General features: G+C 43.2%; 1 protein-coding gene and 1 pseudogene across 10 annotated transcripts; both read right to left on the reverse strand.

Moving 5' to 3' along the window:
* Window positions 1–2,970: 2,970 nt before the first annotated feature.
* LOC133777369 (zinc finger protein ZFP2-like) lies at window positions 2,971–49,607 on the reverse strand. Of its 10 annotated transcripts, XM_062216918.1 has the most exons (9): window positions 49,509–49,607; window positions 48,889–49,034; window positions 48,436–48,515; window positions 42,396–42,525; window positions 33,792–33,924; window positions 33,292–33,388; window positions 7,641–7,767; window positions 7,303–7,395; window positions 2,971–5,233 (listed from the first exon to the last, which is right to left on the reverse strand). In XM_062216918.1, the coding sequence occupies exons 7-9, from the start codon at window positions 7,762–7,764 to the stop codon at window positions 3,345–3,347; spliced, it is 2,106 nt and encodes a 701-aa protein (XP_062072902.1). In that variant the 5' UTR covers window positions 7,765–7,767; window positions 33,292–33,388; window positions 33,792–33,924; window positions 42,396–42,525; window positions 48,436–48,515; window positions 48,889–49,034; window positions 49,509–49,607; the 3' UTR covers window positions 2,971–3,344. The 10 variants fall into 10 exon arrangements, 6 of the variants coding, with proteins under 6 accessions (XP_062072902.1, XP_062072899.1, XP_062072900.1 ...); XM_062216915.1 differs by lacking the exon at window positions 48,889–49,034; XM_062216916.1 differs by lacking the exons at window positions 33,292–33,388; window positions 48,889–49,034.
* Window positions 49,608–72,003: 22,396 nt separating this feature from the next.
* Window positions 72,004–72,089, reverse strand: part of LOC133747030 (adenomatous polyposis coli protein 2-like) — a 3,838-nt pseudogene continuing 3,752 nt past the window's right edge.

A 72,089-nucleotide genomic window follows, 5' to 3' on the forward strand; every position in this document is an offset into this window, starting at 1 on the left:
TTAAAGTAATCTATTATGTTCTCTTGATGTCTGTTAAATTCTAATTGTTCAAAAACAGCTGAATTTTTATTAAGAGCTATGGGTTATTTAAATATGTGCTTATTTTCAAAAATTTGAATAATCACCTTGTAACAATGATCAAATTTGGTCTATGTTATGTCATGATTTTAAGAAATCTTATTTCAACCAGATATTTTGGATTTTGAGCCTTCTAGGCATTCTTGACAGGCATTCAAAAAATCAAAGTTTCAAACAATCTGGTCTCTAAAATTTCCAGTAAATCCTGGACTTTGGTTTTTCCAGTTTGGGCCCAACTGAAAAAATCGAAGGACCTATGTCTCTCATCTTATAGAGACATCAACTAATCAGTCTATTTGGAGTATATTAGAAGGACTGTCAAGATGTGATGTGGTACCAGACTTTAAGTTTCTATAATGGAAAATGCTATTAATACAAATGTTTGAGAATTAAAAAGTCTAATGATCTTGTGTTACTAGACATGATAGTTATCTTAATGAGAAAGCCCCAGAGGCTTAAAGGGTTAAATACTTGTAAAATCCTACAGGTGCTTTCAAAAATACTGTGAAGTAAGCAAGTGCCTCTTGTTGGTTGATGAGTTTATAATTTTAAACATGGCGACTTAAAGTCTTTTGTCATCCACAGTTATATATGATCTGCTGCTCATAAAACTAAAGTGTTGTTGGTTCTGAGTTTAGCTGTCCTCCTATAGGTTCCTATGGACTTTTTCCAGCCACCTTTATTGTATTCAGTACTTTGGGATGGCTCTCTAAACAGATGAAGCCAATAATGTGTTAACAGTACCAACTGAGAGAAAGTATGGTTAACTGAGGTTACTAAAAAGAAAAAGCAATTCAAATCAATTGGCAATCTACAAAAAGAATTAAAGATTTTAAAAGCTATTATTAAAATTGCTATATTGGTCTATTATGCTATATTATATGTGTGTACATATTGTATGTCCACATGGGGAAATTTTATTAAGAGTTTTATTTTAAATGGCTTATAGATAAGATTGTCCATAATTTAAGCTGCTAAAATCAAAGATACATTTTAATTTGTGGGACCTGAATCTGTGTATCATATGTTTTAGACTTATTGGTAGAAAGAAACTAAAAACATTTTAGATGGTTGTGCTTAAGTTTACTGGCTAAACAAACTACACCATGTTAGATATTTAAGAGGTGTTTTCAAATACATGATTCTTAAAATTTATAGAAGGCATTGGACCTTCTGGTAAATGTTTTCTTAAGTTGTTATCTAATGGTTGAAACGGTTTGCTAAGTATTCATGTGATATTGCTATTGTCAGCAAGCGATCTAGGACTTGCTCCCTCATTTCTCTATTCTAAGCCCAACTTGTTCTTTCATTTCTCTATTCTCTTCAAGGTAGGAAACTAATTCTATTATGAAGGAATCTGCAGGATGCACAATTTAATCTTTAGACCTTATAAAAGAGATGGCTAACATTTTTCTGCAATAGCATAGCCAAAATAAGCACTCAAATAATAATCTCATAGCTAGATTCACTTCGCCATCAGCGAAGTAAGCAGTAAGTAGAAAAAACCTCCCTTTCAGACCAAAGGGAAAGAAAGTTTTAAAGTGAGAATATAATTTTCCTCATGGGCATTGTCTACCTTAGAAAAACTACTACAGAACATGCCTGTGACTATAGACTTGTAGTTCAGGCCACCGAGGATTAGAGATGGGAAACGGGCACTCCCTTGACTTGCATCCTCTGGTCTGCTTTAACACAAACCAGGAGGAAAAGAAAGCTAGGCATCAGAAGCAATGGGTGGCAGGCCTATTAATGGCTGATCTGTACAGTGATCTGCCCTCAAGGAGACCCAACAGGCCAGTCCACTGCAGTGGCTTTCAATGTGGTAAGCCTGGGCTTCAGCAGAAGTCAGCTTGTGAAGAGCCCTGGCAGCTCTGCCAAGAGTTGGATCACTGGAAATGGACCTGCCCTGGAGTCGAAGGATGCCCAGGTCAGAGCCACAGATCTTATTGGCTCTAAGCTGAAAAGCCCTTCACTCAGCCCAACTTCCAAAGTGACCACTGCAGCTGAGGGGATGGTCAAGTAGGGTCAGCAACATTGCAGGCAGAACTGTAAATTTCTTGTTAGAGATGCCACCTGCCTTTACCTGGCCAGCTCTCCTCCCAGGCCAGCCAAGTAATGAGAGTCAACAGAGTGCCTTCCCCTAGGAGGTTCACACCTCCCTTAGGATATACCCCATGTGAAGAGATAGATAGGTCTGGGCCTCTGAATTTACAAGGCCTAAAGCCCACCAGATTATTATCAAGCCCCTTCTATCAGGTTCTATTTGCCTCTCAATCAGAAAACGTAATTGCAACTTAGACAGCACCTTTCTTAGCTCCTCTAATAATGACTCTGTCCTTTGTTCTAGGCCCTGTCTAGTGCACTTGGGCCTCATTCCTTTGTAATCATAACCTCTACTCTACCACCAATGGCTCTACTCCCAACCTGTGTGTACTGATGGTCCTCTTCCCCACTTAATGCTGTATAATTGTTCAAACCTGGTAAATGCCACTCTTAGGATCATTGGTTACTATCCTCACTCTGTCTTTTATGACCTTGTCTAAATATGGAAGCCTTGGAAGGCTTCCATAGCCTTGGCAACTCATGACGACAGCCTAGGATGGTTACTGGCGCCATAAACTAGAGTGTCAATTTGTTGGGTCAACAACAGGAGCCACTGTGCACTTGCTCCTCATGTGGGATCTCTGTCCTTAATGTGCTGTACATTGTGATTTAATGCTATAACTAGTACTCAAACAGTATGTTTCACTTTGTGTTTCTATGTGGGTGCAAACTGTTGAAATCTTTATACTGAATTGATCTTCTGTATATAAAGAGAATTGAAAATGAATCTTGATGCAAATGGAGGGGGAGAGGGAGCGGGAGAGGGGAGGGTTGCGGGTGGGAGGGAAGTTATGGGGGGGGGGGGAAGCCATTGTAATCCATAAGCTGTACACTGGAAATTTATATTCATTAAATAAGTTAAAAAAAAAAAAAAAGAAGAACTAACTGGAATTCTTCTCAAGTTATTCAAAACAATTGAGAGAGAGGTGATTCACCCAAATTCTTTCTATGAAGCCAGCATCACCTTCATTCCTAAACCTGAAAAAAATACAACAGAGAAAGTCATTATAGACCAATTTCCCTGGTGAACATACATGTAAAGATCCGCAACAAAATTCTGGCCAACTGAATCTAACAATGCATCAGAAAGATCATCCACCCAGACCAAGTGGGATTTATCCTTGGTATGCAAGGATGGGACCAAAGGCTTTTCCACAGTCATTTCATTTATAAGCTTTCTCCATGGTGTGACTTCTCTGATGCATTTTGAGTTGTGACTTCTGGCCAAAGGTTTTTCCACAGTCATTGCATTCATAAGGCTTATCCCGTGTGTGAATTCTCTGATGCATTTTGAGGTGTGGCTTATGGCCAAAGGTTTTTCCACAGTCATTGCATTCATAAGGCTTATCCCCTGTGTGAATTCTCTGATGATTTATGAGGTTTGTCTTCTGGCCAAAGGTTTTCCCACAGTCACTGCATTCATAAGGTTTCTCCCCTGTGTGAATTCTCTGATGCGTTTTGAGGTTTGACTTCTGGCCAAAGATTTTCCCACAGTCACTGCATTCATAAGGTTTCTCCCCTGTGTGAATTCTCTGATGATTTGTGAGTGCTGATTTCTGGCTAAAGGCATTTCCACAGTCATTGCATTCATAAGGTTTCTCCCCTGTGTGAATTCTCTGATGATTTACGAGGTTTGTCTTCTGGCCAAAGGTTTTCCCACAGTCACTGCATTCATAAGGTTTCTCCCCTGTGTGACTTCTCTGATGCTTTCTGAGGTGTGACTTCCGGCCAAAGGCTTTTCCACAGTCATTGCACTCATAAGGCTTATCCCCTGTGTGACTTCTCTGATGCTTTCTGAGGTGTGACTTCTGGCCAAAGGCTTTTCCACAGTCATTGCACTCATAAGGCCTCTCCCCTGTGTGACTTCTCTGATGATTTATGAGGATTGACTTCCGGCCAAAGGCTTTTCCACAGTCATTGCATTCATAAGGCTTCTCCCCTGTGTGACTTCTCTGATGAGTTTTGAGTTGTGACTTCTGGCCAAAGGCTTTTCCACAGTCATTGCACTCATAAGGCGTATCCCCTGTGTGACTTCTCTGATGCTTTCTGAGGTTTGACTTCTGGCCAAAGGCTTTTCCACAGTCATTGCATTCATAAGGCTTCTCCCCTGTGTGACTTCTCTGATGAATTTTGAGTTGTGACTTCTGGCCAAAGGCTTTTCCACAGTCATTGCATTCATAAGGTTTCTCCCCTGTGTGAATTCTCTGATGATTTATGAGGTGTTTCTTCTGGCCAAAGAACTTCCCACAGTCATTACATTTATAAGATTTCAACCCTGTGTGAATTCTCTGATGTCTAATGAGAGCTGACTTCTGGTGAGTGGTTTCTCTACAATCATTACACACATGAGGGTTTTCCACTATATGAGTGCTGTGATGGAGGGGATGGCAGAATTTATTACTGAATGACTTCCCACAAGTTTTACATGCATACGATTTCTTCTCTATATTTGGTCTATGATTCATTCTAACATATGATTGGTAAATGACAGGTTCCACAGGCCCAATATACTTATAAACGTTCTCTCTTTTGGGACTTTGTTGATGTATACTGAGGTTAGACTTTTTATGGAAATCTTGTAGTATTTGAGTTGTCTTGCCAATAATGGCAGTTGGCTTATTACAGGTTTCTACCATAAAAAGCTTCTCAGATTCATAGAATATATTCTTCCTTTTGAAGACTTTCCCTTGTCTAATTTGTTCAAGTGCCTGCTCCATGGTCTGAATTTTGTGCTGTTCATTAAGAGGCTCACAGAACTGGAGAGTGTTCCCAGGTACCGTAGTAGCATCAAATTTCTCTCCAGCTTGTAGCTGATCAGGCCCACAATGGGGATACACATTCTGACATATACTACATTCTTCAGGTTTTATTCCTGAATAGTTTCTCTTTTTGATACTCAGTTTTGGAATATGGCTTATACTTAAATTAAGTGTTTTTCTGAATTCAACTCTCTTGGGAGTTAATGTGTTATTATTTTTCATAACATTCTGATTCAGATTTTTCTCCAGACTTTTCTGGTTGGTCTTAATCAGTTCATCCAGTTTCATGGCAACTGAAGTGAGAAAAAAAAAAGTCACTAAATCAAATATAATTGCTTCTCCTAGCATACTCATGTAAAAGGAATGAAGTTACTTGTATTTAAGAGGGATAAGATGTTAGGAAAAGTTCTGCATTGGTGCCTCCTCACATAGGGCACCAAAAAGTTAGGAAAAGAGTTGTAGAATAGAGGAGACAGTGTATCAATTTACAGCCAGACAGAATTTATTCAGAGAAAATTAATCCACAGAGGTGGGTGACTAACTGGCTGTGTGTACAAGATGGAGCAGGTGGCAGAAGGCCCCAACTCCCAGGGGCTAGACCTTTATAAGGAGGGCTAAGGCTGGGCATGGGGGTAGGGGCCAGCAGTGGAGGGGAATTCCAGGAACTGGGTGGAGGGTCTTGGGAACCTGGAAAATAATGCAGGGTGGGGTATGAAGGCAATAGGCTGTGAGACCCAACTGAGTTTCAAGGGCAAGGAATACATTCCAAAGTTTATATCCTTTGAGCAATGAGGGAGAATGGCTCAGGCTCATATGCTCATTCCATCATAAAATTTTAACAAAATGATTAGAAGATACATATTTATGAATATACAGGTTTTCTCCATAATACATTAATATATTAAATTGTATCCATAGATTTTCCAATGTTCATCCATGATCCTGTTTACTAACAGAATTTTTTTCAAGTATGATTGAGTGGTTTTTGTGGTAAGATCTCTTAAGTCACTGCTTGAGATGCCTGTATCTCAAAACAGTGCCAGTTTAAGCCGAGGCTACTCTGCTTCCAATACAGCTCTGGGATAATATATACTGGGAAGCAGCAGATAATGGTTCATGTGCTTGAGACCTTGTGATAGAGATGAGTAGGTGAAATTCCAGGCTTCTGGCTTCAGATTAGTCATAACTGTTGCTAGTATTTGGGGAGTTAAATAGAAAATATATTTCTCACTGTTTCTCCCTCTTTCTACTTTCACAAAAATGAATAAGACTTCACAGAATGGACTAATATTTAATAAATTTATTCATCTGTAATCTAGAAACCAATTTTTCCCTGTCCATTTTTAAATGTATTTTTATTTATTTATTTATTTGTCAGAGTTAGACAGAGACAGAGACAAAGATCTTCCTTCCATTGGCTCACCCCTCAAATGGCAAATACGGTTGGAACTATGCCAATCCAAAGCCAGGAGCCAGTTGCTTCCTCCTTATCTCCTTTGTAGGTGCAAGGGCCCAAGCATTTGGGCCATCCTCCACTGCCCTCCTGGGCCACAGCAGAAAGCTGGACTGGAAGAGGAGCAACTGGGACTAGAACCCAGGGCCCATATGGGATGCCGGCACTGCAGGGGGAGGATTAACCAAGTGAGCCACAGTGCAAGCCCCTTTTTCAATTTTAGAAAAATTGTGGGTTTTATACTTCTGTGATATTTCAACCATAAATATGGGAGTTTTACTAGATCATTTCCTTGAAGGTAAAGAGTAAAATGTGTCTATACTCTAAGAAGGATCACATTCATGGGACAAGATTTGAATATGTGGTTGTCTCATGTTCTGTCTTCCCAGGGAAACAGCATTTGTGAAATTTTTCTAATGAAATTCTCTGTTTTATCTGCACTCTTACAGTTTCCCCATATTTCTAAGGAAACCTGACATCCTCAGCTTCTTTGAACTGCAACAGTTACAGAAAGTCCCAATATACCACCTTGGCTATACATTCCCACCAGTTTAAATAATTTGTTTCTGCAATCCAGAGTCTGCTCAATTATTGAAAATTGATTTCTAACTCATTGTGCAGACGTCAGCCCTGGTTACCTCCTCTTGTTTCTTTCTGTAAACACTCCTCTGTGATAATTTGAGTTTCTGGAGGTTTTTCATCAGTCGTTGATTTTCACATAAAACTTCATTTCCTTTGCCTTTACCAGAGATACTGATCTCCATAGATACTGTAGAATGTCTGTGTCTGAATCACAAGACCAGCTGTCTTCAGGAGTAAGAGTTGGGAAAAAATCATGGAAAGAACACCAGTCAATATCTGCTGCACTGCTTCTACTTTGGCCTCCCTGCCCGTTATGTGCAGACTGACCTGGAAGGCTCTGATGTAGGCATTCTTCCCCCATCCAGGGCTCTGCTCCTTGCTCCAACTTGAAGATCAAGTCAGGTTTGGTCATGCAGTACCCTATTAATGGAAACAATGTAGACTTTGTGAAATCACTATCTTGGGTTAATTAAAGAAGTACAGCTTGGTCCAGAAGCTATGCAACAAATGTTCCAATTTGAAATCCTTCCCAGGTGGTAGATATTCAGATTCTTCATGGACTCAAATTCTATACCTGTCCCTCATTAAACTTTATGAATAGTGCTCACTTATTTGTCAAATAGCGAGAAAATGTTACCATTGGGCATGTGAAGTGTGACACTTACCCAGGGAGAACAGGCTGCTGTAGGTCTCCAGCATCACATCCCTGTACAGGATTTTCTGAGCTTGGTTCATGTTCTGCCATTCCTCCCAAGTAAAGAACACAGCCAGGTCTTCAAATGCTATCATCACCTGGGATAGAACACTCCTGGTTAACATGTCTACTCTGTCATATAACAATCAATGGCAGTTGTATATCTTCTACATGGGTATGGAGGAAGAAGAAGCAAGAATGCCATTTCATTTTAGATTGGTTGAGCATTTGGACAGCCTCACAGAAGCATTCAGCAGGGGATCAAACCTATGGTATAAAGGCTGTGAAAAATGCCCAAGCTGGAGGGAAACAGGAATTTCTGTTCACAAAGGCCAGACTATGTCAAGGGTATTTGCACAGTAGGCTGAAAGGGGGACAAAAGTCACTCTGGAATGAGCAATGTTCAGAAGAATGTAGAAGTATTCAGGGAAAAAGACAAGAAACCATCAGGGAAGTTATGAAGGGATTGAACAGTGAAGAATTTCCAGGAAAATACTATACACAGTCAATGCAATTATGGCAGAGAAAAAAATATTTTAAAAGAGACAGTAGGACTTTAACTTAGTGTTTATGATGCCAGCTCAGATATTCTCTCTACATCAAATTTCCAAAGTTGGATTTCAGTGCCAGCTCTGGTTTCCAGCTCCCGGCTAATGCAGAACAGGGGAAGCAATGGTGATGCCAACCAAGAAGGAGGCCTAGATTCCATTCCTGACTCTTGGCTTCAGTTGTGCCCCATCCCTGCTTGATATGATTATTTAGGCAGTGAAGAAGTACATGGGAGCTCTCTAGCTTTCTCTCACACCATCAACTTCTTTCTCTACCAAGCTCATAAATATTTGAAAATAAGGGAGGAGATTCAAGAAAGAATAGAAAGCAGCTTTGGCTTTTTCTATAATTATTCTACTCATAAACATTTAAAGAACTGAAATAACATTATAACAAATTAAAGTAAAAGCAGTGGAGTTATTTACCCAAGAACAGAACCTGAGAAATTCTGCAGTATAATCTGCATTTGTGACTGAGGGGAATACAGAGAGATTTGTTTGAGAACCTGCAGTAGGCACCAGCATTGTGGTGCAGCAGGTAAGTCTCCACCTGCAATTCAGGCATCCCATGTGAACAAACAATTTGAGTCCTTGGTGCTCCACTTCCAATTGAGTTCCCTGCTAAAGTGCCTGAAAGAGCAGTGAAAGATGGCCTGAGTATTTGGGCCACTTCCATGGTTATGGGAGACCCAGATAGAGTTCCAGACTCCTGGCTTTGGCCTGGCCAACCATTGTGTCCATTTGTTGAATGAACCAGTAGATGGAAGATATCTCTTTCTCACTACCCATATCTCCCTATCTCTATTACTCTGCCTTTCAAATAAGTTAATAAATCAATCTTGGGGCTGGCACTGTGGCACAGTAGGTTAATGCCCTGGCTTAAAAAACCGGCATCCCATATGAGCACCGTTTTGAGACCCAGCTGCTCTACTTCTGATCCAGCTCTCTGCTATGACCTGGGAAAGCAGTAGAAGAAGGCCCAAATCCTTGGGCCCTTGAACCCATGTGGGAGACCCAGAAGAAGCTCCTGGCTCCTGGCTTTAGATCAGTGCAGCCCAGCCATTGCAACCAATTGGAGAGTGAACTGTTGAATGAAAGATCTCTCTTCTCCCTCTTTCTCTCTGCCTCTCCTCTCTCTGTGTAACTCTGATTTTCAAATAAATAAAAAATAAATCTTTTTAAAAAATCTTAAAACATAAAAGAACCTGCAGTAGATTATTTTCCCGACATCGTCCTAGCTCAGGATCAAGTTCATCTCCTCAAACTATTAAGGACTGCATTGCTCTAACAATTAAAAATAAATGCAACTGATTTGTGTTTTAGCCCTAGGTAACTCTTTCCCTTGCAGAATGTTAAGTGTTTACTTCCAGGGTGGCACTAAAACACTGCCCACTACATCATCTGTATAACACTAAAGACTCTATTGGACATCATGACCCCAAAATTTAGAATATTGTCCTTGAAGCTTCAACTGAAATCATATAACAAATATATATTTTGCTATGGCAACAGAAAGGTGAGCGACAAAACTGCCTTATCTTGGATAACTGCAATGCTTCATAGCCATGACATATTCACCATTCATCTTGTTTTTATATATTCCCTGAGAATAAAATTCATCTTCCTTTATCCATTTCCATTAATAAATTATTATTAATCTAAAAAGAAAACTGACAGCAAGTTGGGGAATAAAAAAACCACTTACAGGGGCCAGTGTGATCGCCCAGTGGGTTAAAGCCCCAGCCTGCAGAGCCAGCATCCCATGTGAGTGCCAGTTTGAGTCCCAGCTTCTCTACCTCAGATACAGCTCCTGCTAATATGACTGGGAAAGTACTGGAGGATGACTCAAGTGCATGGACCCCTGCAACTATGTGGGAAACACAGAAGAATCTCCTGCCTCTTGGGTTTAGATTGTCTCAGCTCTGACCATTGTGGCCTTTTGGGGAATGAACCAGCAGATAAAAGATTCTCTCTGTCTCTCTCTTGCTCTCTTTCTCTATCACTCTCTGTGACTCTTTCAAATGTATAAAATAAATATGTTTTAAAAAGTACACAATTTGCAGGTGATGTATTAATTTTCTTTGCTTTTTGAAATATCAGGAGGTGCCCTGAACCATACCTGGAAGAAAACGTGAATGCAAGGATTTAAAAGAAAATTTCTCATCTTTCCTTCTACATTACACTGTAGAAAAAGGAATGGTAAAATGAATAAAGAATCTTGAATATATAAATAGAGAAAATGTCAACTTCACCATGGAGGAATAAATGTTTAAACATGGAAATATATAGGCAAGTGCCCCCACCTCTATTAAGTGGCAGAGATTAACCAGAAGTTATCATTGCTTTAATGAAAGCATTGCCAAAATTTTATTAAATGACAATGTAACAACAAAAAACAATAAAACTTAGTTATTGTTCAAATAAACAATGTTCAGTAAAATTTACACTAATGAAAGTTATTTTGGGGACTGGCACTGTGGCTTAAAAGGTAAAGCAGCTGCCTGTATCCCATATGGGTGCAAGTTCAAATCCCAGCTGTTCTACTTCAGTTCCAGTTCTCTGCTATGGCCTGTGTAAACAGTAAAAGTTGGCCCAAGTCCTTTGGCCTCTGCACCTGCTTGGGAGACCTGGAAGAAGCTCTTGGATCCTGGCTTTGGATTGGTGCAGCTCTGGCCATTGTGGCCAGTTGGAGAGTAAATCAGCAAATGGAAGACATCTCTCTCTCTGCAAACGGGATTGTCACAGAGTATCCAAACTTCCACATTTTTGCAAACTAGGTCTTGTATAAAGTTCTGTAACCTTGAAAGAGTAGTGCAAGGCAGGCTACACAATGCAGGAAAACAGAAATTTTACTAGAAGATGATATACCATGAAACCCCAAAATTGCAATTGCCACATAGTGTAAGTCAGCCTGCACACACCTCACAAGGATTTCTCAGGGAATGCAGGGACATTTCACTAGTAGCACTAATCTTACAGATAGGTAAATAGTGACAGAGGTGCAATAGACATTCACCCACACACATTTCATCCCAAATGGCCTGAACCCCCAGCTCCATCCCATTGCCGTCTTGGATGAGACAGACTTTCTACAGAATTTTTAGAACTGTACTCTGTACACCTGGAGACACATTGGTCTTCTTTCAGTGCACCAATTTCTGACCAAAAAAATCCTTAAAATCTCAACCTTATTCACCTTTTCTCCAGTCTTCTTTCAGTGCAGCATTTTCTGACAAAAAATTCCTTAAAATTTCAACTTTCTAAAATATGTTAATAAAAATTCACCCTTTCTCCAGCTCCAGAACTGAGGCTGTGCCACTGGTGTCTCTTCCTCGACCAGCCAAGATCTACAGGGTGCACCTGAATACCTGACTTAACACCTCAGATCTATGGCTGTCACCTATGCCACCAAGAGACAGACACCTGTCCTGCTCTCTAAGGTTCCTTTCACCCTCACACTAACACCCACAGACACAGAAACCAACCACACAGCTCTTGAGCATATGAGGAAAGCCCCAGGGGTCAGGAATTCTGTGAAGATGGTGGGAGTGGTTGGAATGGCACATGCTGAGAAGGAGGCCAGAGGAGATTTCCCATGGTCCTGACCTGCTGACATCATGGGCAGATGAGGCTAGATTCCCAGATACCAATGCATGCCTGCATTAGGAAGAAATGAAGATGATCCATATATCAGCTGGAAAATCAGCCTCCTGGGACACAGAGGGGATATATCAGAACTTTCCTGACCACATGAGATACCCACATAATTATCCAATTCCTCAGTAATTCTTGGTTTGACATATTTACATCTGAAAGAAACATAGTATAAGTGGAGAAATTCAAATATGGAAAGAATTCTTGGCAATTGTCATTAAATTTATTGTTATTTTTAAATCTCAGAATTAAAATATGGTTCTAAAAACCTCACATATTTTTTATGACTTATTTTATCTATTTGAAAGACAGAGATACAGAGAGAGGTAGAGCAAGAGAGAGAGGTCTTCCACCTGCTAATTCACCCCCCAAATGGCTGCAACAACCAGAGCTGAGCTATCCAAAGCCAGGAATGGAAACTTCTACTTGGTCTCCTGTGCAGCTGCAGGGGCCCATGGACATGAGCCATCTTCCACTGCTTTCCCAGGCCATACCAGAGAGCTGGTTCAGAAGTGGAGCAGCTGGGATTGGAATCAGGGCCGATATGGGATGCCAGCACTGCAGGCCAGGGCTTTTACCTGCTGCACCAAAGCACCAGCCCCCTAAATATATACTTCTTACAGATACTCAGGAAAAGACTCCCAAGAATTTTTTTAACTTAAAATATTCGAAGAAACTAATGTTCCTCAACAACCCATTTTTAATCTTTTAAAATGATGCTTGATCTTACCTACTAAAACATTTTTTCACCCATCAATGCATCATATTTTGCAGTGAGGAAAATTATTTGAATCTATTCAGTGTATTAAAATGGCTGGAAATTGGGGTGAGTGCCTTCTAAAATGTTCATGAATAATTGAAATTGCACTACCTGGTAATTCTTTACCCAAAAGTTCTTGAAATTCATCTATGAATCACTCCATTTAGTTAAGTATTTAACAAAACTTTATTTTTTTGAGATCTGAACTTAATTTGTGGTTTCTCCCACAAATTAGGCCCAGAGACAGATAAAGGGATGCCATGGACTTCCTGCTTTTACTCCTTTTCCTGTATAAGTGAGAATGGACATGAAATTATGATTTGAGTGGTAGTGTCATTGGGCACTGACTTTTGGCCCACAGCTATTGGTCAATTTTTACTAGATATAATGTCTGAATTGTGCTGTTCAAATTCCTGTATCATCTCTGAGCTGGTAATTACCTTTCAGTGACTTTATTCTGCAACTCGAGGGAGGTCAGTCTTCCTTATTTTTTATTTTTAAATATTTACAGGATTTCTTTATTTATCTGAGAGTAAGAGTTATAGATAGGGAGAAGCATTGACAGAGATGCCTTACACCCACTGGTTCACTCCCAACTGGCCGCAATGGCCAGAGCTGGGCTTGACCTGCTATATCACAGCAGCAATCTCAGTAAAGCTTTTTAAAAATCTAAAGAAGGAAAATGTAAAATGCATAAATTATAGTTGTCTGCATGTATACATTTCTGAAAAGTACACAATTTGATCCTATTGAAAATCTAAAATTCATTTTTAAATTATATAATTGAAAAAGATAAAAAAGATGTTCTGTCTTATGTCTCTACAGCATAAGATATAAATCAACTTTCCCAGGTTCTATATGCATTTATTAACAAAGTTTCATAGATGTAATCAGTAGAGTGGCTCCAATAAGTCTTAACCAGGGGTGCAACTAAATTTAACAAGAGTACTCAATAGGAATTTTAGAAGAATTTCAAAATATGTATCAGAAGAAAAATAAGTACTTTACTTGGTACTATACTATTGTCTAAATTTCCAGTTGTCAGATGTACTAAAAAAAATCCCAGAAGTGGCAAAGTTAGTCCAACATGATGCGTAATAAAATAAAGTTTTTAAGTTACAATTTGGCTAGAGAAAATGAGAATTTGCAGATCCCAGATTAAAATAACCAAGAAGGACCAATAAAAGAAAACTCAATGTCTTCATATACTAACATTTACTACCTCAGATTTATTTAACAGAAAGGTGATTATTCAAGCTATACCCCATTAGGTAGCCCAATTATACCTGCTAAATCCAGTAAAAAAATAGCACCTCATGATAGATTACTAAAATCATATTGCTATATGCCATCCACCATGTCCACTGTACCTTATAGCTAATGTTAACATATCTGATGCATCTCAATAGATAAATGCTGTGTCTTAACCAAGTATGGCAAATGTGTTTTGTTCAAAGTTTTTCCAAAAGCCCCTCAGTCTCAGTTTGCCTTCACCTTGAAAAGACACTTCTGAGGTATACAAATCAGTCCAGCTTCTTTGGGCCTCCCTCCAATGAAAGGGGCTAAAATCCATCAAAATAAACTCTAGGCACTGTCCTTGTGTTCTCAGTGACTTTTTCACTCTAGGGGCTCACAAACCTAAATTCTCTAGATCACCTGTGATGTCCATTAGTTGTCAAAGACTATGGTGCAAGTAATTTCGCCTCTTGGAACCTTGTTATTAACTGTGCTGTATGAGAAATGAAGTCTCCTACACAACTTGTGCTTACAATTCTCCAAACTATGTTGTCTGCTAGGACTTTGGCCATGAATATAGGACAGTAAAACCTGAGCATGGTTACTGAGGTGTCCTTAATTAATGATAGACTGTGGCCAGCACTGTGGTGCAGTGGTGTAATCCTTTACCTGCAGTGCCAGCACCCAATATGTGCACCAGTTCTAGTCCCCATTTCTCCTCTTCCCATGCAGCTCTCTGCAATAGCCTGGGAAAGCAGTAGAAGATGGTCCAAGTGCTTCGGTCCCTGCAAAAATGTGGGAGACCTGGAAGCTCCTAGCTTGGATTGGCCCAACTCTAGCCATTGCAGTCATTAGGGGAGTAAATGAGCATATGGAAGACCTTTCTCTCTGTCTCTTTCTCTCACTATCTGTAACTACACCTGTCAAATAAATAAATAAAATCTGTGTGTATGTATGTGTTGTATATATATATATATATATGTGTGTGTGTGTGTATATATATATATATATATATATATATATATAATGAACCAAAACGTGGCATTCTCCATTTGGCACAAGGGACAGGCTCCAATATCTACTGTCTATGTCAGTATGTCAGTATAATGCAGGAGGTTACCCCTCTACCAAACAAGAAAAGCTATTTAAGTTCAGCTGGACACCATTCTGCTGACTATTGACTTTATTTACTATTAGTCTGGATGCTTTCATTGGTTGCAATCCAGAGACCCAATTTTCCCATAGATGTTAACATCAGCAAACATGAAAATTTGGTAAGAAAAGCTTAAACTGAGAGTTATTATTGATAACTATTTTAACAAAATTTCTCAGAACCCATCAGGTCCAAACCTTGGACGATTGGAAGCTGTTGTACTTGGCCCACCCATAATCAAAATGGATTCCAAATTCTTTAACTGCAAGGAGAGTATCATAGACATTAATGCTCCAAACTGATCCAGTTCCCTGCTAATGTGTCTGGAAAAGCAGCACAGGATGACTCAAACATTGGGGCTCCTGTACCCGTGTAAGAGACTGAAAGAAGCCCCTGGCTCCTGACATCAGTCTGGCCTAGCCACAGTCATTGCAGTCATTTGAGGAGGAAGATCAATCTCTCCCACTCTCTCTTTGTAGTGCTGCCTTTCAAATATATAAATAAATCTTTAAAAAAGTAGATCACTTCAATCAATTTGCCATTGCTCAGTCATGATGACTTTTACTACCTGAAGTTCTTTTTCAAAAGATTTATTTATTCAAAAGGCAGAAAGAGGAGCTGGTGGTGTAGTGCAGTGGACAAAGCTGCTATCTGTTACACTGGCAATCCTGTATGTGCACCAGTTCAAGTAACAGCTATTCCACTTCTGATCCAGCTCCCTGCCAATGGACTGAAAAAACAGTGGAAGATGGGCCAAGTGCCGGGCTGCTGCCACACACATTGGAGGAGAAGCTCCTGGCTTCAACCTGGCCACACTCTGGCTATTGAAGTCATCTTAAAAATGAATCAGGTAATGTTAGATTTCTGTCTCTCCCTTTCTCTGTAACTCAAATAAATAATTAAATATTTTAATATGATAAAAAAGGCAGAGACAAAGAAAGAGGGAAAGAGAAGCAGAGAGATCTCCCATCTGCTGGTTCACTTTCTACATGGCTACAACAACTATGCAAGACCAGGTTCTCAAGTCCCCATTTAGGTTACAGTTCTCCAAATTAGATGACAGGAATCAAAGGATTTGAGCCATCATCCATTGCTTCCTGGGGATATTAACATGAAACTGATTTGGAAGTGGAATACCCAAAACTCAGATTAACACTGCAATATAGGATGTGGGCATCTGTTGTGATGGCTAACAAATTGGAAAACCTAGAGGAAAAAAATGAACAGATTCCTGGACATACACAATATACCAAAATTTAGTCATAAAGACACATAGAAAAGCTAAATAAATCAAAAACCAAGACAGAGATTGGATGAGTAATAAAGACCCTCCCAACAAAGAAAAGTCCAGGATCAGACAGCCTCATTATTGAATTCTTCCAGACTTTTAAAGAAGAACTGATTCCATTTCTTCTCAAACTATTCAAAACAATTGAAAGAGAGACAATCCTCTCAAACTCCTTCTATTAAGCCTGCATCACCTTGATTCTTAAACTAGAAAAAGATACAGTGGAAAAAGAAAACTATAGAAAAATATCCCTGATGAGGGCCGGTGCCATGGCACACTGGGTTGATCCTCCACCTGCAGATCTGGCATCCCATGTGGGTGCTGGTTCTGGTCCCAGTTGCTCCTCTTGCAGTCCAGCTCTATGCTCTGGCAGGGAGGGCAGTGGAGGATGGCCCAAGTGCCTGGGCCCCTACACCTGCATGAGAGACCAGGAAGAGGCATCTGGCTCCTGACTTCAGGTCAGAACAGATCCGGCCATTGCGGCCATTTGGTGAGTGAGGCAGTGAAGAGAGGATCTTTCTCCCTGTCTCTCTCTCTCACTTTCTGTAACTCTACCTGTAAGTAGAGTTAAAATTTTTTAAAAAAGAAAGAAACATATCTGTGATGAACATAGATGCAAAAATCCTCATAAAAGAAATACGTAATTGAGTCCAAATGACCACAATGCCTGGAGCTGGGCTGATCTGACGCAAGGAGCCAGGAGTTTCTCCAGGGTTTCCCACATGAGCGCAGGGGCCAAAGTACTTGAACCATTTTCCACTGACTTCCCTGCCCATTTGCAGAGAGCTGGATCATTAGAGCAGCAGCCAGGATACAAACTGATGCCAATGTGATATGCCAGTGTGGGTGGCAATTGCTCAATCTAGTATACCAGCACCAGCCCCTTAAAAGCAATCACAGATTCAATATGATCCCAATCAAAATACCAACAACATCCTTCTGAGATCTAGAGAAAATAATGTTAAAATTTGTATGGAAATGCAAGAGACCCCAAATAGTTAAAGGAATCTTAAACAACAAAAACAAAGTTGGAAGCCTCATAATACCAAAATTCAAGACCTATTACAAGACAGTTATAATCAAAACAGCCTGGTACTGGCACCAAAAAGTCATGTGGATGAATGAAGTGGAGTAGAATCCCCAAAAATTAATCCACAAATCTACAACCAACTAATTTGTGACAAATGATCTAAAAGAAATCCCTGGACAAAGAACAGTCTTCAAAAATGGTGCTGGGAAAATTTGACCTTCTCATGCAGAAAAATGAAACAAGATCTCTACCTTACAACTTATACAAAAATACAGTGTAAATGGATCAATGATCTAAATCTATGATGTGATACCATCAAATTCCTAGAGGGAAACATCAGGGAAACTCTGCAAGATACTGGCATCGGCAAAGCCTTCTTGGAAAAGGCTCCAGGAAGCACAATCAATAAAGGTATAAATACTCAAATGGGATTACATCAAGCTAAGAACCTTCTGAACCGCAAAGTAAACATTCAACAAGATGAAGCACCTGTCAGAATGGAAGAAAATATTTGCAAACTAGGCAACTGAAAAAGTAAAATATCCAGAATCTAGAAAGAGCTCAAAAAACTCAACAACAAAACAAACAATCCAGTCAAGAAATTGGCAAAGGATATAAATCGGCATTTTTCCAAGGATGGATTTCAAGTAGCAAGCAGACACATGAAAAACATGCTCAGGAACAATAGCCATCAGAGAACTGCAAATAAAAGCCACAATGACCTTTTGCCTCACCCAGTTAGAATGGCTCTCATACAGAAACCAAAAGTCAGGAGATGGAGGTTTTGTGTAGCAGGTTAAGCTGCTGCCTGCAGTGCTAGAACCCCACATGATTGCGATTTTGAGTTCAGGCTGCTGCACTTCTGATCCAGCTCCCTGCTAATGTGCTTGGGAAGGCAGCAGAAGATGGCCCAAGTACCTGGGCCCCTGCACCCACTTGGGTGACCAGGGAGATGCTTCTAACTCTGGCTTCAGATTGGACCAGCACCACCTGTTGGGTCATATGGAGAATAAACTAGCAGATAAAATATTTATGTCTCTATGCCTCTGCCTCTCCCTCTCTGTAACTCCACCTTTCAAATAAAGAATTCTTTTGAAAAAGTCAACAAAAAGTAAAGGCTGGTGGAGAGGTAGAGAAAAAGGTACTCTAACCCACTGTTGGTGGGAATGAAGCTAGTACAGCCATTATGGAAGGCAGTATAAAAGTTCCTCAGAAATCTGAAAACAGATATACCATATGATCCTGCCATTCCACTCCTGGGAACTTATCCAAATGAAATGAAATAGAATATGCATATGCACGAGTTATCTGTACCCTCATGTGTATAACAGCTCAATTCACAATAGTTAACATGGAATCAACCCAGATGTCCATCAACTGGTGACTGGAAAAAGAATATGAGCTATATATACAGTCTAAAATACTATTCAGCCATAATTGAGAATGAAATCCTATCTTTTGTAACCAAATGGATGCAACTGGAAACAATTATGCTTTGTGAAAAAAGCCAGTCCCCACAAGACAAATACCATATGTTTTCTCTGATTGATGGTAATTAATATATAGACAACAAAATGTAGCATGAGTTAAATTGACATTTTGAGATTTGATTATTGTTCACAGCGCTTTTCTGTACTCTTTGATAGAGTATAGAAAATATACTCATCGATATTTCTGCTACTACTTGAATTCTTTATTTTGTAGAGGGTTAAAGCTTGTGATTCTAAAATAAAATCAAAGCATGGAGTTGTAAAAGTTGAAAGAAAATAAAACAAGAAGGAGGGAGTTGGAAGTATGAGACAAAGGGAAGATAGGGTAGGATGTATCAGTTTGCTCTTAAATCTGTATATATAAATTACATGAAATTTGTTCACTTAATATGTTTTAAAACATAAACTTAACACTAGAAGAAAAAGACCTGAGATCAGTGTTTTCTGGATCACCACTAATAAAATTTAGTCTTCATTTATGTCTGATCATATTTGATTTTTATTTTATAAGAAAATTAACATTACCATCCCTAACAAGCCCATCCTGAATCATCCATATCTATCAGTTCCCACTATGCTAATTTCTCATGAACTTAAATCCATATCATCTTAAAAAGATGCAATGTGGGGCTGGTGCTGTGGCATAGCAGGTAAAGCTGCTGCCTACAGTGCTGGCAACCCATATGGGTGCTAGTTCAAGTCCCGGCTGCTCCATTTCTGAACCAGCTCTCTGCAATTGCCTGCAAAAGCAGTAGAAGATGTCTCAAGTCCTTGGGGCCCAGCACACACGTGGGAGACCCAGAAGAAGCTCCTGGGTCCTGGCTTTGGATCGACGCAGACCAGCCATTGTGGCCAGCTGGGCCACAATCAGCAGATGGAAGACCTCTCTGTCTCTGTCTCTCTGTACCTCTCCTCTATTTGTGCAACTCTGACTTTCAAATAAATAAATCTTTTTTTTAAAAAACCTGATTCATGTTATTATTTATGTCTTTTAGAGGCTTTGCAGATGTTGATTATGTGAGCCATGAAAATGCATAAAATGCAAATCCTAGAATAGGCAATGCCATGTTCACTAAACTGGTAAAATCCAGTGCATGTGTTGAAAAAAATACACTAGCAATAAATTTGAAAAAGCTGTTAAGTATTATAAGTGGCTGTCAAAGAGCTAAAAACCTGACAATGACTCATTATGTCATTAATTTAATACATAATTCTGAGAAAAGCAGAAGTATTTGTTAAAATGTCTGCTAAAATGCACTAGATTTATAATATTTGAATGCATCTTTCTTATATGTAATGTAGTCCTGTGCTACTTTAGAGTATCAGAAATTTTAAATGATGGACTGGTGCTGTGGTGGAGCAGGTTAACACCATGGCCTGAAGTGCCAGTATCCCATATGGGGGCCAATTCAATACCCAGCTACTCCACTTCTGATCCTGCTCTCTGCTATGGCCTAGGAAAGTAGTAGAAGATGGCCCAAGTCCTTGTGCCCCTGCACCCATCTGGGAGATCCAGAACTAGCTCCTTGTTCCTGGCTTCAGAACAGCACAGCTCCAGCAGTTGCAACCAATTAGGGAGTAAACATAAGATGGAAGACCTCTCTCTCTGGCTCTCCTCCCTCTTTGTAACTCTGACTTTCAAATAAATAAATCTTTAAAACTTAAGAAATGTAAAATGTGAAAGGTTTTAAAAATGTATTTATTTATTGTGAGGCAGAGTTACAGATATAGAGAGGAAGTGAAAGAGAGGTCTTCTATCCACTGGTTCACCCCCAAATGGCCAGAAGGGCTGGAGCTGGGCCAATCTGAAGCCGGTGCCAGAAGCCAGGAATCAGCAGCTTCCTCCAGGTCTCCCACATGAGTGCAGGGGCCCAAGCATTGATATCATATTCCACTGCTTTCCTAGGCCATTAGCAAAGAGCTGGATTGGAAGTGCAGAAGCAGGGACTCAAACTAGTGCCCATATGGGATGCTGGTACTGCAGGTGGAGGCTTAACCTACTATGCCACAGAGTGGGCCCAATGAATGGTTTTAGGAAGACACCTTTCATGTGGAATAGGCTGCAATATTGTAAGGTAAGGTTTAGCTTTTATTTCTCACACATCAGCATTCATCTTTTAGCAACTATAAATATTGAATATCATACATATATACATAAATATAGGTAACTGAAGATTTTGTTGTCATTCTTTCTAATCTTCTTTTCAATGTCTGCTTATAGGCCATCTTATGGATTATTATATTGATGTTACCTGTACACAACCAACAGACATTTCCACTGTAGAATGCGTTTATATGTACAGGTATTTTTGTTTGTGTGTACATGAATGCACATTGTATAGAGATAGCACTGACAATAATACTGTGAGAAATCCTAACGCTGATTTCAAACTTTCTGTCCTCCCTAGAAATGGCTGTCATTGTAGCAGACCACAGGGCCCCTTTTGATGTTATGGACTGAAATGTGCCTCCCTAAAGCTCAAACACTGAAGTGCTAACCACCAACATGACTCTACCTCAAGAAAGTGCTTTTAAGCAGGTCAAATGATATATGTGTCTGTCTCATTTGGAGAAAGGCTTCTGGAAAAATTGAGCCTTTTAGGACCTTAATCTTATATTTTCAACCTCCACAACTCTGAGAAGTAAAATCCCATGATTTAAACCATATTCTCTGTGGTATTTTCTTAGCAAATTAATACATCCTCATTTCTGCCAACATTTCATGCAGTCATCTAGAAGGTTCTCATGATTGGCAGAGAAATATAAAAATTAAAACTATGACTATAGATGACCAACTATCTACAAACACAAAAAAGATATCCCAGAAGCAACTTACTACCATCCTCCAGTACACAGAGAAAAACAAGAAAGAATCAAGTTGCAGGGCAGTAGAAAAAGTGAATAATGAAAGATCACTGCAGAAATAAATAAATAAAGGGCTGGTGCTGAGGTGCAATGGGTTAGAGCCTTGACCTTGCATCCCATATGTTGCTGCTATGAGACCAGCTACTCTTCTTCCAATCCAGCTGCCTACTAATGCACCTGGGAAATTGGTGGAAGATGGCCCATGTTCCTGGGTGCTAGCACCCACATGAAAGACTTGGAAGAAGTGTCTGGCCTTTCAAAAAAAAACCTAAAAAAATAGAGGCAGTGTTAGCACTGTTGGAAAAACAGACACATAGTTCAATGGAAAAGAATAGGCAGCTGAAATAAACTGACTTTTCTACAGGCAACTCATATTTAACAAAGAAACTAAAACAAACAGGAGAAAGAAGATTCCTTTTAGCAAATGGTCTAGAGGAAAGTGATTATCCATATGTAGAAGCCTGAAAATATACCTCAACACCTCATACACTATGTAAAAGCAACTCAAGATGAATTAAAAATCTAGATACAAAACCAAAAACTAAGTAAAGATAGAGGAAACTATGAAACATTAGCTAGAGAACAGTTTTGGGTAAGATTCCAAAAGCACAAGTAACAAAAATAAAACATATGAATTTGAGTGTATCAAATTAAGATACATCTTCACAACAAAGTAATCATCAGAGTGAAGATTAACAAACAGAATGGCAGAAAACATTGAAAACTCTACATATGACAAAAGATTGATAGCCAGAACATACATATATAGAACTGGAAAAACTCTAAACAAGAAGCAAAATGTACAGTTAAGAAATGGGCAAGGCCAGTGCCGTGGCTCAACAAGCTAATCCTCTGCCTTGCGGTGCCGGCACACCGGGTTCTAGTCCCAGTTGGGGCACCAGATTCTGTCCCAGCTGCCCCTCTTCCATTCCAGCTCTCTGCTATGGCCCGGGAGTGCAGTGGAGGATGGCCCAAGTGCTTGGGCCCTGCACCCCATGGGAGACCAGGAGAAGCACCTGGCTCCTGCCTTTGGAACAGCACGGTGCACCGGCCACAGTGCACCGGCCACGGCGGCCATTGGAGGGTGAACCAATGGCAGAAGGAAGACCTTTGTCTCTCTCTCTCACTGTCCACGCTGCCTGTCAGAAAAAAAAAAAAAAAAGAAATGGCAATGATCAGAATAGATATTTCTCAGACGAAGAAATATAAATGGTTAAGACATATATGAACATGCCCAATATCACTCACCATTAGGAAAACATATATCAAAACCAATAGCAGACTCCATATGTGGGAGAACACAATGCTTGGGTTTTCATTTGTGCAACAAGTGGGTTTAGAGGACCCTGTTCACCTCTAGAGGACAGTCTACACGGAAGTAAGGAAACCCTAATGTTTTCTAAAGGGCTTGTTAAATTTGACCAGTGCCTACTACATTTGCCACAACTTTCCAGTCTCACCACTTTCCTTCTTCTTCCTCTCTGTCGCTTGCAAAAATAGTATACCTTCTATAAACTGAGGATACTTTTTTTTGTTTTTATTCCTTCTGTCCCTTATGATATTCCTCTAAGAAATCACAACCCTCAAAGTATTCATTCATTTATGCAGTCTGCAGTTTGCATGGGCTACTACATGGCAAAGTACTAGGTTAAAGGAAAGGTATAGGCCAGGAACTGAGCAAGGTTCACAATGATGAAGCCATTGAGGGAATGAACCCAATGGAAGACCTCTCTTTCTTCCTCTCTCTGCCTCTCCTTCTCTGTCTGTGTAACTCTGATTTCCAAATAAATAATCTTTAAAAACTAGCTAAATAAATAAATATAGTAGTAACCTGGTGGCAACACCTTTCTATCAGAACATGTGAAGCACTCAAACACAGTTTGTCACGGAAAGTCAGCCATAGTTTTCCAGGGCACATCTTCTACTTCACTATGTGGACATCTCTGTGGGGGGTAAGGGGCACTTATTTCTTCCCTTCTTCTTTCTTACCACTCTCACAGTTATAACTTCTATAGATGCTTCCACAGACCAGTCTCTATGAAATTGTAGAACTAATTTCCTCCCATGTCAAAAATGTCATGGGTTTAAACACAGAACCCAAAATAAGACAAATACCTGGCCTTCTTAATTACACAGGGTGGAATATAAGATTTTCAGTGGATCACTGGGTAACTGTAAAGTACTAGCAGAGAAAAACTGTTACTTATCTGTATTTATGATGCTGTAATTCTCCACTTTATGCAAACTCAGATTAAAAGAGCTCCAGTTAGTGGGCAGCACTGTTGCATAGTGGGTAAAGCTACTGCCTACAGTGTCAGCATCCCATATGGGTGCCAGTTGGGATCCTGGCTGCTCCACTTTCCATCCAGCTTTCTGCTGTGGCCTGGGAAAACAGTAGAAGATGGCCCAAATCCCTCATCTCCTGCACCCACCTAGGAGACCTGGACAAAGCTCCTGGCTCCTGGTTTTGTATCAGAACAGCTTAGGCCATCTATCTCTGCTTATGCCACTCTGTAACTCTGCCTTTCAAATAAACAAATAATTATTTTAAAAAACAGCTTCAATGCAGAAGAAGCTCCTGGCTACTGGCTTCAGATCAGCACAGCTCCAGCTGCTGCTGCCAATTGGGGAGTGAACCATCGGATGGAAGATGTCTCTCTCTCTCTCTCTCTCTGTGCCTGCCTCTCTCTGTGTAACTCTGAGTTTCAAATGAATAAATAAATCTTTTTTTTTTTTTTTTGACAGGCAGAGTGGATAGTGAGAGAGAGACAGAGAGAAAGGTCTTCCTTTGCCATTGGTTCACCTTCCAATGGCCGCCGTGGCCAGCATGATGCAGCCAGCACACTGCACTGATCCAAAGCCAGGAGCCAGGTGCTTCTCCTGGTTTCCCATGTGGGTGCAAGGCCCAAGCACTTGGGACATCCTCCACTGCATGCCCAGGCCATAGCAGAGAGCTGGCCTGGAGAGGGGCAACCGGGACAGAATTTGGCACCCCGACCGGGGCTAGAACCAGGTGTGTTGGCACCACAGGTGGAGGATTAGCCTATTGAGATGTGGCGCCGGCCAATAAATAAATCTTAAAAAAAAAAAAAAAAAAAAACCAAAAAACTCCAGTTATTGACAACACAGTAGACTTGCATTAATTTTAGTTCACTTTTCACTTTGCAAAGGGATCAGCGGCAGGTAAAAACAGTTGACAACCTTGCTAACCGGAGAAGAAATAGCTGAAGACAGAAAATGAAAAGCAGCCAAATAAATCATCAGCTACGATTCCATGGCCTTGTAGAAGAAATACAGCTACAACCTGAGACAAAGAAAGAGAAATGAACCCCATCCAACACAAACCTTGAAAAGTGGATGCTCACAATTAATGAGTGAAGCAGCTGCCCACTGATATCTTGTCTTGGGAGTGAAGATGCCCTAAGTTCTGCTTCTGAAAACTCCAGTCATAAATCTGTCCTCGTAAATCTGTCCCTGGCATCTCTTTTACAAACATACTGGACCCACCGATAGTTGGAAATGTGGTCCTAAGTCATGTAGGCTGCATTTAAACCCACCAGTACTATAACAGCTGAGGTATGATGCTGGTGATCCTATACATATTCTAAGAAACTTGAATTTAATGCTCAATTCTCAGGAAATCATTCCAGCTGAGCCTAGGGCCATTAATATAAACTCCTTGGACCCTCCACTCTCTCTGTGCCTGTTTGAAAGAAGGGAGTTTTCCCACCCCAGATTTCTGTAACAGCTTCAAATTCCAGATTGGAAAAATCTGATAATCAAATATGGGAAAGGGATCAATGCACAAAGCTGCTACACAGGCTGCACACTGCTCCCTCTGGGAAAAAGCTGAACACTCAGGGCCACACCCAGCAGGTGAGTCCGTGGGGACCCCACCAGGAAGATGAGGTGCAGGATGAGAGCAGTGGGGCAGATCCTAGTCAGATCCTCCTTCCCACCCCTCTGCTGCCCAGGCTCTCTGCTGAAGACCATCCAGCCCCACCCTGCAGGAACCAGCCCAGCAAACAGCAGGAGGCCCTGCCAGACTGCATTCTGAGACCACCCATGGTGGGAACCCGGCTTATTTAACTGGAGAGCAGGAGTCTCCCCGCCTTCCTTCCCTGTGCTTTCAGCTGCCCTGCGTGTGCAGTTTCCCAGAACGCTGCCCTCTCCTGTAACCACTAACTAAAGCACATTAGGGACAGGCGGGGCCCTGGGAGCCTGGGAAGCAGAGGTGGGAGACAGAACAGCCCGGGCCCCAGCCCTGACCTCGGGGAAAGTTGCCATGATCGCTGAGAAGTAAGTGAGCCTCACTGGGGGCCTCCAGCCGCCCTGGCACCCACCCTTCTCCCTGACACCCACCCTTCTCCCACACGCGTCCCCGCCCGTTCCTGTACCCCAAACCTGCTGCAGAAAGTCCCAGGAGTAGGTACCTTTTCTTCTGGAACCACAGGGAGCGAAGCGGGGAGAGTGGAGCAGAAAGAGTCCCTGGCACGTGGGACCCACAGGCGGACCATGAAGAGGGAAGCAGCAGCAGGAGGCAGGCTCTGGGTGAGCACTCGGAAACTGCCTGGGATCCCACGTGCAGAGGAGATGCAGTAAATGCAGGAGGAGTAACACAGCCCCCAGGGCAGACCTCGACCAGGGAATGAACTCCCTCTGGTCCAACCCTTGGGCGGGCACTATCACACGCATGCCCACAGGCATTCGGAAGGCAGATTACATCGGAGATCCTGGGTACTCTGGGAAATGGAGTCCAGGCCACAGCATCCCTACAGACACCAGCTGGCCCTCCCCAAGGGGTGCAGGCTGGGGTGGGTGCCCACAACCAGAGGGCATTTGCTTTTGTTAAGTCCCTCCTTCCTGTCCTTCCCACCCCCAAATCTCAAGGATCAGTTGCTGTTCTTCCTTTTCTGAATCAAAATTTTAAAGAGTGACACCTACTGCTGCTACTGACCCCAAATCCTGGCTCCCTCGTAACCTCTGTCTCTTCCAGAAAAATCTTATTTACTGCTTTGGCCCTAGAAATCATAAATGGCTATGGTAGAATGTAACTTTTAAGAGAGGTGTAGAAGGCATGGTTTAACATCCAGTTTTGAGAATACAATTTTTATTTGTGTTTACAGTTCTTTTAAGATTTATTTATTTATTTGGAAGTCAGAGTTACAGAGAAGGAGAGGCAGAGAGAGAGAGAGAGAGAGAGAGGATTTCCGTCGGCTGGTTCACTCCCCAATTGGAGGCAGCGCCACAACACTGACCCCTTACAGTTCTTTTCAAATCATTTTACACTGTCTTTTTATTCATCTAGTATGGAGACAAACAGAGGAATGGACACAGAGCTAACACAGCTGAGTATTCAAGAAGACAGGTTAAGGGGTTAAATGCCTTATATCATTTATACCTTCGATTAATTCTGGGGACAGTATTATCTGGAGTTTACAAAGGAGAAACTGAATGGAAAGAGCTTAGAAAAATATGGTGTTTTTTAATATCATTAAAAAGTCTAAGTTAAAGGCCAACCAAGGGGTCAGCGCTGTGGCATAGCAGGTAAAGCTGCCACCAGCATTGATATTCCATATGGGTGGAGGTTGAGTCCCGGTTACTCTGCTTTCAATCCAGCTCTCTATTATGGCCAGGGAAAGTGGTGGAAGATGGCCCAAATCCTTGGGCAGCTGCACCTGTGTGGGAGACACAGAAGAAGCTCCTGGCTGCTGGCATCAGATCAGTACAGCTCTAGCCATTGTGACCAATTGGTGAGTGAACCAAAAGATGGAAGATGTCTCTCTCTCTCTCTCTCCCCTTCTACTCTGTGTAACTCTGACTTTCAAATAAATAAATAAATCTTTTTTAAAGAGCCAATCAACATATAATACTAGTTTTAAAAATCTTTTTTTTGTCTTGGGTCTCAGTTTTTAAAATCTGATTTCTCATAGGGAAAAAATGTGAGAGATACAAAGACTACCTACGAAAATAATTTACACTGTAAAGAACCACAGAGGATTATAACTTGTCTAGAAAACAAAGGAGATTCAAAGTTTCTATTATTTCATGGTAATTTTTTCTTATTTTTAATATCAAGATAGTATGTAAATTTGCAGTGCTAGGTATTTGTGTGTTGTTTGATATGTTTTATTTTTAAGCAGAAATTCAAAGAGATAACTGGGTAACATGGGGTTCTATATCTCTGATTACTTCTCTCAATTAGAGATCATGGGATTAGAGTTGGTGCTGGATTAATAATGCTTAAATCTTTATCCACTGACTTCACACCACAATTCACTATGAAAGACAATATTCTTTGGGTATTGCTCTTTCTTGCCAGACTGTAAACTTAATGGGGTCTAGAAACATATTTGCTTTGACACTAAAACTCAGCATCTTGACAGTCAGTCTTTTAGTTGAATGAATAAATGATATACAAAATAAATATTTCTGCCCCTGAAGAACTGCCTAATAGAGAAGAAAATAAAAATTGATTTGATGACTGTCAGTATTAGGTGAATATATAATTTGTTGTTCTGATATAAGCTTGGTCATAAAAAGGGCATATTAATAATGACACAGAGTTGAAGTGTATAAACATCTAGGGCCAAGCGGGTTAAATGTTCACCCTAACTATGTAAGGCATTCCATGTCAATAGGAGAGGAAGGAGGAAGAGGGGAGGGAGTGTAGGTGGGAGAGTGGTTACAGTGGAAAGAATCTCCATGCTCATTAATTATTAGCAAAGAGAGAATCTATGATCATTTGTTGCTTAAGAAAGGGTGATAGGCATTATTTAATTATAATGCAGGCATTAATGTTTTCCTGTCTCTGAAATAGGAAGTCTATAACTCAGAATTCCTTGCTGTTTCATCAAAAACAATTCAAAACAAAAACCTAATTAAGCATAAGAGGAAGTTATGCATTAGAAGTGTATTCTAATTTCTAGGAGATTCAGTGGTTAGAAAATTCATCCCAAATCTTGCTGCAAAATGTCCCATATATTTTCCATGACCACTACCCGTAAGCATAAACTCTTTTTTTTAAAAGATTTATTTATTTGAAAGTCAGAGTTACACAGAGAAAGGAGAGGCACGGAGAGAGGAGAGGCAGAGAGAGAGAGAGAGAAAGATCTTCCATCTGCTGGTTTACTCCCCAATTGGCCACAATGGCTGGAGCTGAGCTGATCCAAAGCCAGGAGCCAGGAGCTTCTTTCAGGTCTCCCACTTGGGTTTAGGGGTCCAAGGACTTGGGCCATCTTCTACTGCTTTCTCAGACCATAGCACAGCTGAATCGGAAGTGGAGCAGCCGGGACTCAAACCGGTGCCCATATGGGATGCTGGCACTGCAGGCGGCAGCCTTACCCACTATGCCAGAGCACTGGCCACCATAAACCCTGTCTTCCTCAGAACCAGTATCCCAGACACCAGCCACCACATGACATCCCACGGCACACTCCTCCCCTCCCCCCCAGCAGTGTTCTGCAGCTCCTGCTCCTCTCCACTTTCACTGGAAGGATCTGCTGCTCCTTTTCTTCATGCAAGTAAGTCTGATTCAGATGATGTCCCTGATACACTTGGCTGGCAAGAGCCATGGCATGTGTCCATGACCTAGCTAAATGCAAAGCTGGAACATTTTTAACTTTTCACTGCCATGGTGAGACAAGGACTCCATCTAATGAAGTAGGGGATTTTTCAGGGAGTCTAGAGAATCAAATATGACAAAATAACAAATCTTAACCAAAGACTGTCATGGTAGAGAGGAAGAGAACCCAAAATAAATTTTTCTATCTTTTCTTTTCTGATATAAGTGCCTAAAAACAAAGCCAAGGAAGGCTGCGACAGACCCATTCTGAAAATTCCTTAACATCTTCATTTTCATCCAAATTAATACATTACTTGAAGAAAATAAACTTTTACATAAATGAAAATGTAATACTACAGACAAGTGTACAGGAGAAAAGAGGCACTCAATTACCTTAGAAAAATCTGGGTCCATTAATGTGTTCTTCCAGAACAAATGCTGCAGTACAATAGAACCACAGCCTCTGACATTCCCCCTCCACCCTGATGGATCTTGGGTTTTCCTCCCACCTCCCCTCTCCTGTGAATATCTAAGTAGTAGGACAAAAGGAATCCAAAGATACGATGATGGTATTTAACATGGAATAAACATATTGTTTTAGTCAGTACAATCCTCAATACTACAATAATTATTTCTAGTTCACTGATTACAAAATTAAGTATATGAAATCTATTCCTAATTAATCATCCCATTGAGAGCTTAATGTAGACTTTCAGAGGTGAAAGAAATAGAGATATGTGTAGAGATGTGTATCTCTAAAATACAGATTAACCTCTGTACATTATAGACAATATACCATGTTTGTATTTTTTTTTTGCAGTCTGGCATAGTTTATTACATCCAGCTTGCCACTTTGGAAATTTTATAATTAGACATTAATATACAACAAATTTTGAATCTTTACAGATGATATAGAGCACCCTAGGCCCTTCCAAGGGCAGAAGACAGATCAAGAGCTCATACAATGGCTTCAACCACAAGGAGCAGATGAAGATATCATCGGAAAGATACCTATCCCTGCAGTGTGGCTGCTGAGCAGTTCTGCCCTTACGGATCTTGTTTGGAATATACATAGTATGAATTATGTGTCACTCTCACAATTTATATAGCTATTTTTGAAGTTAACACCTTAAAAAAATAACTTGAAAGACAGCAACTGAGATCCTCCATCTACTGCTTTATTTTCCAGATGCCCATAACAGCTGGGGCTGGCCCAGCCAGGAACTCCAAGCCTCCCAGGTGCACAAGCCTGACCCACTATGAACAGATGCCCCTACATTTTTTATTTTCCACAAACTTTTTGAAGTCACTTTTGCCAAAAGGTTCCTGACCCCTCTCTTGTTGCTTTCATAGCGGCAGACCCTGGAATGCCATCTCCCAGTACAGAAGACAGCCTCAGTAGTCCTCGAAGATCAAGAAGTAGGCAGATGGTGACATCTTTGTTGTTAATGTAACTGTGAATGTGGCCAGTACTGCAGCTCATTAGGCTAAGCCTCTGCATGCGGTGCTGGCACACCAGGTTCTAGTACCAGTTGGGGCACCGATTCCATCCTGGTTGCTCCTTTTCCAGTTCAGCTCTCTGCTGTGGTCCGGGAAGGCAGTGGAGGATGGCCCAGGTGCTTGGGCCCTGCACCTGCATGGGAGACCAGGAGGAAGTACCTGGCTCCTGGCTTTGGATTGGCACAGGCGCCAGCCATAGCAGCCATTTGGGGGTGAACCAATGGAGGGAAGACCTTTCTCTCTGTCTCTCCCTCTCTCACTAACTCTGCCTGTCAAAAAAAAAAAAATGTAACTGTGAATGTTCATATAATTTTGTTCTGTTTACACAAAAATATCTTTGTTTAACAATTGAAGATTGATGCTGTAAAAACTGTCCTCTATTATAAGGTCTAAAGATTAAATTGTGCATCCTACAGATTCCTTCATAATAGAATTAGTTTCCTACCTTGAAGAGAATAGAGAAATGAAAGAACAAGTTGGGCTTAGAATAGAGAAATGAGGGAGCAAGTCCTAGATCGCTTGCTGACAATAGCAATATCACATGAATACTTAGCAAACCGCTTCAACCATTAGATAACAACTTAAGAAAACATTTACCAGAAGGTCCAATGCCTTCTATAACATTTTTCTGCAATAGCATAGCCAAAATAAGAACTCAAATAATAATCTCATAGCTAGATTCACTTCGCCATCAGCGAAGTATACAGTAAGTAGAAAAAACCTCCCTTTCAGACCAAAGGGAAAGAAAGTTTTAAAGTGAGAATATAATTTTCCTCATGGGCATTGTCTACCTTAGAAAAACTACTACAGAACATGCCTGTGACTATAGACTTGTAGTTCAGGCCACCGAAGATTAGAGATGGGAAACGGGCACTCCCTTGACTTGCATCCTCTGGTCTGCTTTAACACAAACCAGGAGGAAAAGAAAGCTAGGCATCAGAAGCAATGGGTGGCAGGCCTATTAATGGCTGATCTGTACAGTGATCTGCCCTCAAGGAGACCCAACAGGCCAGTCCACTGCAGTGGCTTTCAATGTGGTAAGCCTGGGCTTCAGCAGAAGTCAGCTTGTGAAGAGCCCTGGCAGCTCTGCCAAGAGTTGGATCACTGGAAATGGACCTGCCCTGGAGTCGAAGGATGCCCAGGTCAGAGCCACAGATCTTATTGGCTCTAAGCTGAAAAGCCCTTCACTCAGCCCAACTTCCAAAGTGACCACTGCAGCTGAGGGGATGGTCAAGTAGGGTCAGCAACATTGCAGGCAGAACTGTAAATTTCTTGTTAGAGATGCCACCTGCCTTTACCTGGCCAGCTCTCCTCCCAGGCCAGCCAAGTAATGAGAGTCAACAGAGTGCCTTCCCCTAGGAGGTTCACACCTCCCTTAGGATATACCCCATGTGAAGAGATAGATAGGTCTGGGCCTCTGAATTTACAAGGCCTAAAGCCCACCAGATTATTATCAAGCCCCTTCTATCAGGTTCTATTTGCCTCTCAATCAGAAAACTTAATTGTAGCTTAGACAGCACCTTTCTTAGCTCCTCTAATAATGACTCTGTCCTTTGTTCTAGGCCCTGTCTAGTGCACTTGGGCCTCATTCCTTTGTAATCATAACCTCTACTCTACCACCAATGGCTCTACTCCCAACCTGTGTGTACTGATGGTCCTCTTCCCCACTTAATGCTGTATAATTGTTCAAACCTGGTAAATGCCACTCTTAGGATCATTGGTTACTATCCTCACTCTGTCTTTTATGACCTTGTCTAAATATGGAAGCCTTGGAAGGCTTCCATAGCCTTGGCAACTCATGACGACAGCCTAGGATGGTTACTGGCGCCATAAACTAGAGTGTCAATTTGTTGGGTCAACAACAGGAGCCACTGTGCACTTGCTCCTCATGTGGGATCTCTGTCCTTAATGTGCTGTACATTGTGATTTAATGCTATAACTAGTACTCAAACAGTATGTTTCACTTTGTGTTTCTATGTGGGTGCAAACTGTTGAAATCTTTATACTGAATTGATCTTCTGTATATAAAGAGAATTGAAAATGAATCTTGATGCAAATGGAAGGGGAGAGGGAGCGGGAGAGGGGAGGGTTGCGGGTGGGAGGGAAGTTATGGGGGGGGGGAAGCCATTGTAATCCATAAGCTGTACACTGGAAATTTATATTCATTAAATAAAAGTTAAAAAAAAAAGTCCTCAAATTTTTTGCTATTTTATTATTTATAAACCCATTTTGAAGATTTGTAGATCCATAAGTCCCTTGAGGACAGTGCACCCTGGTTTTGATATCCTTCACAGAAATAAATACAAACTGATTTCCATGGTGGGGGGAATCACTACAAACTATTGAACTTGTCTGAAAGCAAATAAGAGGCTGGGAGAATGGCTGCTCTGGTTATGCATAGTAACTACTATAGCACTTAAATAGGTATAAAGAATCTGACTGTAGGAAATAAATATAAAGAATTGTCTTGGGCCCTCTGCCAGCTGTAATCCTCTCATTAGGGAAGTGACAGTCCGACAGTCATGTGAACATACCTGAGAGGGATGCAGCACTGCCCCTCAGGGCAGGCAATGAGCTCTTCCCCTTCAAATGGTGGCAAGGTTGCAGCAGGCACACAAGGAGTTGCTCTTCCTTTAAGTAAATGGGGAGTATTTGTTAAAAGTATTAAACTAAAATTTGGGAATCTCTGTATTGCCCTATCCTCACATTACTTAACATTCAATTACATTTTTTAAAAGATTTTATTTATTTATTTGAGAGGTAGAGTTAGAGAGAGAGAGGCAGAGAGAGAAAAGGGGTCTTCCATCTGCTGGTTCATTCCCTAAATGGCTGCAATGGCCAGAGATTGGGCCGATCTGAAGCCTGGAAATCAGGAGCTTCCTCTGGGTCTCCCATGTGGGTGCAGGGGTACAAGCGCTTGGGCAGCTCACCCTAGCATGCTGACTGGTTCTACTGTTCAAGCACACATCCCCCATTCTCTTTTGGTGGGTCTACTATAAAGAAAGGAGAGTATCTACAGTAATTAATATCTTACTGTTGCTCTTGCTGTCCGCCTGCAGGCCTGAGGGAAGAGCACTTAAATACACACTGTGGAGTTCTGGATGTAGTTTCCAAAATTCAGTCTCTTCGCAGCTTAGGGACTCTGTCCTCATCAATCACCTTAAAGCCTGCAGGAGTAGGGAGAAACTGTGTTTGAAGAATTCACAAATAAATTGCATTGAAGCCAACCACTACCACTTCCACCACACCCCTAATTCAGGATTCTGGCAAATCCCAAGCGGACCAGGAGTGACTCAGGAGGTGACCTCGACTCTGAAAGGCTCCAAAGAGCCTGGTGCACCCAGGGCGAGCTCAGCACATCGCCCTCCCGCCCCCGCCACTAGGACGCCCGGCTCCCAGATCCTCCAGGAGGCGAGAGGCAGCCCCGCAGGTCCAGGCACACGCGGACGTGCATCCAGAGCTGTCCCAAAAAGCAGGCCCAGCTCGGGTGTCGCCTCCTGACAAAGTCACTGTCTCCTACTCCCTCCCGGAAGGCTGCAGGCCAGCACCCTGAGTCGAGGCCCTCCCATGAAGAAAGCCGCCCCCGTGGGAACCCCGCTCCACCTGCGGGCAGGGCTGGGGAAGAAGGGCAAAGCCAGCCTCCACCCCAGGACTGCAGCCTGGGAAAGTCCAGGGCTCCAGCACCCCTGCCGGGCGTGGCATCTCCCTCAGTGCGCTCTGAGCCCGGCCTCAGCCATCAGCAGCTCCCTTGCTTCCAAAATCTGCTGCAGGGCGGCTCAGGCTCCGCCCGGCCAGGGACCTCGGACCAATCCTCCCTGAACTGGGACAGGACCGGCGCTGCCAGACTTGCCCCACGCCGGGCCGGCTATAAAGGCGGTGGTGATTGGCGGGCACCTGGTAGTTGTGGTGTGTATGGGTGACATGGGTGGTGTTACATTTTTGGCCATTGAGCTCAATTTTGGACCTTGGGACAAGAACACAGGCGGCAGTGATGAGAGCTAGGAGAGCCAGGAGGGGAGGCAGACCCGGTGAGTGCGACCCTCAGCCTCTCCCGCCAGCCCCGCTGGCTGAGGTTTGCAGCAAGAGCTGCACTTGGGGAAGCAATGAAGGCCGAGTCTCAGCAGGAAAACCAAGGGCCCGATGCGGATTTGCACACTGATGCTGCATCTGTGTGGTCTGCACGGGCAGACAGGAGGAAGGGCTTGGTAGGAGGGCACTGGAGGTGCACTGGGCCCTCGTGCACAGCCTGCTGTAGGCATCCAGGGCAGCAGAGTCCTGCGGGGTCCCTAGAGATCCTGGCCGCGCTGTGCCTTCCGTCATCCACCCTCCTGCGCTGCCGCTGGGGCAGTGCTTCTGCGGTTGGATGTCTCGTTCGAGTCCATGGTCGTTTTCTCATGATGGGCTGATCTCACGCAGTGACAACCATGGAACAAATCACTGTTCTGCGGCATCTCCCTCCCAGGAGCGTTGCAGGTTACAGGGGGGCACGGGTGAGGCGGTGGCACCTCCTGTGCGTGGTCTCTGGCCCGTCCAGGACCGAAGGTGGAAAGGGAAGCAGAGGAGCTGGCTCAAGGTAGTCCCGCTGCGGGTTCCATCAGGTGTGAAATGACTCCCGATTGCGGTTAACCTTGCAGGGAAACTGTCCCCTTTTGTGGGCCAGAGACAGCATCTGCTTTATTAGCTGTGCAGTATATTGAAAATTAAAATTTGGGCAGTCCTATCTTTAGTCCTCACAGCAGCACTTACTTTATGAGGAACACATGAAACTGCTCAGTAATTCGGTGCTGAGTTTTTTTTTGGACGGGCAGAGTGGACAGTGATAGAGACAGAGAGAAAGGTCTTCCTTTTTTTTTTTTCTTTTGACAGGCAGAGTGGACAGTGAGAGAGAGACAGAGAGAAAGGTCTTCCTTTTTGCCGTTGTTTCACCCTCCAATGGCCGCCGCGGTAGCGCACTGCGGCCGGCGCACCGCGCTGTTCCGATGGCAGGAGCCAGGTGCTTCTCCTGGTCTCCCATGGGGTGCAGGACCCAAGGACTTGGGCCATCCTCCACTGCACTCCCTAGCCGCAGCAGAGAGCTGGCCTGGAAGAGGGGCAACCGGGACAGGATCGGTGCCCCGACCGGGACTAGAACCCGGTGTGCCGGCGCCGCAAGTCAGAGGATTAGCCTGTTGAGCCACGGCGCCGGCGAAAGGTCTTCCTTTTTGCCATTGGTTCACCCTCCAATGGCCGCTGCGGCCAGCGCACTGCGCTGATCGGATGGCAGGAGCCAGCTGCTTCTCCTGGTCTCCCATGGGGTGCAGGACCCAAGTACTTGGGCCATCCTCCACTGCACTCCCTGGCCACAGCAGAGAGCTGGCCTGGAAGAGGGGCAACCGGGACAGAATCCGGCATCCCGACCGGGACTAGAACCCGGTGTGCCAGCACCACTAGGCGAAGGATTAGCCTATTGAGCCACGGTGCCAGCCCGGTGCTGAGTTTAATATTAGGTTGGTAAGGCTGCTATTGGCTTTTGGTTTGTTTGTAGCTATTGGATGACTTTATTTGGTAAAAATGCATTCAGGTCAGTAGTGTACTCAAGGATGGTCATTTAGTGAAATGTACTTTTTTTTACGAGTAAAAGATTGGAAGACACGATTGAGCTACCTCAAAACTCCACCACTCCTGGGAAGGCCACAGTTGGCAAGAAAAGCCCGTAGCAAACTTTCATCAAGTAAGTTGAGATTCCTGTGTTTGCAATCTGAACAGCTCACTGCTGAGCCGGGAGGGGAACTGCTCTGAGCACAACTCACTACAGAACTGCTCTTGCAGACTTTCCCCAAAGGAAGCACTGCTGTGGTCAGAAGCATTCCAGGAGCTGCTGGCCTGCAAATGTGAATTAGTCTTCAATTTAATCCATTGCAAGTATCACAAGAATGCAGAAAGGCTGTGTCCTCAAACACACATGAGCAGCTCCGCAAGGGGAATGAGACTTAACCTAGGTCTGTTTATCTCCCTTTATTTCTCAGCATATTCACCCCAGGTGGGGGAAATAAATCACCCTTCAGCTCTGCAATGGCACTGCTCTTGGTGGAGGCTGAGGATGCTTTTCATTGCAGGCAGTGTTTGCAAGAGACTTAGTTCCCTGATAATTTGTGCCTCTCCTACAAATACATTTTGGCATTAAAAACAAACTGAAGTATTTATGATTTAGTAGTATGGCACCAACTTAAGTATTTTGCCTACTGGCATCTTTATCTTTAAAGAGCTAAATCCTCAGGATTACAGGATTGAGTAAAAACTAGAAAATAGCTAATCCTAGTACTAGAAAAGCACAAGGGATTATTTGATCATTCGGTTCTTCATATTTCACATGCTTTTTTTTCTACTTTTCCCTTCCTACAGATATTCTGGCTGTATTGAAGGCTTTTTTAAAAACTGAATTCTGTGAAGAAAATATAGGCTTTTGGCTGGCTTGTGAAAACTTCTGAAAAATCCACCCACCCCAGAAGCTATCCTTAAAACCAAGGTAAATATATACAGTCTTCATAGAAAAAACCCCCAAAGAGGTAAGACCAAATTCCTCATTTCAGTATAAAGTGTACACCCTTGGCACCAAGAAGCAACAAAGGAAGTAAAGATATAAGACTAAAGCAAGGGCCAGGGAATCTGAAAAGCTTCCTTTCCTGGTGTCCTGGCTTTCAACTAAGTATCCCCAGACCTGGCAGGTGGAGCTCATCACACGTTACAGCTTCTGATTTTCACTTTCAAAGAGCAGAGCTCCCTTCTCTAACGAAGGATAATGAGTGATCTTTGTTTCAGATGAGCATGCTTTCAAACCAAAACTCTTATTATCCAAAATATACAAGAAGCTACAACCCCCAGCTGTACAACTGCCTGGAAAAGGGCGTACAACATGATGTTTTACTTATTTGAAAGGCAGAGTTGCAGAGAGAGGTCTTCCATCTGCTAGTTCACTCCCTAAATGGCCACAGTGGTCAGGGCTGGGTCAGGCTGAAGCCAGGAGCTTCCTCCAGGTCTCCCATGTAGGGGCAGAGGACCAAGCACTTGGGCCATCTTATGCTGCTTTTCCCAGCAGGGAGTGGGTAAGAACTGCAGTAGCTGGGACTCAAACTGGCATCCATATGGGATGCTAGTGCTGCAGGCATCAGTGTAACTTGTTATGCCACAGCACCAGCCCCAGGTAGAACACTTATCCCTGTTTTTTGGAATCAGAGTTCTACTAGGGCTTGAGTGAAAAACCATAGATCGGCCGGCGCCGTGGCTCAACAGGCTAATCCTCTGACTTGCGGCACTGGCACACCGGGTTCTAGTCCTGGTCGGGGCACCGATCCTGTCCTGGTTGCCCCTCTTCCGGGCCAGCTCTCTGCTGTGGCCAAGGAGTGCAGTGGAGGATGGCCCAAGTGCTTGGGCTCTGCACCCCATGGGAGACCAGGAGAAGCACCTGGCTCCTGCCATCCGATCAGCGCAGTGCGCAGGCCGCAGCACGCTACCACGGCGGCCATTGGAGGGTGAACCAACGGCAAAAGGAAGACCTTTCTCTCTGTCTCTCTCTCACTGTCCACTCTGCCTGTCAAAAAAGAAAAAAGAAAAAAACCATAGATCACCACAGACACCATGGTTGATGAGAAAAAGGGAGCCCCACAGTAGAGGACATGTTCTGTTTCCTAAGGCAGAAGTCTGTGACTGCCAGAGACTGACATTCAATTCAGTTCCCTCAGAACTAATGATTCCAAGCTAGGTAGTGAGTCAGGAAGCTGGTGACTGTCCAGGAGATGCTTGTATCAGAACAGCTTCCACCACTGTACAGACACAGGCAGGAAATATGTGGTCTCAGGGGGTGGGTCTTGTTGGAAAAGCAGGACTGTGAGATAGAAGATAATGCAATGGAATGCTGTTGACCTAAACTCATTTAAAATCAATAGGTCTGGGATTCTGTGGCCTTAACTACCTAGCTGTATATCTTTCATTAAATCAGTTCATGTTACCACATAGTGGTTTTGAGTCCCAACTAATGTAACATGTTGACTATGTAGAAGAGTACTAAAGTTCTTGTGACTCCATTTCATGCATGCTATTCTTGTATATTGCTGAACCTGAAACGACGTTTGAATTGTTAAACGGTATATAAAATAGCGAGTGCTTGTGTGTAGAAAACCACAGTGTCTATTACAAGTGCCAAAAACTCTTGAAGGCAGTTAAGCTTTGAAGTGGTCTTTGAATATTTGAATACATTTATTTTGATAAATAATGTCATTGAATACTTACAGTCCAGGTGTGAGCTGATTTGATGTTGATAACTAGAATTATGACCAACATAAGGGGAAGATCTTTGTAGTAGAGAAGAAGTGTGCATTACTGTGTCTGTGCAGGGAGAACTGACAGCCCCAGAGCTGAGAAGAGGGTGGCAAGGAAGATGCTCTTTTCTAAACCTAAGTCACAGCACATCCTTAGACCCAGCCAGGGTAAAAAATTTTACCCAGGGTAAAAATTACTAACAGAACCTTTTATTAAACAACAGGGTCTTTGATGAGAATAGAACATTGACCTAAATCCCTTTTTGAGGATTGAGAAACAACTAAATAGAAGTGAACTGTATGGAGACAAACACCAATGTTACATTACTCAACTCTCCACTGCACCAATGAAGGAAGAAGACAAATGGGGAATATGGGCCTCCCCCTTTTTTGTCCTCTTTTCTTTGGTTCCAACTCACATGGGCTTCCAGAAGACATACATGGAAACTGTTCTCTTCGTGGTCAACATACATCTCAGAATTTCCCTTATTCATTTGCCTTCACTTGCCTAACAGATTTTGATTATGTTACTTTAGGTAATGAGGAAAGCAACAGAAGTGCACTTTTCTCCCTCATTTTTATAACATTTATTTGAAAGGCAGAGTTACAGAGAGGGTGTAGAGACAGACCTTCCATCTATTGGTTCACTCCCCAAATGATCACAATGGCCTGAGCTGAGCCGATCCAAAGCCAGGAGCCAGGAGCTTCTTTCAGGTCTCCCACAGGAATGCAGGGGCTCAAGCACTTGGGCAGTCCTCTGATGCTTTCCCAGGCACATTAGCAGGGAGCTGGATTGAAGTGGATCAGCCAGGACTTGAATCAGTGCCTATATGGCAGTGGCTTTACCCACTGTGCTATAGTGTGGGACCCATATATGTATATATTTCAAAGACTCATTTATTTGAAAGGCAGAGAGGCAGAAGAAGAGAGATCTTTCAACCTCTGGTTCACTCCCCAAATGTCCACAACAGTGGAGGCTGGGCCAAGCCAAAGCCAGGATGTTGAACAGTGCATAATCTCTAGTTATTAAATTGAAAAGGCTGAAGCTGGTACCATGGCATATTGGGTAAAGTCACCACCTGCAGTGCTGGCATCCCATATGGGCACTGGTGCATGTCCTAGCTGCTCCGCTTCTAATCTAGCTCCCTGCTAATGTGCCTTGGAAAGCAGAAGATGGCCCAAATACTTGGCTCCTGAATCCATGTGGGAGACCTGAAAGAAGCTCCTGGCTTTGGATCAGCCCAGCTCTAGCTTTTTGCAGGCACTTGGGAGTAAACCAGCAGATGGAATATCTCTTGATGTATGTCTCTCTGTAACTCCTTAAAAAATAAACCTTTAAAAAAATAAGGTTTATTGACATGTGCTATGATCCAATCCAGTAAGAGAAGCAATAACTATCGCTACCTATATTTTTATCTAATTTAAGTATTGTGTAAACTAAAATATACAATACTAGGAGTATACTATCAGTAATTACACTACTGAGGTGGGGACTGCAGTACACAGGTTAATCCTCTACCTGCAGTGCTGGCATCCCATATGGGTGCCAGGTTCTAGTCCTGGTTGCTCCTATTCTGGTCCAGCTCTCTGCTGTGGCCTAGGAGGGCAGTGGAGGATGGCCCAAGTGTTTGGGCCCCTGCATCCGCATGGGAGACCAGGAAGAAGCACCTGGCTTCTGGCTTTGGATCAGTGCAGCTCCAGCCATTGTGGCCATTTGGGGAGTGAATCAATGGAAGGAAGACCTTTCTCTTTCTCTAACTCTACCTGCCAAATTAATACATAAAATCTTTTAAAAAAGTAATTACCAATACTCAGTGATTATAATTAAGAATTTTAATAACTATATTGATTCTTTTTTTTTTTTTTTTGACAGGCAGAGGTAGACAGTGAGAGAGACAGAGAGAAAGATCTTCCTTCCATTGGTTCACCCCCAAATGGCTGCTATGGCCGGCGCTATGCCAATCCAAAGCCAGGAGCTGGGTGCTTCCTCCTGGTCTCCCATGCAGGTGCAGGGCCCAAGGACTTGGACCATCTTCTACTGCTTTCCCAGGCCATAGCAGAGAGCTGGATTGGAAGTGGAGCAGCCAGGTCTTGAACTGGCACTCATATGCGATGCTGGCACTTCAGGCCAGAGTGTTAACTACAGTGCCACAGTGGGGGCCCCAGTCCTAGCAGTTCTATGTTGTTTAGCATTTCATCTTCAGTGTCAACTGCTAATAATACAGTAGAGTTGTAGAAGACCTGACAGTCATGCAAACCTTACCACAAGCTAGTACTGTGTAGAATAAATCCTGTAAATATAAAGACAATCTTATTTCACAGCGGAGGAAGAACCAGAGGGGTAAAATGACTTGCTAATGTCACTTAGCTCTTTCAGTACAGAAACAAGGAAGGGTCTCAGCTTTATGCCACTTGCCTCAACTAGATGAGCCTGCAATTTTAATGACACTCAACTTGGGCTCCCGGAGTTTAAATGAATTTTCCAAGGTTACATGACAAAGAAGCACCAAAGCCAGAAGTAAAAATTATTGCTCTCATCTTTCTCTTCCTTATCCACTATGGAAGTCTGATTTACAGTTTTAAATTATTCTAATATCATTTACAACCAAGAAGCATTATTTTTTGCTAACTTTAACAATGAAACTATTTTTAGCCATTGAGGAATTTATTTTAATGAAAGATATAGACATCCTTTTTTGTTTTGTTTTTTAATTGGAGATGCAAAGAGACAAACAAGTAGTCAGAGAAGTGGTATTCACCCTCTAGTTCACTGCTCAAATGTCCACAGTGACCAGGGCTGGCCCAGGAGCAGGGAACCCCATCATCTGAGCCATCACTTGCTAGCTCTCAGGGTTTGCATTTCCAGGGAGTTGGAGTCAGGGGCTGGAACTGGGAATCAAACCCAGAAACTCCAATGTGGGATACAGGCATCTAAACCACAAGGCTACACCCTGGCTTCCAGACTTGTTTTTTCACCAGTCATCTGAAAATGAAAGTTAATTCTGACATGAAATCTAAGGCTCTGGAGTCCTCAGGTGTGTGTGTCTATGCATGAGAGTTAGTTGGGTTGCCCAAGCAGAGTCTACAGTTTAGAGAGAACAGCAGAGTGAAATGTGTGTCAGAGGATGTCAGCACTGGAGAGTGGCTGTGCTCTAGTCAGAGGCTGAGGAGGACAAGTCCACAGAGAGCAGCAGTACCAAGGGAGTGTGCTAGAAGGTAGGGAGAAAAAAGGTTGAAAAACAAATATGTTAAAAAGATTTGTTTATTTATTTGGAAGACAGAGTTATAAAGAAGGTGAGACAGGGAGGGAGAGGGAGAGATCTCCCATCTGCAGATTCACTCACCAAATGGTCACAATGGCTGGGACTGGGTCAGATCAAAGCTCGGATCTGGAACTCCATCCAAGTCTCCCTCATGGTGGCAGGGACTCAAGAATTTGGGTTGTCTGCTGCTTCTCAGATGCACTGCAGAGAACTGGATGGGAAGTAGAACAGCTGAGCTGTAAATAAGTGCCCATATGGTGTGCCAACATCACTGGCAACAGATTATCCTAATGCATCACAACACTGGCTCCAACAAATGAATTTAGGTAAAACAATTCAAAATGCCAGGGAAATAGCAAATAAAATGTCAGGGATGAGCACTGTGGTGCAGCAGGATAAACCACTACTTAGGAGGCATACCTCATTCTTAAGTATGATGATATTTTTTTAACCACTTTTGTACAAGAGAGTAACAGGATGAAAACTGTTCTCCAAGGAGTCTGATCTGATAACCTCACATAGGATAGACTGAGATGAGAAGAAATTGCAAGACAGATTACGAGTGCAGAAAAGAGGAAACTAAAACTGGAATGAAAGCATGAGGAAGGAAATACAATCCATGTTTTGCAAGAAATAAAATCAAATATATATATACTGTTTATAGAAAAATAGAAATAAAAGCAAATATGAGAGAGTTTCAAAAGTTTGTGGAAAATGGAATTAAAAGATAATCTTATTTTATGCAACAAATTTTGAAATCTACGCATGTGAACGGTCTTCAAAAAGTTCATGGAAAATGTCTATTATACAAAAATGGTACATGGATTTCAAAAAAAATGTTTAAAGAAAATCCATTTATTTTTAATTTTTTATTTATTTAAGAGGTAGAGTTACAAAGCGTGAGAGAGAGACAGAGAGAAAGGTCTTCCTTCTGCTGTTTCACTCCCCAGATGGCCGCAACAGCTGGAGCTGTGCTGAACCAAAGCCAGGAGCCAGGTGCTTCTTCCCAGTTTCTCATGTGGGTGCTAGGGCCCAAGCACTTGGGCCATTTTCTATTGCTTTTCCAGGCCATAGCAGAGAACTGGAATGGAAGAGGGGCAGCTGGGACTAGAACTGGTACCCATGTGGGATGCCAATGCCACAGGTGGAAAATTAACTTTGTTTATTTTTATGAAAGACAGTTATAGGGGGGTGGAAAGGGGAGATATAGATCTTTCATTTTCTGGTTCTCCCAAAATGACCACAAGAGCCAGGACTGGCCCAGGCTGAAGATGGGAACCAGAAGTCCATATGAGTCTCCCACAGGGGTGGTAGGAGCTCTTCTGCCAGGAGCATTAGTAGGAAGCAAAACATCCAGGACTGCAACTCGCACTCAAATAAGGGATGTTGGCCTCACATGTGGCAGCTTACCCTGCTGTGTCACAAAGATGGTCATTCAAAATAAATTCTTGAGGGTTAAGCCACCTTTTGCAGGGCCAGCATCCTATATGGGTAGCAGTTTGAGTCCTGGCTCCACTTTTGATCCAGCTCCCTGTTAATGTGCCTGGGAAAGCAGTGGAAGATGGTCCAAATGCTTGGGCCCCTATACCATGTGGGAAACTCAGAAGAAGCTCCTGGCTTCAGCTTGGCCATTTGGGGACTGAATCAGCAAATGGAAATCTCTTTGTAACTGTGACTTTCAAATAAATAAATCTTTAAAAAACATTCTTGTGCACTTAAAAGACCTCTTGCAATACAGGTGCACAGTTACTTATTCAGGAGAAATGCTAATTCAGGTGCAAGAAATGCTGGTATCAGGGATGCCATGGTAAAGTAGTAGTGTGGAGAGGCCACTTAAGGGAGTTTTATGTAGAACACAGGCAGCGGTGTTTTAGAGTTTAATACATAGTGTTGGTTTAAAAATTACATATTGGGACTGGTACTGTGACATAGAGGGTAAGTAAGGCCAGCAGTGCCACCATCCCATGTAGGTAATGGTTTGAGACCCAGCTGCTCTGCTTCCAATCCAGCTCTCTGCTGAGGCCTAGGAAGGCAGTAGAGGATGGTCCAAGACCATGGGCCCCTGCACCCAAATGGGAGGCCTCGGAAAAGCTCTTGGCTCCTAGCTTTGGATCAGCCCAGCTCTGACCATTGTGACCATTTAGGAAGTGAGCTAGTGGATGGAAGACCTCTCTCTTTCTCTCTGCTTCTCTGTAACTCTGCCTTTCAAATAAAATAAATAAATCTTTAAAAAAAAAAAAACTTAAAATAATTATGTATTAACTTCCAACTGGGAGATCAGTAATTAAGTCAAGGTAAAGTTAGTCATTTAAATAGCCATCTAGTCAGCCAGTAATGATGACCTCATTTCATTTCTAAACACAAATTACTTTAAATGGCTTTAGAGATGTACTTATCAAAATAATGTGGGCAGGACTCCCTGGGGCAGCATGGAGGCTGTGGGAGAATGCAGAGCACCTGAACCAGTGAGCCCTGGGCAAAGTGTTGTGAAGCTGATACAGACTCCCAGTCTCTAAATGACAGACACATGGTTCACAAATGGAACCAGAAGAAAACTGCCTAAGTAGCATAGTAATAGGAACAGGCACAGAACCCTGGTGTTCCTTTTGGTCCTCTGCAATTACTTCCCCTTAGCAACAGGCAGAGCCTGCAGCCTTCTGCCACCCACCCTCTCCCCACAGAAAGGAAGAGTTGGAGGGGCCTATGGAAGTGGTGCATCTTGGGAGGCTGAATCTCTAGAAGAGAGGGCAGAGCAGGTGTGGAGCTCACCTGGCAGTGCCTGGGGACAGTTTCCCCACTACTGCATTTTAATGGGGACAGCAAAACCCTTCCCATAGCCCTTCCCATACACACTGCAGAGGCTTAATTGGTGAATCCTTCCACACAGCAGTGATTGGGCCAGGAGCTAAACACAGCAACTTCCTCTAGAACTGTGCTGGGGGAACAGTTCCCACTCAGATGGAGGGAATGGGGACAGGCTACACCCCCCCACCAAACACAGGTCAGGTCATAAGGCTCTCACCAGCTAGCAGCTCTCTGGTCTCACCTCCCTGGTCTTTCTAGCTGACAAGCTCTTCCCAACTTTGCTGCCTGGGAGGGATACACGCAGGTGTCACCTTCATGGAAAAACTAGTTTTTTTTAAGATTTATTTATTTCTTTGAAAGAGTTACACAGAGAGAGAAGGAAAGGCAGGGAGAGGGAGAGGGAGACAGGGAGAAGGAAAGGCCTTCCATCTGCTCTTTCACTCCCCAATTGGTCACAAGGGCTGGAGCTGTGCCAATCTGAAGCCAGGAGTCAGAAGCTTCCTCTGGGTCTTCCCACATGGGTCCAGGGGCCCAAGGACTTGGACCATCTTCTACTGCTTTCGCAGGTCATAGCAGAAAGCTGGATTGCAAGTGGAACAGCCAGGACTAGAACTGGCACTGCAGGCAGCAAATTTATCCATGACTCCACAGTGCCAGCCCCAACCTAGAAGTTCAAGTTGACATAGTGGACACCACACTGTGGTCCCCAAGTCTAACGTAACCATGGGCAATGCTAATAGATTGTGTCACAGGCTGAGGGAGGTGACAGGCATGCTCTGCTGCAGAGCTGTGACATAGGAGAAGGGGCTCCAGACCAGGAGAAAGGGGACCCTGGGGTTCCCCACCCTTCCTCTCTCCTCAGTGACCACTCTCCAGACCACCTCTTCTCTGTGGCCACAGACAGCTCTGAAAGCAGTGTCTTGGGGCAGGGAGGGAGGGTTGCAGGAAAGATCTCTGAGTAGTTGGTCCAGAGGGAGCATTCCTCTTAAAACATTACAGTGCTGTCTGCACCCACTCCCCTGGCCTTGATGGTCATTTGTCTATTAATGTCCCACTTCAGATGATACCTCTGATGATACCTCCAAACTTTGCTGTTGGACAGGAGGTGATTGGTGAGAAAATCCTACCTAGAGTTTTAAAAGATTTATGTATTAAAGAGCACTTCCAATCACTGGCTCACTCCCCAAATGTCTGCAAAGCCAGGGCTGGGCCAGGCTGAAGCTAGGAACTCCGTCCTGTTCCCCGACATGGGTGTCAGGAGTTCACACACTTAGGTTATCACCATTGCTTCCCAGGTGCATTAGCAAGAAGCTCAACTGGAAGCAGAGGTGGGACCTGATTTTAGGTCCTCCAATATTGGCTGTGGGCATTCCAAGTGGCAGCTTACCCCACTGTACCATAACACCCTCTACTTTGATATTATTTATTTATTTACATATTTATATGTTTATTTATTTGAGACACAGAAAGAGACCTTCTATCTGCCATTTCACTCTCCAAAGGCCTGAAATATTTAGGGCTGCGCCACACTGAGGGTGGGATCAGAGAACTCAATTTGGTCTCCCCACATGGTTGGCAAGGACCCAACTACATAAGCCATCACCTGTGCCTCCCAGGTTGCACATTAGCAGGAAGTTGGAATTGCAAGTGTGCCAAGACTTGTACCAGGCACTTTAATTTGGGATGAAAGTTTCTCAAGAGCCGTCTTAACCACTGGGCCAAGCACACCCCCACCTCAGTTTTTAAAGAAAAACAAGGAATTCCATTCTCTTTCTATTACCCATAAATAAGAGTGTGGATAATCTCAATTGCTTGCTCCAAGCCTAATTCCTTTTGCCACAAAGAGAATCAACTTCAGATAATGGTAGTGCTGTGAGTCACAGAGCAGAGGTGAAAAGAACCCGTGTTCTCACTGACGTCACTCAGCCATTGAATTTATCAAGCCCAGGACCACTGTGTCTGGCTCTCCTCATTGTTCAAGCTGGTTGGAGATGGGCTCTTAGTGACCTGAACTAAAAACATCCCAGTGAAAACACCACGTACTCTCTACAAGATGTCTGGGAGAAGGATTTTGAACTAAACTATCCACGGTCACCTAATAGGCCACTAAAGAGTTGGACTCACAATTTTGTCTTAGTACGAGGTGTCCTAACTGAAGACAAAGCCACCAGGATTTCTTCTGTTTGATTCATCTTCCATTTGAGGAAGGTACTGTAGTGCCTAAAAAGGGGTGCAGGAACCTCAGTTTTCCCACTCAGCTGTGTGGCCCTGAGAAAGGTGTTTAGATTCTATGGCTCCACTTTCTCACCTGCCCATGGAGAGTATCACAGTGCTTGTTTAGAGGGTTATTGTCAGTATCAAAGAAATGAAATGACTCACGTGTATTATAGTTTATTCCAGCTATGAGTGGCACACAAAGTAAATATTTAAAAGTGTAGCTTAGGGGCCAGCATTGTGGTATAGTGGGTTAAACCACAGCCTATGACTGGCATCCCATAGGGTGACAGTTCTAGTCTTGGCTGCTCCACTTCTGCTGGAGCTCCCTGCTAATACACCTGGGAAAGCAGTGCGGAATCCAAGTACTCAGGTCCCTGCACCCAGGTGGGAGGCCTGGATGAAGCTGCTAGCTCACAGTTTCAGCCTAAGTCCTAGTGGCTGCAGCTATTTGAGGAGTGAACCAGCAGATGGAGGATACCTCTCTCTGACTTTTCTTTCTCTGTAACTCTGCCTTTTAAATAAATAATGTCTAAAAAAATAAAACCACCTGTAGCTTAACACTTCTCTCACATTTAAGGATTCAAAGATATTCATTCCAGAGGGGCTCATTTGCCTTGTTGCCTTATCCATAACATCCCCTCATGGTACAAAATGGTTCCTGCAGCTCCAGTCATCCACCCTCCATCCCATCCAGAAGGACAATAGCAAATGAGAAGAGCATTTTTCTACTCTAAGAATATTTCCTTGGCATTGCACCTAGCAGATATGATTGACATTTCACAAAGAACAGTTCAGAGCTAACAGAATTTACACATCCAGAGTCTAGAACCCAAAAGATTTTACAGGACCCAAGATGTTAGCAGGAAACAAAAGGCCTGGGGAAAGTGTTCTGAATGTATTACACTTGGTAATGAAGCTTTCGTGTAGAAATAACAGCAAACCCGATTTAAGTGGCTGAAATGTTAACACCAAATAAAAAGGGAACTTCAAAAACTTTTCACATGACATTAAGCAGAAACACAGAAAACATTCAAAATCAAGATCATGCACTGTATGCCCTGAAACTCTTAAGCACTGCAAACATGAAAATGAACTGTACCTGTATCTTTATGGGGAATCAAGAAGGCAGGACTGCCTGTTGCTCAACCACCTACACCCACACCTGAGCAGTTTCTGGACCTGTAGGGAAGATGTTTTAGAAAGGGAAATATGTGATCAATGCCATATTTCTGACACTCCCACCTTCCATAGGAGCACAGAAGCCATCATTTAGTTCCCCTCAAAGTACTTATCTTCCCCATATACAACTGATATCATTTTTTCCCTAGTCTTTTGTCTAAAAAAAGAGGCACCAGATTTCAAGATTTTGTTTTATAAGTCTATACCTAGAGCCCTCAGCGCCTTGGTTATTTTTGCTCAATACCATGCAATTTGAGCTTACAATTCTGGTGTTTGGGAAATGTTGCCAAATTAGCATCAACAACATATTTTCTTTTTTTTTTTAAGATTTATTTTACTTATTTGAAAGAGTTACAGAGAGAGAGATACAGACAGAGAGGTCTTCCATCCGCTGGTTCACGCCCCAGATGACCGCAACAGCTGGAGCTATGCCGATCTGAAGCCAGGAATGAGGAGCTTCCTCCGTGTCTTCCACGTGGGTGCAGTGGATTGGAGCACCCATATGGGTGTTTGGCCTTCCTTGATTATAAAGGTGATTCTTAGTGAAATGTTACATAATTTCTAAGAAGAATGAGAATTTACTATAACTAGAGAACCTAATGGAAAGCAGTGTGCAGTACATTGCACGCGTTCCAGCCCACGTTTAGCTAACTGGTAAGACAGGCAAACAGGGCCTGAAGGCTGGAGCCGGCCTCACTTCAACAAAAGGCCACAGCGCAGTCCACGCTCCCCGATCTCCCTCCGTCCTCTCCACACGACCTGGGGAGAGGCGGACTGCGCGCACACAGAGGGAGAGGAGGCTCTGGAGCGAGCCGAGGCCGCTGGTGGAGGGACGGGGCCTGTCGCCCGTGTCCGGAGCCGGCCCAGCCCTCAGCGGTGGGGTCCGCGGATGGAAGAGCTCACTGGGGGGAAGTCCAGGTCCCTCTGTAGCTGGTTCTGACAGGATCCATCCGCCCACGGCCCCTTCTGGGAAACCTGGCCCCACACACTCACCACTTCCTGCTCCCGAGGTCCGGGGCTTCCTCTTCTCAGAGAGGAGAAGGCCGAGCCACCGCAGGGACGCTCTTCCCGCTGTAGTCTGGACGCGACTAGGACACAGGGATCTCGCGAGATGATGAAGTTGTCTGCCACCACCACCAGGGCCCCTGATTGGACAGCTGCAAAGCCAATGGGCGTGAGGGGTGTCACAAAAGCCGTAGCCAATCAGCACGCTCGCTGGCACAGTGGGCGTGGGGAGGTTGTTGCCAGGCGACGGGAGTGCAGGCCGGGTTTGGGGTCTGAGGCCGGTGGGGTCGCTGTGGCTTCCGTGTTCCTCGGGGCTCTCGGGACCTCCAGAGTTCGCCATGAGCTGCAGAAGCCTCTCCAGGTGAGTCCCCGCCAACTGCGGATCATCGACTTCTGGTCTTTGTTTCTTCACATCCGGAACGATTTCTCTTGTGGGAAGTTTCTGTGATGTTCCTTTGAACGTTGTTTAAAGATATTGCGTGGTTAATCCTCTTGGTCCATTTCTCTTGTAGATACGTGTTTTCTAGTCTGTCTTTCGTCTTTTTAATATTTCCTGTGTGTTTCTTGCTGTTAGCAATGACATTTAAAAAAAAAAAAAGATTGTTTGAAAGGCAGAGTTAGAGAGCGAGAGAGCGAGAGCGATAGAGAGCGAGAGAGCGAGAGAGAGAAGGCTTCCATCTGCTGCTTCACTCCCCAGTTGGCTGCAACGGCCAGAGCTGCACAGATATGAAACCAGGAGCCAGGAGCTGCTTCCCTGTCCCCCATGCGGGTGCAGGGGTCCAAGGGCTTGGGCATCTTCCACTGCTTTCCCAGGGCATAGCAGAGAGCTGGATCGGAAGCAGAGCAGCTGGGATTCAAACCGGCTCCCACATGGGATGCCCCGGTCATGATATTTTACCCAGTCATCTCATTACCCTCATTACCCTTAGCATATTTTCATGTGTCTATAGGCCATTTGTATTGATTGCATCCTTTGAAAAATTTCTGTTCATGGGCCGGCGCCATGGCTTAACAGGCTAATCCTCAGCCTGCAGTGCCGGCACACCGGGTTCTAGTCCCAGTTGGGGCACCGGATTCTATCCCAGTTGCCCCTCTTCCAGGCCAACTCTCTGCTATGGCCCGGGAAGGCAGTGGAGAATGGCCCAAGTCCTTGGGCCCTGCACCCACATGGGAGACCAGGAGAAGCACCTGGCTCCTGGCTTCGGATCAGCACTATGCACCGGCCGCAGCGGCCATTGGAGGGTGAACCAACGGCAAAAAGGAAAATATTTCTCTCTGTCTCTCTCTCTCTCACTATCCACTCTACCTGTGGAAAAAAAAAAAAATTCTGTTCATGTCCTTTGCCCATTTCTTAACTGCATTATTTTGTTGCAGTTGAGTCTCTTGAAATCTTTAATCATCACATATTAACCCTTTATCAGTTATATAGTTTGCAAATATTTTATACCACTCTTCACTCTGCTGAGTGTTTCCTTTGCAGCAAAAAAGCTTCCTAGTTTGATGTAATCCCTTTGTCTATATCTGCTTTCATTGCCTGTGCTTCTGAGGTCTTTTCCAAGAAGTCTTTCCTATGCCAATGTCTTGCAGAGTTTTCCCAATGTTTTCCTCTAGTAATTTGTTTAATTAGGTCATAGATTTAGATTCATGATCAGTTGTGAATTGATTTTTGTATGGGGTGTAAGTACAGGTCTTGCTACATACGTCTGAATATCATATAGAGATCCAATTTTCCCAACACTCTTTGTTGAAGAGACTGTCCTTTCTCCAGGGATTGATTTTAGCTCGTTTGTCAAAGATGTTGATTGTACCTGCATGTATTAATTTCTTTGGTTTATATTTTGTTTCATTGGTATACATTGGTTCCAGTCCCAGGCTGTTTCATATGTAACTGCCCTGTAGTGTGTCTTGAAATCTGGTATTCTGATACCTCCAATTTTTTCTTGTTTAACATTACTTTAGCTATTTGGGGGGGGGGGGGTCTCTTGTGTTCCTATACAAATTTTAGCATTCTTTTTTCTAGATCTGAGAAGAATGTTCTTGGAGTTTTGATTGAGATCTCATTGAATCTATAAATCGTTTTGGGTAGTATGAACATTTTGATATTGATTTTCCTGTGCACAAACATGAAATATTTTCCCACTTTTTTGCATTATTCTATTTCTTCCTTTAATGTTTTGTAATTTTCATTGTGGAGATCTTTCACATTCTTAATTAAATTTGTTCCAAGGTATTTAACTTTTTGGTAGGTATTGTGACTGGTATTGCACTTACAAGTTCTTTCTCAGCCTGGGCTCATCAAATACAGACATATTTATCTTATCCAATTCCCAAGGGTTTCAAAGTTCACTTTTTTGGTGCATTATGAAAATTATTATCCCAGATAATAATTATTGTCAGATCATTCATAGAGAGATAAAATTAGAGATGTGGATGTTAATTATAAGTGTAGATGTTGATGAATCCACCATAGTTTACTGTGGTATTTTGGGGTAAATTTTAAGTCATTCCTGATTACAAACTGATGAGTATCATAAAACTTGTGACAGTGAAGTGTGTTCATAACTTACATTCCTACTTTCTTTGTATTCTGAATAATTCAAGCTAGACATGGAAGGAAGTCAAAATGTAAGCTTCCTAGCCCACAGAGTTGTTAGTCTTGGTGCTTAGCAACAAAGACTCCCGTCCATTGCCCCTAGTACATTACCTTGCATCCTTACCTAGCCACTTACAGAGCACAGTTTTTGTTTGTTTGTTTGTTTGTTTTGTTTTTTTGCTAAATTTACAGTATGAAAGAGGGCAGACAAGGACTCATGTTCTCTTGTAGGCATCCTAGAAAAATCCTAAATACAGAAAAAGAGGGGGAGTGGTTTGGTAGCTCATTTACTCTTTCCAATATTTCCATTCATGTAAGTCATTCATAAACCCCATATAGAGGAACAAGTGAGCTGGTGTCAGGAGCAGTGCTCTAATGTTTAGGCATCTTACTTTGTGGAGGGGGTTGTATCACTTGTCAGCCTAAATTCAAAAAAGATACTCTGTCCCAAAAAAACAAGAAGACTAGGAAAGTCAGCATACACAAATTGTTGTCCAACTATGGTCATTATGTTAAAGGGGTATTTAGAAGAATGTGAATATTGTGAATATTGAGCAAGGAGTTGCTCTCATATGACATGGGCTTGAATCCATTGTAAGAACAATATGCATGAGTACATTCTTAGAGAATATTTCTGCAGTGGTTTCTATGTTCTTACAGATTTCAGTTTTGTAAAAATGATGCCAAAGTATTATATTTACTTGTTTCCTCAAGAGAAACAGTCAAGTATTTTTCTTTGAAGTGAAGAAATTGTAAATGGTTGGGAAGCAATTGATTCTGGTATGTGGTAATTTGCCGTAACCAGTCAGGATGGCAAAAAATGTGTGTGTGTGTGTGTATACAAATTTAAAATGCAAACCAAGAAGTGAAAGCTGTTTTTGTTGCTTTAAAAATGAACATTTTAAATTCTCTCCTTAAAATATATTTCACTTTATACACTCTCAGTTCTTATTCTCAAGATGTTAAAGTGTATCACATTTTTTTGGAAAGCAAAGGAAAATGTTCCATTTTAGAATGTTAAAAATATACAATTTTAAATTTTGCTGAACAGTTTGTAATAGTTGAACTTGTATTTTTAAGCATAAATATGTTTTCTTCTTAATGTATTATTACAGATATGTTATTTTAAAGGTAGCAGAATCTATGAGGTAAATGATCCAACAGATTTGTTTTCATTAGATCAAACTTGCCCATGGGGTATCTAAACTTAGAATGAATTTGATATCACAACACTATTTACATTCTTTGCAAGAAAAGTAAAGGATGTTTTGTCCCTAAATTTCAAATCACAGAATGAGATAGTCCAATTTATTTTTGGTTCTCAGTGATGTATTATTGTGTTTTGTAACACCATGCATTCATGAAAAATATTTTTTATTCAAAAGTTCACATTTGTACCACATTTTTTTTAGCTCTGTAGGTCTAAAATTTTTCTAAAGGACAAGCTTTCTAAAATACAAGTTTATATGTGTTGCCTAATGTAATAAATTTCTTTTTTTTTAAAGATTCATTTTTATTTATTTGAAAGAAAGAGTTACATAGAGAGGCAGAGATAGAGAGAAAGGTCTTCCGTCCACTGGTTCACTCCCCAATTGGCTGCAACAACCAGAGCTGAGCTGATCTGAAGCCAGGAGCCAGGAGCTTCTTTCAGCTCTCCCACATGGGTTCAGGGGACCAAGAACATGAGCCATCCTCTGATGCTTTCCCAGGTGCATTAGCAGGGAGCCATATCAGAAGTGGAGCAATCAGGACTTGAACCAGCACCCATATGGGATGCCAGCACCACAGGCTGGGGCTTTAGCCTGCTGTGCCACAGCTCTGGCCCCTATAATCAATTTCTAAAGTGTATACACTGACAAGAAGAATTACACAAAGTACATTCATATAACAAGCATATCTTTGCTAAATTTAAAGATGATGGCTTTACCTGCTACGCCATAATGCTGACCCCAAGTATTTGGTTTGGAGCAATATTCATCTGCAATTTCCATAGAGTTTATCAGAAAGTATCGTTTGATAGTAAATCCCTTTAGTGGGTATATGAAATAGACCAAACATTGAATTTGTAAAAAAAAAAAAAATGGCTTTCATTCAGATCATGCCAAGTCTAAGGCTTTGCCACTTCATGATTATATATCCTTGGGCAAACCAGTTACTTACCTCTTCATGCCTCAGTTCCATTGTCCTTAAAATTAAGATAACAGGAGCTATCTCCATTTTTCTGGAAACATAAAATGCTGGAAATATCACCTGGCATAAAATAAATGTTAGCAATTATTGTTATTATGTATTTGCACTTTCCTAACTAAAGGTATTTAAATATCTGTGATTTTATGCTTAATGTTGTAGTGTCCACATTTAGATACAACTCAAAATTTATTTGAAATTATATCTATTCCTTTTTTAAAACTTCATATTTTGCTTGACATACTTACTCAAACTAGATTCAATTCTGTTTAATTTGATGAGTGAGCCATTTCTTATCTAATTCCCTAGATAGTGCAACTTATTCACTCATTTGTGCTTTGTGATGGCACCTGCATCTTTTTCAAAAGAGTAACTAAACTGTATCATTTTTGGTCAAAACTAAATCACTAGGGTAAATTGGTATTTAAAGAAAGGGACTATTCTCTGGCAGTAATCTTAAACTAGTACATTGATGCACTTTGGTAAATGCATTGGAGACTTGCTGATTGTGTATGTGCATTTGTGAATGTGTGTATGGTGTGTGTGTGTGCTCCATTTAAAGCTACAATAAAATTGTAGCATTATCCAAACAGATCATTCTAGAAAATCATAGTTTGTAGTAATTTTTGCTCTTTGGAGATCGTGATGTTTAGATGATGCCTAAAAAGTTATGTGATTTTTTTTTTAAGAATTCTAGTAACATACAACACTGAAATTCATATAGAAGGAGAAAATAGTTGGGTTCAAAGATATCATTATACTACAGAACCAATCAGCCATAATTCAGGCCCCCAAATTAAGCTAGTTGTATGAGAAAATTTAAGCAGTTGTATTGCTGTCACATATTGTTTGCAAACAAATGTATCTTTTTTAAAAGATGTATTTATTTATTTGAATGTCAGAGTTACACAGAGAGAGAAGAAAAGGTGGAAAGAGAGAGAGAGATCTTCCATCTGCTGGTTCATTCCCTGACTGGCCGCAATGACTAGAGCTGTGCCGAACCAAAGCCAGGAGCTAGGAGCTTCTTGTGAGTCCCCCGTGGGGGTTCCGGGGCCCATGGACTTGGGCCATCTTCCACTGCTTTCCCAGGACATAGCAGAGAGCTGACTCAGAAATGGAGCAGCCAAGACTTAAACCGGCATCCATTTGGGATGCTGGCACTGCCAGGCTGCAGCTTTACCCACTATGTCACAGCGCCAACCCCAAATGTATCTTAATATAACTGTATTTGATAAACACATAACATTAGTGTTAATAAATAATTATAAACCTCAATTAAGGCAATTTTCATTAGGTAACAAAACCATGAAATACAATTCAATTTATCTAGTCCAGATATTTTTTCATAAAGAAAATTTAGACAAAATTATATTGATGCCAAAATATTCACAATGATTCCCAAGAGAGCAAACATATGGTAATCATTTACATTAGACAATTGCTTGATAAAATTCATCCATGAATTTAATGTAGTCTAGAATTTAATAAATCCTTGAAATTAATTGAATTAGTTTGAGGATATGCTTTGAATATAGAGTCTATAAAAAGTGTAGGGCAATAATTTATACTGACCATCATTTAATGTGTAGAAGTAAATGCCCATAATGTTAATTGTGTGATAGAATAGTAGATTTTCTTGAAACTTTCAATATTCTTGTTTTCAATGTTGTCTTGTTTTACAATGAGAAAAACATTCAAAAAATTATTTGAGAGGGAGAGACAGCAGCAGAGCTCCCATTTGTTGGTTCTCTTCTCAAACACCAACAATGTAGATCTGAGTCAGCCTAAAGCTAGGAGCTGGAACTCAATGCAAGGCTCCCACATGAGTGGGGAATCCTACTAGCTGAGCAGTGAGCACTGCCTCTCAGTGTCTGTGCTGGCAGGAGGGTGGAGTAAGCATCCAAAGCCAAGATGTAGACCCAAGTACTCAAACATGGGACACTGTGTTCCCAAATGGCATCTTTTTTAAAAAAAGTTTTATTCCTTTATTTAGGAGGCAAAGAGAGAGAGAGGTCTTCCATCCTATGGTTTATTCTCCAAATGGCAGCAATGGCCAGAACTGGGCCAATCCAATGCCAGGAGCCAGGAGCTTTTTTCAGGTCTCCCATATGGATGCAGGCACCCAAACCCTTGTGTCATCTTCCACTACTTTTCCAGGTCTTAAGCAAATAGCTGGATCAGAAGATGAGCAGTCAGGACATGAACTGACACCCATATGTGTGCCAGTGCTGCAGGCGGAGACTTAACCTACTAAACTACAGCAATGTCCCCCTAAAATGACATCTTAACTGCTAAGCAAAATGCCTTCCCAATTTTATCTTCATTAGAAAGCAAGTTATACCTACATCCTTTTTGTAAGCTGGCTGTGAGTCGAAGTATAGGAACTAGTTGTCTCCTTCCCACAGACTGGGCTGGTTGTCTACAACACTCTTGTTCAGAACTGACCCTAAGCCTTTCGGGTAGACCCCCTCATGCAGCACAGTCCCCTAACCCAGGGCAAGGCATGAGTGGAGAGGGGTGGTGAGGACCAGGGCATCACTAAATCAGGTGACTGGGAATTCCTCTGGGCAAGGCTGGTGGATCACACTGCTGCTGGTGATTGGGAGCACACGCTACTGATGCAGATTCTCATTGTTGGGAAGCAAATCACTCATGACCCCACCAGCTCAGTGGCCAGTGCCTCACACACCCTTTCCACTGGTTGGCTGGCTGCAGACTCTGCCTGTGCCCACAGCATAGAGCAGGTGGGCAGCTACCTGAATGAGGAGAGGGCAGATGACATGCAGCACAGCCATAAGCAATTGAGGAAAGAATTTCTGAAAGGTCAGAAGAAAATTTGAATTTCTGGAGCAAAACTGCAAAGTAGTTCTAAAGCACTTAAAGTCAGTGACTTGCAACTGGGTGTCTGATTTTAAGAAATACCCTGGGGGCTGGCGTGATGATGTAACAGGTAAAGCCACCACCTGCAGTGCCAGCATCCTATATGGGCACCAGTTCATGTCCTGGCAGCTCCACTTCTGATCCAGCTCTCTGCTATGACCTGGGAAAGCAGTGGAAGATGGCCCAAGTCTTTGGGCCCCTACACCCCTGTGGGAGACCTTGAAAAAGCTTCTGGCTCCTTGCTTCGGTTCAGTGCAGCACTGGCCCAAGCGGCCAATTGGGGAATGAACCAGTAGATGGAAGACCTCTCTCTCTCTCTCTCTCTCTCTCTCTGCCTGTCATTCTCTCTCTGTGTAACTCTTTCAAATAAATAAAAATAAATCTTAAAAAAATAAATATCTTGAAAACAGAACCATTGCATATGTCAGAGGTAGAGAATCTGCCTCTGGGGATTTTCATCTCCACATTTTGTTGACTCCACCTTGAAGCCCCTCAGACTTTGAACCCTAAGTGTTCATTTGATTGCACCAACACCATCTACCAAATACTTCAAGTCATTTTCCGATATGCCCAAGCTGCACATTGCTGCACCATTCAGAGGAAGAAAAAATTCCAGTGTCTCTTCTCTTGCCTTAGAAACTTCAGGCCTGGAAAACTAGGGAGTTTGAGTAGTCCTGAATTCACAGATACTGAAATATGTTGTACAAATTAATGTCTACTGAAGGATCCTGCTGTGTGCAATTTTGATTGCATGATTTCACCACAGTTTGTGCAATGTCCACTTGTTACATTGTAGTCTGAGATTGCCTGTAATTAGGGTTGATGCATTTCCTACAGAAGGGGCCATTTGTGAGACAATGAATAACTGCTTCCTGGCGGAAAGAATATCAGCTCCTGCCTATTGACTTGGTAAATTGTCCACTTTGCAGGAAGAGACCCTTACAATACAGAGAGCACTGAAAAGAACAAAAGTGAAAAGTTTCAAAAACCCCGGTGAGGAAAATCAGACCTGTATTTGAGGATACAGCACTGAAAACCCAAGCAATGGCCCCTTTCCCTAACCCTAAAAACCTGGGACTAAATCATTATCTTTCCAAAAGGAAATTTTAAATTGTGAATTAGATTGAGGATATAACCTTGAAATAGAGAAATAATCTTGCATTACCCATGTGGATCTGATCAAACATTTGACTTGTAAACAGAGAACGGGCACGCAGAAGGATTGGCCTGGGATATGTGGCAGGATTCTGTAATTCTCTGTTGCTTCCTTTGAATACAGAGGCCCATGATCCATGGAATGCAGTGCTCTCTAGAAGCTGGGGACAGACCTCTACTTATAGCCGAGAGAAAACAAGGACTTTGGTCCTACCACAAGAGAATGAATTCTGCCAAAGACCCAGTGAGCAAAAAATGAATGGACTTATGGAGCCTCCAGAATGGAATATGCCCTGCATTTTAGCCTGATAGACTTCTGACATACAGAATATCAGAATGTAAATTAATGCTGCTCTAACACACCAAGTCTGTAGATATTTGCTATTTTAGTTATAGAAAATGAATACACAGGAAAGCAGTTTAGTTGGAGGTGGAGAAGAAAGAATGTTGGAAAATAGAATTCAAAATTATTTTTATTTGGTGTTGCATATATCAAGATAAATGTGTAAGTAGATAAGTTATTTTGAAACAGGTAAATCCTGTAATAACACTCAAGTTCAACTATGGTGTTATTCATTCCTTTCATTTACATTTAGAATCACACCTGCCTTTAATTGTTACATCACATCGGAAAAATGTGATTTGGATTAATGTAGGAAATAATCAGTGGAATTTAAAGTTAAAATAATGTTTTCTCCACCATGAATCAGCCTAACCTTGTTCCAGTGAGAACTGACATAGAATCAGGGTTATGCTGGAGGTAAGACAGAGGATACTTACTGAGGAAGTTTGGTATACTTACTGGTTTCATGGTGTGCATTTCATGGAAGTCAAGAAATATCTGGGCCAATGGCCAGCTGTATTATAAAAGATTTCATCATATTTTATAGGTAGTGCAATTAAAACCACTTCCAGTGTACAGTCACAAGTTACATTTTTCCAACTTTAAGCAGCAAAGCTAGGTTAGCAGCAAGTGGGATGAGGGAGAGAGAAAAAGGAAAGATAGAGCTTGCTTGCTCTATTTCTTAAATTATTTGCTTTAAGAGGTCCTAGATTTGGGTCCAGCATTGTAGTGCAGCAGGTTAAACCACCACTTACAATGCCAGCCTCCCGTATGAGCACCAGTTTCTGTTCCAGGTGGCCCACTTCCAATCTAGCTCTCTGCTAATGCAACTGTCAAGGCAGTACAAGATGGCCCAAGTACTTGATCCCCTGCCACACACGGGAGACCCAAATGGAATTTTGGGTTCCTGACTTCAGCCTAGAACAGTCCTGATCTTTGTGTCCATTTGTGGAATGAACCTGCAAATGGAAGATTCTTGCTCTCTCTTTGCTCACATGTGCGTTTGTGTATATGTATGTATATGTAAATATATGTATGTATATATCCCTCAGTCTTTGTAACTCTGCTTTTTAAATACAAATTTTTTAGAAAGAAATAAACAAGAGGGCCTGGCTTGTGCTTATTAACTACTGCTATTTCAAGGCATCCAAGATCCTCCTACAGAATAATAAACCAATTCTTCACTATAAAACTTAGCATCCTAACTCAAACTTCAAAAAGGAAATTGCATGCATTCTTTAATTTTATGCCTATAGCTTTCTCCCAAGAGGAACTCTTTTGTAAGAACATCTGGAGGGTGATTAATCAAGTACAATCTATCTAACTTGTCTAGAAAAGAAGAAAAATAAAAGCACAAAGTCATCTAAAGATTTGGGACCACACAGATTAATATAATTACATTTTAGTATTTTATCTTTCATAGTTTATATGAAAAGCAAGTTCCTAGAAAATTTAGTTTACATTGCTAAGATATTTTTCTCAGTGAATAACCTCCTTTTGTAGTGCAAATATATTATTTCATCATCAAATTGAAGAATTAGTTTTTTAGGTTTATTTATTTATTTGAGAGACAGAATCACAGACAGAAGGAGAGACAGAGAGAAAGGTCTTCAAATGTCACAATAACTGGAGCTGGGCCGATCCAAAGCCAGGAGCCAAGAGCTTCTTCTGCGTCTCCTATGTGGGTGCAGGGGTCCAAGCACTTGGGTCATCTTCCACTGCTTTCTCAGGCCGTGGCAGAAAGCTGGATTGGAATAGGAGCAGCTGGGACATGAACTGTCACCCATATGGGATGCGGGTGCCACAGATGGAGGCTTAGCCTACACCACAGTAACAGCCCCCAAATTAAATTTTTGTGTAGGCTTCTTGATCTGAATATAACATTCAACCTTATACCTAACTATTCCTTTGTAATGATTTGATTTCCTTGAAAATATTCAGGTATTATGTTTAAGTATATTTTAGAAAGTATATTATAACCAAGATATTGTTACCTGTGAATTGAATCCAACATAAAGAAACTTGCTAACATAGGATGATTTGATAGACATGTATTTAAGGAAATTTCTTCCTTTTATTTTTTAAAAAAATTTCCTAGGACCTAATAGAATTTTAAGACACAGTGTTAGGATTAATAGTATAGAATTTGACTTTGTGTAGATACAAGTAATAAAAGTCTTTAGAAATAATATTTTCATTTTGAATACAAATAAAGCTCCAGTTTGCAGCTCATGTTCAGAGGTTCTGATATACATGAACAACTTTTTAAAAAAGATTCCACCAAGGCTGGTGTGGTGTGTGACTATAGAAGTTGAATCAATGAGCAGAGACTAATGCCACTGACAGATCCATTGCTCATATTAATAGTACTATAAAATGTAAAACCCTGTATTTATAGCTAAATATCTTAAAAGCTATAGTCAATATACAAGTGATATTATTATGAATAAGTACATTTCTGGAAATAGAAAATGACAAATCAAATTTTGTTAAATTTTGTATAACCTAGAAAATTTGATTTTTTCTGAATAGTATACCGTTTTCACTGAATATTAGAATTTTATGGGAATGCAATATCAATAATGATACATATGGATAAAATTAGTATAGTAGTACAAAATATAAAACGAATCAAGGAAAAATGTGTAAGGGGCACATCTTTGGGCCACCAGATAAGATGCCACTTTGGATGCCTGATCCAATGTTGATGTGTCTGAATTTCAGTTCCTGACCTTCTTTTGACTTCACCTTTCTGTCAATGTGCATTCTAAGAAGCAGCAGATGATGACAACAATATTTAGGTCCCTGCTACCCACAGGTGAGACCTGGATTGACCTGGGTTTCTTGCTTGGCCTTACCCTGCCTCAGGTTTGGCTGGCATTAGGTAAGTAGACCAGTGGATGGAAGATCTATGTCTAACTTTCTCTCTGTTAGTGTCTGCTTTTCAGCTAAATAAAATGATTAAATGAACTTTGGAAAGTATAAAGTCATCATATGATGTGCTGTGCAGTGATTAAAATAAAAAGTAAAACAGATGTGATGGCCACAAACTTCAAGGCAGATTTTAATTGGTTTTGGAGTAGGAACATTGGCATGTGAGAAGAATATTGGAGCTGTGTGTGGACAGGGAGCTAAGCTGCTACCTGCGATGCCAGAATCCCAAGTCAGAATGCCAGTTCAAGTCTCAGCTATTCTGTTCCTGATCCAGCTCCCTGCTAATGTGCCTGGGAAAGCAACAGATGATGGCCCAATACCTGGGCCCCTGCCACTCACATGAGAGACCAGGTAGGAATTCCAGGCTCCTGGCTTCAGCCTGGTCCAGCCCCAGTCCTGTGGACATTTTTGTAGTGAATCAGCAAATGGAACAAAGATCTCTTTCTCTCTCTCATTCTGTCAAGTAAACAAATATTTAAAAAATAAGAATGTTGGTTAAAAAAGATGATATTGCATGTAACATAAGTATACCATTTAGGGTTGGGACAGAACAATTGAAAATTTTTTAAAGATTTATTTTATTCATTATTTATTTATGTATAATTAGAGAGAGAGAGAGAGAGAGAGAGAGAGAGAGAGAGATTTTGGCATCTGTTGATTCACTCCCCAAATGTCTGCATTGGCTAGGGCTAGTCCAGGCCAAAGCCAGGAGCCAGGAGCATCTTCTAGGTCTCCCACATGGGTTGAGGGGCCCAAGCACTTGGGCCATCCTCCACTGGCTTTATCAGGCACATTAGCAGGGAGTTGCATCAGAGGTGGAGCAGGGGCCTGCTGGTGTAACAGGTAAAGCCTGGTACTGTGGTGTAGACTAAGCCTCTGTGGTGCCCGCATCCCATATTGGTGCCAGTTCAAGTCCCAGCTGCTCCACTTCCAATCCAGCTCTTGGCTATGGCCTGAGAAAGCAGTAGAAGATGGCCCAAGTCCTTGGGCCCCTGCACCCATATGGGAGACCCAGAAGAAACTCCTGGCTCCTGGCTTCTGGCTTCAGATCAGCCCAGTTCTGGCCATTGCGACCATTTGGGGAGTGAACCAGCAGATGGAAGACTTCTCTCTCTCTGCCTCTGCCTCTCTGTAACTCTGCCTATCAAATAACTAAATAAATCTTTTTTTTTAAAGTAGAACAACTGGGACTTAAAGTGGTGTCCATATGGGATCCTGGTGCTGCAGATGTTCACTTAACCCACTGTGCCACAACACTGGCCTCCAGTAATTTAAAATCTTAAATATTAAAGTCCTCATTCTGATGCTTTATTCAATGTCTCATTCAAATGCATTGTGTTCTGGGGACAGGTGTTGTGGTATAGCAGGTAAAGTCATCACTAGGAATATCTGCAAACTATCTTCGAGTGCCTGGCGTCAAGTCCTACCTGTGCTTATGATCCAGCTTTCTGCTAATGTGTATTCTGGAGACAGAAAGTGATGGATGAAGTAGTTGGATTGTTGAAACTCATGTGGGAAGATCAGATGAAGTACTGGACCCCGGGATTCAGACAGGCCCAGTCCTGGTTGTTGCAGGCATTTGGGAGAGTGATCAAGTGGATGATAGTTCTTGCTCATTCTCTCTCATTCTCCATTCTGTCACTCTGCCTTTCAAATAAATAATTTTAAAATAAATATACGTTAATAGAAGACAATGTGCTCTGGGTTTAAATATGTCCCCAGTTTCCTGCCAACGGTTTTCCTCTAAACATTTTTTTTTAATAATTTTTTATAGTTACACAGAGAGAGGAGATGTAGACAGAGAGAGGCAGGGGCAAGGTCTTCCATCTGATGATTCACTCCCCAAATGGCTGCAACTGCCAGAGCTGTGCTGATTTGAAGCCAGGAGCCAGGAGCTTTTTCTAGGTCTCCCACACAGTTACAGGGGCCCAAGGACTTGGACCATCTTCTACTGCTTTCCCAGGCCATGGCGGAGAGCTGGATTGGAAGTGGAGCAGCCAGGTCTCAAACCAGCATCTATATGGGATGCCAGTGCTTCAGGCCAGTATGTTAACCAGCTGTGCCACAGCAATGGCCCCACAAGTTTAGAATCAATAATGACAGGTGGCCTTTTACAGCTTTTGTAATTTTATTTCTACTCTTGTGTCTTAGGACTCTACTTGAGATTATGAAATGCTTATAAATTAATTTCAGTTTTGTTTTTATTGCTGGACCTCAATTCTGTATTTTTGGGAAAAAGGCCACAGTAGTGAAGTGTCATTTTTATCATATCAAATCAATGGTAAATGCTACTGACATGACTATCATATCATTTGTGATGTCAACCATGATCCCCAGGCCATTGTATTGGTTGTCAGGTTCTTCACCATAGGATGTGTGCTTTCTCATTCTTTCACTACTCTATTCTTTGAAAACCAGTCACTAAGCATAATAAACCCTCAAAGGAGGAGAAATTCACTTCCATGACCTTGAGGAGATTTTCTCCAGATAAACCTAGTTTTACTAGCACTCAATATTGTTGTATTTTGAACCTTGGTTATTTTAAGAGCTGTGTCATGGCTGGTGCCGTGGGTCACTTGGTTAATCCTCCATCTGTGGCACCAGCATCCTATATGGGCACCGGGTTCTGGTCCTGGTTGCTCCTCTTCCAGTCAAGCTCTCTGCTGTGGCCCGGGGAAGCAGTGGAGGATGGCCCAAGTGCTTGGGCGCCTGCACCCACATGGGAGACCAGGAAGAAGCACCTGGCTCCTGGCTTCAGATTAGCACAGTGCCAGCTGTGGCAGCCTTTTCAGGGGTGAACCAATGGAAGATAGACCTTTCTCTGTCTCTCTCTCTCTCACTATCTGTCAAACAAACTTTAAAAAAAAGTGTTTAGAATATAAATCTATTTCTTATAATTTACTGAAAATTTGAATATGGGAATCATTATTTATTTGATAGGACTTTGGTCTGCAATTCCTTTGTATTACAATTTTTTTAAAAAAAGAAAATAAATATTCATAAATAAATAATAATACATTTTGTTTACTTGCTTAATGGAACATGTTAGTCACTAATCAGAAAATTCAGGTGAGCAGCATATTGACTGCGTGTAACAGCTCCAGTTCTTCAGCTCTCCTTTATTCACGTCTGCTGCCACAGAGCATTCTTGTGGCTTCCCACTCCTCTCTAGATACCAGCCACATTTCCTGGTTTGTACAGTGAGATGTGTGCAGGTCAGACAGAAGAGATTTGGAAAATCATGTACATCTCCATCCAGGCTCTTGATCTTTTATCACGGCCATAACCATATGCCTGAGCAAGCCTTCTATAGTCTAAAAGTCATGCCTGTATTCTGCTTTGGAGTCTGTTTGTATGGAGCCAGATGTAGAGCCAAGGTGCCCTAGTCAGGAAAGCTGAGGCCATCCTAGGTTAGCTGCCATCCAGATGAATTCCAGATATATAAGTTGAGTCTAGCCCAAGTGAACTCCACCTCACAAACACATGACCTAATTATGTATATCTTGCTGTAGATCACCGAATGTTTCGTATTGTTAGAATATATACTGATATAATATCTTCATATTAATATCAAGAAAATGCAACTTTAAATTTCATTAGACTTCCCAGGGTGTTCATGACATTTTAAATATAGTGAGCAGCTGGGACTTGAACCGACACCCATATGGGATGCTGGCACTGCAGTTGGCAGCTTTACCTGCTATGTCATAGTGCTGGCCCCTTCCTATGCATTGAAAGCATGTACATATTAACTTTCTCACATTTTAGTAGAAAATGACCTATAAGTGTTATTTAATTTTACTTATCCCAGTAAAGAACCAGTGTTAGCAAGTGGGCATTAAGACTTGCTCAAGGGGCTGGCACTGTGGCATAGAAAGTTAAGTCACCACATGCAGTGCCAGCATTCCACACAGGCACCAGTTTGAATCCCAGCTGCTCCATTTCCCATCCAGCTCTCTGCTAGTGCTCCTGGTAAAGCAGTGGAAGATGGTCCAATTCTTTTTGGGCCTCTTCTACCCAATGGGAAACCCAGAAGAAGCTGCTGGCTACTGGCTTTGGCCTGGCCCAGTCCCGGCTGTTGCAGCCATTTGGGGAGTGAACAAGTGGATGGAGGTTTTTGCTTCTCTCTCTCTCTTGCTCTTTATCTCCCCTTCTTCCTCCTCTTTTTGCTCTCTCCCCTATAACTCTGCCTTTCAAATAAAGGAATAAATCTCTTTTTTTTAAAGAGTTTTTCAGAATTTTCTGAACATTTCATTTTCTCATCAAAATATCACTAATCTCCCTTAACTCAAGATCAGGTTTCCTGAAAAATTGCCAGTTGGTCACATTTCTTCTTTTCACATGATATGGGATAAAGACTTTTGCTTATAAACATATTTAAAGTGACTTTTGCAGTCTCCTTTCCCCCTTATAAACATCCCCATTGCATAAGGCCACTATAGACCTTAGCCTGCTGAACTTCCTATAGCTCCCCACCTCTCTTCTGTGTTGGACCTTGAACATGTGCCCTCCCTTTAAATTCTGTACTTTGATAAAATTCCATTTATAATCAATAGTCATAACTCCCAATGCAATCATTTTGAGTCTATAGATATTTTCTCTGAAGTCATGATGTTTCCATGTTTGGAAAAAGAAACCTTTTTCACAAGTGTTTTTCTTGGGAATCATTATTCCAAAAATGTATTTTTCCCTATGTATTTTTAAAAATCTTTATTTATTTGAAAGGCAGAGTTACAGAGAGAGGTCTTCCAATCCACTGGTTCTCTCCCCAGATGGCCATAATGGCCAGAGCTGCACTGATCCGAAGCCAAGAGCTTCTTCCAGGTCTCCCATGTGGGTACAGAGGTCCAAGCACCTGAGCCATTTTCTACTGCCTTCCCAGGCCATAGCAGAGAACTGGATTGGAAGGGGAGCAGCTGGGACTTGAACCGGCACCCATATGGGATGCCGGCACTGCAGTTGGCAGCTTTACCTGCTATGCCACAGTGCTGGCCCCTCCCTATGTATTGAAAGCATATACTGTATTCTCATTTATAACAAACTTATATTAATAAAGCTCTTGAATTCTAAACAATTTCTTGTATCATGTCATTTAATTTTGAAGTTCTTCAGCATGGAAAGGAATACAGAAAGCAAATTTTGATAACAGTTATTTATTTATTTATTTTATTTGTTTAGCACCAGTGCTTATTTCAAGGAGATGGGCTCAAGGACCAGGGTGTGTCCAGTGGAGTCCCAAGGTCTCCTGTTTCTCACATGACCTTCAGGTTAATGGAACTTTTTTTTAAAGATTTATTTATTTGAAAATCACAGTTACATACAGAGAGGAGAGGCAGAGAGAGAGAGAGCAAGAGAGAGAGAGAGAGGTCTTCCATCTGCTGGTTCATTCCCCAATTGGCTGCAATGGCCAGAGCTGCACCAATCTGAGGCCAGGAGCCAGTAGCTTCCTCCAGGTCTTCCTACATGGGTTGCAGGGGCCCAAGGATTTTGACCATCTTCTGCTTTCCCAGGCCACAGCAGAGAGCTGGATTGGAAGTGGAGCAGCTGGGACTTAAACCTGTGCCCATATGGGATGCTGGCAGTGCAGGTGGTAGCTTTACTTCAATCCTCATGAGTTTTTTGTGTTTGGCCATATGTGTATATTTTTTTGTGTTTGGAGCATATGCTCCAAGCGGCAGGGGTCACCAGCCTTGATGTGTCCTGTGAGAGCCCCCCAGCCATTAAACTGAGCTGGCCCAAGGTTCCAGAGATGCCCCGCATCCTGCGATCAGGTACCACCAGCTTCCCCTTCCCCCACTCTGGACACCTGGCCCCACACACTTACCATTCCCAGGTGTCCAAGATGGGCTGTGTTGTGGTGGAAAAGGTCAGAGAACAGCAGATGCCGCACTAGCTCCTGAGTCTCCCAGCGGCAGAGACCCCTCCTTGGACCTCTCTCCTCCAGGAATTTGGAACTCTATGGTGTCACAATCCAATGTGATTATGTGGCAGTGATGTCACCATGCCTGATTGGACAGCTCACATAGCCGTCAGCACACAGGACCCAGAAGTCACAACAAATCAGCATCTTTAAAGCAGGGATGTGTACTCCAGGCCACTCCACATGGTAGAGAGATGAGGCCTGGATTCAGGTGCCAAGGGCCTCCTCCAGGGCTGCACCCTTTCACCAGTGGGATCCTGCCACCTGCTGGGACCCTCCTGCCTCCCCACAGGTCTACCTGGGAGAATCCCACCTGGAGGCTGCAGTAACCTGCTTAGGGTGAGTTAAGAGACTATTGGCTATTTATTGGCTTTGGTCTTTTTCGTTTTTCTTCATATTGCTGACTCATTTCTCTGTGGGGTTTTTAATATTAAGAATGTTTTACAGATATTACAAATTCAATTCTTTTTTTCATCTCTCCTAGATATTTGTTTTCTAGTCTGCCTCTTGCCCTTTAATATTATTTTCTGTTTGTTTCTTGCTGGTACTTAGTAATTAGTGGATTTTATGCATTAATCTTTCCAGTAATATTGTTTTAAATTTATGTATCAGTTGTATTTATTAATAGATTTTATAAATTATCTAGCTACTTATATGTCATCCTATATAATTCTTTGTGTGTATGTATATATATATATATATATACACACAATTTCATTCTTTATAAATTGAACTCTACACATTTTTTGCCATTTTATTTCCCTGATTACCCTTACAACAGAAAGTTGAAAAGAAATAGTGGTGGCATCTGGGTGTAGGCTTACATCCAGGGAAAAGCTTTCAATGATTCTGTATTAGTTGTGTTGGTTTTTGTAACTTTCTTTTAATCTTGATCAGATTGAAGAAGTTACTTTCTGTTTGTTTTCACTGAGAGTAAGTTTTTTTTCATTAGAGGCTGAATTTTATTAAATATTTTCAACATGTAATCTAAACAGTCACATGATTGTCTTTTTGCATTTTTCACCTATTTGGATGGCTGTTTTGGGAATCTTGACAACTCTTGTATTTTTTATCTCTTGCTTGTGATCGATCTATTATGTTTCCCTATATCATTTCATTTATTATAATAATACTTTGTGGTCCCCATGAATCGTGGGCTGGCTACTGTGGTTCGCCGGGACCAGGAGGCCCGGGCAGGGTCGCAGCCTGGCTCCCCGTGACCCCTTGCAGTCAGGGCAAGGCGGGCTCCCCAGATGCGCATGGCCTCACCGGGCAGTGGCCGCGATGGGGACACGCCTTGTGACGGCCTCATCTGCCACCTGCAGGCATGAGATCCAAGGCCAAGAAGTTCATGGTGCTGCCCATGAGCCCAGCGCCGCCCACAGTGGAGCAGTTCCTGGAGGACGTGCACGGAGCACGGGCCAAGACCTCGTCTTCACCGCGCTGGCCCTGGAAGGTAGGGGGCTCAGGCCAGGGCAGGGCAGGAGGCGGCCCCGAGGCCCCAGGAATGGTGGCTGGGGCAGGACCATGTGTCCCATGCTGCATGGGCATGGGGCTGAGGAAGGCATTGGCCCCATTAACGGAGGGGGAGCATGCTGCGGGACAGGGGCCATGGTGGGGGTCGCAGGGGTCTCTGGCCTGGCCGGGGTGGAGCTAAGTGGGGTGTGCAAGGACAGGGTTCCGCATGCAGGATCGGGGTGGATTCTGTGGTCTCTGTGAGGTGCTCAGCTATACTGAGCCCTGGGCCCAGACGGACCTAGAATGCCGCACCCACCCTCCCTGGACAGGCCCCTTGGACCAAGGCCTGAGGATTCTATGGGAACCTACTCTTCTTTCTCTTTATTTTTTCAAAAAGACATCAGAGACAGAGGGAGATCCGTCCGCTGGTTTACTCCCCAAATGGCTGCAGCGGCCAGAGCTGGGCTGACCAGGAGCCAGGAGCTCCATCTGGGTCTCCCACGCAGATGCAGGGGCCCAAGCACGTGGGGCATCCTCCACTGCTCTCCCAGGGCACAGCAAAGAGCTGGATCAGAAGTAGAGCAGCCGGGACTCAAACTGGCGCCCCTATGGGATGCCAGAGTCACAGGCGGCAGCTTTACTGCTACGCTACAGTGCTGGCCCCAGGAGCCTACTTTTTAGAATTAAGTTATACTGGGGCCCTGTGCCCGCGTAGGATCCAGAGGGAGCACCTGGCTCTGGCCTGGCTCAGCCCCGGCTGATGTGGCCATTTGGGGAGTGAACCACAAATAGAGGATCTCTCCCTCCCTCCCTCCCTCCATCTCTCCCTTCCTCCCTCCCTTCCTTCCTCTTCCCTCTCTCTCTCTCTCTCTCTCTCTCTCGCTCTCGCTCTATCTCTATCTCTATCTCTATCTCTATCTCTATCTCTATCTCTATCTCTATCTCTACTGTCAGATGAATTAAACAACCCCAGCCATACTACCACATTCCGTGCCAGGCTCTGTGTGACTCAGGGCTTCTTGGCATCGCCGCAGACTGCTGCCATCAGCTGGAGGTTCTGTGGGACAGGGCACCTGGCAGAGCCTGTGCTGAGCAGCCTTTCAGTCACCGGCTGCCTTTTGTCTGTTGCGAGTCACCTGTAGTGAGCAGGCATCAGGCCAGGGTTCGAGGCCAGGTTCCCAGCCTTGGCCAGGGAGGAGCTGGTGGCTGTAATGCCACAGGAGTGGACCCACTCCCTCATTTCAGCAAAATGTGTTCGCTGACCAGGTGGCACCAGGCTGCCTGCTTCCTGCTGCTGTTCTGGCCCTAGACTGCATGGGAGGTCGTGGACCACATGTGTGTGTGGGGATTGTGGACCATGTGTATCAGCACACTGCCATCCCATTGCTGCTTCTGAGGGTCACAGCCATGCTTCCCCTCAACCCCCCATGCAGTATCGCTCCAGGTGCATCTGCCTAGGAAGTGCCACAGCCCATTTGGCAAAAAAACAAATTGCATTCCACTGCCTCGGGCTGACCTGGGCCCCTTCTTCCAGGCCTGGGTGCCAGCTGGGCTATGTAGGTACCCAGGGCCAGCTCCCCACCCCCAGTGGGCCCTGTCCATCTCTTGGGCCTCCCTTGGCCCTGGCCCTCCTTGGGGACGGGGCTCTTAGAGGGGCCATGGCTGTCGTGTGGTGGGCAAAGCCGCCGCCTGTGATCCGGGCTGCTCTGTGTCCCATCCGGCTTCCTGCTGGCTGCCAGGGAGAGCAGCTGCCGGTGGCCTTGGTGTGGGCCCTGCTGTTTCCATCATTGTGGAGGAGAGCATTTCTAGAACAATGTGCGAGATGGGGATCTGGGGACCTAGAGCTCTGGGTGGGCGGCAGGGACCCCGCTATTGAGACTGGTATGTTTCAGCTGGCTGGCGTGTGAGACGCCAGGTCACGCGTGGGCCCCCGAGAGTGACTGTGGGGCACCTAGGCCACCCGGGGTGGGCTTGTGCTGTGCAGGGGTGGGGTATGCAGGTGCCTGCGTCCCCAGGCTTGGCTCCCTCCTGCTGGGTGGCTCTGGTCTTGGGGGCTCCCTTGTGACTGATGCTCCCTCATGCTGTCCCAGACCCCCCAGGAGACCCCAGGAGGAGTGAGGACCCCGAGGCCCAGAGGGAGCAGCTGTACCAGCAGAGCCAGGCCTAAGTGACCGCCAACGTATGGCTGCAGCGGGCAGGTGAGGGGCTGAGGCAGCAGTGCCAGGGCCTGCAGTGAGCCGGCGCCAAGCTGGAACTGGACGTCGGCCACGTGATGCGCTTAGTGCTGCCCGACGCCTCTGCCGCTACCTCCTCTGGCTGACCTGCGCCCTTCCCCGCCCCCGGCACAGGCTGGACCCTGTATGGGCGCCTGAGACCACCTCCCCCCAGCGGACTCTGCCCATCTCACGGGGCCACTCTGCTCCCTTGCCTGGCGCTGGATCAGCGCACCACTCCCTGGCTGAGAGGAGGAGCCGGCAGCCCTGGCGGGGCCCCGCAGGCCTCATGCTGCCACTCCTGGGCAGGAGCCTCCCCTTCATCACTGCGGGAGAGGCTGATGTGGGGGACAGCCGAGCGTCCACGGGCTGGCAGGGCCTCTGTCCCTGGGAAGGTGTCCCTGCATCCTGGGGGGCAGGACTGAGCCCCAGGGCCACAGGAGTTTCTCTTCCACTGCCTGAGCTTCAGAGACCCCAGCCACAGCCTCTCAGCCGGGGCAGAGACTCCCCAGCCCACTGGGCACTGTCGGACCTGACAGAGTCTGGGCCACAGCCAAGGACGGAGCTGGACAGAGACGTCCCAGTGGGACAGTCTTCCTGGGCCAGTGGGGACCGCTGGCCTCCCTGCTCGTGGCCGGTGTGGGAGGCCCGCATCTGCCCCACTCATGCAGCAGAGGCAACTGGACAGCTCTGTTTTTTAAAGTTGTGCAACACTGATGCAGGGGATGTGGTCCTTCCGCCAGCCGGCGGCTTTACATGGGGTGCTGGCGGGTGGCGCGCTATGTACACATGGGACAGATGCTGCAGGGCGGCGTGAGGAACAGGAGGGTGGGTGGAGGGAAGGCTGCCAAGTGGCCGCTGATCCTCAGTGGCCATGCAGGCTGGC

The sequence above is a fragment of the Lepus europaeus genome, chromosome 18, assembly GCF_033115175.1.
Source record: "Lepus europaeus isolate LE1 chromosome 18, mLepTim1.pri, whole genome shotgun sequence".
Classification (NCBI taxonomy): Eukaryota; Metazoa; Chordata; class Mammalia; order Lagomorpha; family Leporidae; genus Lepus; species Lepus europaeus.

What these genes read in the sequence shown, in the direction of transcription:
- LOC133777369 (XM_062216917.1), bottom strand. Translation starts at nt 7,764, where the DNA reads ATGATAGCATTTGAAGACCTGGCTGTGTTCTTTACTTGGGAGGAATGG. An exon ending in CAGCAGCCTGTTCTCCCTGG is followed by an intron (nt 7,396 to 7,640) that starts GTAAGTGTCACA and finishes TTCCATTAATAG; the next exon opens with GGTACTGCATGACCAAACCT. An exon ending in CCTACATCAGAGCCTTCCAG is followed by an intron (nt 5,234 to 7,302) that starts GTCAGTCTGCAC and finishes TTCTCACTTCAG; the next exon opens with TTGCCATGAAACTGGATGAA.